Source organism: Lolium perenne, chromosome 7 (genome assembly GCF_019359855.2).
Source record: "Lolium perenne isolate Kyuss_39 chromosome 7, Kyuss_2.0, whole genome shotgun sequence".
NCBI lineage: Eukaryota > Viridiplantae > Streptophyta > Magnoliopsida > Poales > Poaceae > Lolium > Lolium perenne.
Genome location: NC_067250.2, coordinates 174,364,709 through 174,436,797, shown reverse-complemented (window position 1 = coordinate 174,436,797; position 72,089 = coordinate 174,364,709). Strand labels below are relative to the sequence as shown.

Below are 72,089 nucleotides of genomic sequence, written 5' to 3'. Positions count from 1 at the left end.
TCTAGCCACCGTAAGTCTAGAGCTAGGTCCACGTAGAATCTAGCCTCTCGACGAGGTCACAGCCAAAACCTTCGGCACCCCATTGTAACCCGATATTTTCATAATCAAGATCAGACAGGCGGGACGTAAGGGTTTTACCTCATCGAGGGCCCCGAACCTGGGTAAATCGCTCTCCCCGCTTGTTTGGTAACCGATGTCTCGTGTCATCCTACATGATTCCATCTACCCTAAGCCCCAAACGGAGGGCATTGCCGAGGAGTACCCTCGACAATTGGCGCCATCTGTGGGAAGCAGGTCGGCACAAGGCAGGTCATCGGCAGTACCGGTCACGTCTGCAGCGTTCGTGCTGGAGTCACCTACGCCATCAGATCCGAGAGATTCAGTTCGTTGCGGATCCTTCAAGTTCGTACCGCACACCGAGGTGTCACATCCGATCTCCGCAGAATCATGCCGCAACATGGATATTACTTTCGGTGGTGTTCACTTCATCATTGATTCCAGAGGGTTTCTTCGCCTAGTTCAAACGCATTAAGCCCAAGAACTTCGGCTCCAGAAGATATCACGCCAGCAGCAGCCTTGGCAGTCCTATCCAAGAGTGCGGGAGAAGGCAGCCGAAGCAGCGTCGGCGCCGTAGAGGAGCAAAGGAAAATACGAAGGGACTCACGCCGTGAAGAAGAGGAGCAAATTGCGACTCGCCCCCGACAGTATGAACGAGGATGCCACAACACGCAGTCGAGCAAGACTCGTCTTCGCACACCTTACCTATCAGCCACGGAGCAACTTGAAGCACCGTGTTATCTACATTGTTACATCGACCCAAAGGATAGCCTTGTAAAATCTAGTCATCTGCTGAGAAATTGTCGGCAGTTCCTTGAAATTTGGCAGTTCTGCGACGATCTTAGGGCCGAAGCCGCGGCAAGAGTTCACTCAATGGAGAGAAGAGCGGCATCCTGCGGTTATCTACCAGAACCATACATACCAGAACCGTACGTACCAGAAGGAGGAGACAAGTACGTATCAACCGAGGTGTTCCCAGAATCTCGCGGACAGGTCAGCATGATCCATAAAACCAGTTTTTCAAAGAGAGAAGTCAAGAAGTTTTCACGGGAAGTAAAGTACGCAGAAGTTGCTATGGTCGACGCACCCGAATATATCGACTGGTCAGATCAAAGTATATCCTTCAGCAAGGCGGATCACCCGAAATCCGTTCCAAGCCCCGGTCACGCTGCCCTGGTCCTTGAAGCGCATATTAGAGGATACAACATGAGCAAGGTATTCATGGATGGAGGAAGCGGCCTGAATCTGTTATTCGGCAGCACAATGAAAGCAATGGGTCTAACAGTTGACATGCTAAGGGAGTCTGACCCAGGATTCCACGACATCATCCCAACCCGACCCGCTTACCCCCTTGGTAAAATATCCCTGGATGTAGTTTTCGGCACCATCCTAGGCAGACCAGCGTTTGCTAAATTCATGGCAGTACCTCATTACGCGTATCTGAAGTTGAAGATGCCAGGCAATAACGGGACATCAATAACCATTCACGGAAGCTTCTCCCATTCAGACAGCAGTGACGGGGATTTCCAGAAGATCGCCTCGAAGTTCGTGGTTAAGGAAGAGCTTAACACACTCGACGCTGTTACAGACCATACGAAGCCACCAGCCGACAATCAGAGTACAAGATCTGATGAATTTGATGTTGCAAAGGAAGCAAAGAAACAACAAGTACATTCTTCGGACCCAAAGAAGACAGTCAACACTTCGGCAGATCTTGTTGTCGCATAGGAAAGCGCGCTCATCGAGTTCCTCCGTGAGCGCTGGGAAATATTTGCATGGGAACCATCTGACATGCCAGGTATTCCCAGGGAACTCGCTGAGCACGCCCTCAATGTTGACCCAAAGGCAAAACCAGTACAGCAATCGATGCGCCGGTTTCAGAGCCAAAGAGAAAAGCAATCGGCGAAGAAGTTAGTCGGCTCCGCAAGGCTGGATTCATTCGGGAGCTTAAGGAAGCAGAGTGGGTAGCAACCCTAGTCATGGTACCGAAGAAAGACACAACAACTCTTCGCATGTGTATCGATTACACAAGTCTCAATAAGCATTGCCCTAAGGATCACTTCCCGCTGCATCGTATTGGCCAGATAGTTGACTCTACAGCAGGATGTGATCGTCTCTCTTTTCTCGATGCATACTCCGGGTACAACCAGATCAAGCTCAAGAAAGAGGACCAAGAGTTAATGGCGTTCATCACTCCGCATGGCGTTTTATGTTATAACGTCATGACTTTCGGGTTGAAAAACGCAGTAGCAACTTATCAGCGATGTATGCAAGCCTGTCTTGGAGAGCAGATCGGAAGGAATATCGAAGTCTACATCGATGATATCATGGTAAAGACCAAGCACACTGCTACCCTCATCGACGATCTGCGAGAAACTTTCGACAACCTCGATAGGTACAAATCAAGCTGAACCCGAAGAAATGTTTATTCGGGGTGCCAGGAGGGCAAGTACTCGGGTACTTCATCTCAGCCAGAGGGATAGAGGCCAATGCGCTGAAAATCAAAGCTATTCTTGACATGGGGCCGCCAAAGAATTTGCATCAAGTGCAGCAGTTGGCAGGTCGGCTGGCAGCGCTCAGCAGATTCATCGCCAAGCTAGGAGAAAAAGCTTTGCCATTCTATAACTTGATGAAGAAGTCAGAAAAATTCGAGTGGACAAACGAGGAGCAAGAATCTTTTGATAATTTAAAGAAGATCTTGTCGACATCCCCAGTACTCGTAACCCCACGTGAAAAAGGAAACATTGCTCATGTACATAGCAGCAACGGTGCAAGTCTTCAGCAGTGTCCTAGTTGTTGAACGAGAAGAGGCAGAAGAGTTCATGGCGTGCAAAGACCCGTTTACTACCTCAGCGAAGTACTCCCGCCAGCAAAACAGAGGTACCCTCATCATCAGAAGTTAGCATATGCGGTATGGAGAACAAATCACAAGTTGCGCCATTATTTCACGGAGCACCCGATTATTGTGGTAAGCGAAGCACCATTGAAGAATATACTCACCAACCCAGAAGCTATGGGTCGAGTATCCCAATGGGCCATCGAGATAGCACCACACGACAACCTATGTCAATCGGACGACGATCAAGTCTCAAATCCTCCCAGATTTCGTGGCAGACTGGATTCAGTCGCAAACTCCGGCAGCACCCGACATGTCTTGCTCGTGGACAATGTATTTTGACGGATCGAAGTGGACTACAGGCGCAGGCGCAGGAGTAATATTGATATAGCCACAAGGAGACAAGATGAAGTATATCCTGTGCATGAACTTCCCCCTGCCGACAAATAAAGAAGCGGAATATGAAGCACTATTGCATGGAATGAGGATGGCAAAAGCATGTGGAGCAACACACCTGGAAATTTACGGAGATTCGAATCTGGTGGTGCAGCATTCGATGAATTTATGCGACGCAGTCAGCGATAATATGATTGGCTACCGTCAATTATACCAGAATATGGAAGCCAAATTTGAAGGGTGCGAACTCAAACACATCGGCAGAGCCAGCAATGAGGAAGCAGATGTCCTGGCAAACATTGGATCCATGTGCTCCCCTATTCCAGACGGAGTATTCTATGAAGTTATTGCTCAGCGATCAATCAAGGAGAAAGCATCGACACCTCCGAAATTATCGGCTGACGACTCAGAAGCAAGCCTACAACAAACTGTCGAAGGATCTCCATCACAATCGACAGATCAGGTTCTACTCCACGGACCACTGTGGACCAAGCCTTTTTTTAGCATACCTAATAGAGCAACTACCGGAGGATCTGGTGGAAGCCAGGCGAATTGTGAGACGGTCAAAAGCCTTCACTGTGGTGAACGGAGAACTCTACAAGCGTAGTATCTCTGGTATGTTTCAAAGGTGCGTTACCATCGACGATGGAAAGGCTCTGCTACGCGAGATACATGAAGGAACTTGTGGGCACCATGCAAGCAGCAGGGCCCTCATGGCAAAAGCTTTCAGAGCAGGATTTTACTGGCCAACGACAGCTTCGGATGCTCGATACCTGGTCCGGAAGTGCGACCCTTGTCAGCGTTTGCACCAAAACTGCACGCTCCCGCAACAGATCCAATGACGATACCTCTCGCGTGGCCCTTCGCACAATGGGGACTCGACCAAGTTGGACCGCTGCCAAGATCATCGCCTGGTTGCGGTAGACAAGTTTACCAAGTGGATTGAGACTGTACCTGTTCGAAATCAGAAAGCCGAAACCGCTGTCCAGTTTTTCAAGGGAATAACCTGTCGCTTTGGCATGCGTCACAACATCGTTACAGACAATGGAAGTAACTTCGACTCCAAAAAGTTCCCGAAATTTTGCGACCACGGTGGCATCAGACTAAAATTTGCCTCAGTGGCACATCCCCAAACCAACGGTCAGGTCGAAAGGATCAATGATTTAATAGGAGATGGCCTCAAAAAGCGCCTTACGGGTGCAGCTGGAGCTTGGGTCGAAGAATTTCCATCTGTACTTTGGAGTTTGCGTACTACACCCAACAGATCAACTCAGTATACTCCGTTCTTCTTGTTATATGGAGCCGAAGCAGTTGTGCCAGCTGATGTTCGGTTTGAAGCCCCTCGGGTGACTGCGTACATGGAAGCAACCTCCAACAACGCGCTGCAAGATGCCATGGATCTCCTAGACGAAGCTCGGGACATCGCCTTGGCAAGAACAACGGTGTATCAGCAAGCGCCGAGAAACTACCACAGTCGACGAGTACGCAGTCGAAGCTTCAGCGTTGGAGACATGGTACTGCGACTAAAACAAGAAAGATCTCTGAAGCTCGAATCTCCATGGGAAGGGCCGTTCATCATCACTAAAGTGATACCAGGGGGAGCTTATCGACTCAAGAATCCAGCATCTGGTGAAGACGTTGAAAATCCCTGGAATGTCGCACATTTGCAACGATTCTACGCATAGGATACATCTATCCTCTACTTGTTATATGGCAGCTCTTTAGGTTGTCTTATATTTTGAATAAAATTTCTGATTGGGTTTTCACCCCTATTGTTTCAGGCAGTACTACTCGAACAACAGTTCGAACCCTCTGTTATTGGCTCTTACTCCCATCGGGAGCTTTGGCCAAAAATACGCCCTTACAGTATCAATAACTAATACTCCCATCGGGAGCGCTAGTTCCTGATACGCAAACAATCCATCCAAGCCTCGAGAAAATACACGAGTGTTGCAGTCGATGGACATACTATTACAAACAAGTCTCAAACCGGTGCACCGTGTAACGAAGCCAAGCGCCTAAATCCCTCGTTTAATCGACGGGTGTCGCTCTTATAGAACTTACACATCGGCTCCGCAATAAACTTGCAATTACAACGGAGTCGTCGAGTGACAAGGGATTAACTTATCAATGCCTACAGATTGTAGACTAGGGTTTTAGTTGGAAGTAGAGGGCAAGTAGATCTCGAAGGTTTCAGCCGAATAGTACTTGACGATGTAAAAACTAGGGTTGCGTGAGACAATGAATCGATGTTTTCTTTGTCCCTCGACTCCCCCTTATATAGGAGGCTGATACGTCTCAAACGTATCTATAATTTCTTATGTTCCATGCTACTTTTATGATGATACTCACATGTTTTATACACACTTTATGTCATATTTATGCATTTTCCGGCACTAACCTATTGACAAGATGCCGAAGAGCCAGTTGCTGTTTTCTGTTGTTTTTGGTTTCAGAAATCCTACAAAGGAAATATTCTCGGAATTGGACGAAATCAATGCCCAGGGTCTTATTTTTCCACGAAGCTTCCAGAAGTCCGAAGAGGATACGAAGTGGGGCCACGAGGTGGCGCCACACTAAGGCGGCGCGGCCAAGGAGGGGCCCGCGCCGCCCTGTTGTGTGGGCCCCTCGTGACGCCTCCAACCCTGCCCTTCCGCCTACTTAAAGCCTTCGTCAAGAAAACCCCAGTAGCGAGAGCAACGATACGGAAAACCTTCCAGAGACGCCGCCGCCGCCAATCCCATCTCGGGGGATTCAAGAGATCGCCTTCGGCACCCTGCCGGAGAGGGGAATCATCTCCCGGAGGACTCTTCATCACCATGATCGCCTCCGGATTGATGTGTGAGTAGTTCACCCCTGGACTATGGGTCCATAGCAGTAGCTAGATGGTTGTCTTCTCCTCATGTGCTATCATTGTTCGATCTTGTGAGCTGCCTATCATGATCAAGATCATCTATTTGTAATGCTATATGTTGTGTTTGTTGGGATCCGATGAATATGGAATACTATGTTATGTTGATTATCAATCTATCATATATGTGTTGTTTATGATCTTGCATGCTCTCCGTTTCTAGTAGAGGCTCTAGCCAAGTTAATACTTGTAACTCCAAGAGGGATTATTTATGATCTATAGTGGGTTCATGCCTCCATTTAATCTGGGACAGTGACAGAAAGTTCTAAGGTTGTGGATGTGCTGTGTTGCCACTAGGGATAAAACATCAATGCTTTGTCTAAGGATATTTGTGTTGATTACATTACGCACCATACTTAATGAAATTGTCTGTTGTTTGCAACTTAATACTGGAAGGGGTGCGGATGCTAACCTGAAGGTGGACTTTTTAGGCATAGATGCATGCTGGATAGCGGTCTATGTACTTTGTCGTAATGCCCAATTAAATCTCACACTACTCATCATGATATGTATGTGCATTGTTATGCCCTCTTTATTTGTCAATTGCCCAAATGTAATTTGTTCACCCAACATGCTATATCTTATTGGAGAGACACCACTAGTGAACTGTGGACCCCGGTCCATTCTTTTACATCGAATACAATCTACTGCAAACATTGTTCTTTACTGTTCTTCGCATACAAACATCATTTTCCACACCATACATTTAATCCTTTGTTACAGCAAGCAGGTGAGATTGACAACCTCATTGTTAAGTTGGGGAAAAATATTTGGATTGTGTTGTGCAGGTTCCACGTTGGCGCCGGAATCCCTGGTGTTGCGCCGCACTACACTCCGTCACCAACAACCTTCACGTGCTCCTTGACTCCTACTGGTTCGATAAACCTTGGTTTCTTACTGAGGGAAACTTGCTGCTGTACGCATCACACCTTCCACTTGGGGTTCCCAACGGGCGTGTGCTTTACGCGTCAACAGAGGCGGAGCCGAGGGATTCGTAATACACAAGTTTACAGAGTCCGGGAAGGTTTCTTCCTCATCCCGTAAGATTACAAGTATGTATTTCCTAATACAACTCTAGCTTTCCTTAATACTAACTTGGGCTTCCGAACTTCATATTCATCGAGTCGTGGGCCTTCAGTAAACCCCGGGTACCATCTTCGGCAGGCCCATTGGAGATGCCTATGTCAGTAGCCCCCGAGATTTTGCTTGAATCGAAGAATCAGGGAAAATCTCCAACTTTAATTATTAAATAGCTCTGTCGACTTTATCACATATCTTTAGATACGCAATTATATATTGTACAGGGATAATGGTAGTTGGGGCTAGTTCATCTGACGGATCAGGTACTAGTTAACTGCTCTAGTGGCAATCCGCAAAAACCTACTTCAAGATCACGTCCCTAGACATGATCTCGGGATACTGGTGTTAACTTCGACATGTGCCACTTAAGGTCTTACCATCTGTCGAGTCCCCGTCATATTTTATCAGGTACCTAACGCGTCCGTTAGGATTTTTCTTCGTATCTGTTGATTTGGAAAAAAGTAGCAAACCGACGTCAGAGACGGTGCTACGCCGCTCAGAACGGATCCGGGGTCTTACCTTCGCAGAGTTTTGCGGCATTCAGAGATTTATTCGCAACTTTGGCTCTCTGAGAATATATTGTCGAGTGCTTTTTCGGCTGCTGGAATAGCACATTTTATTGAGTCAACGGATGACTTATCTTCCCTTACCGATGGGAGTATATATAGAGTTATTTGTATAACTCGAAATATTTCTCACACTTCACTTTTTTTATAATTTCATCGGGCACGCGAACAGCGTTCCCGATAGGAGTAGCCCCCGAGGCTACAGCCAAGGAATTGTGCTTGGTTGTAGGATCAACGCCTTAGGTCGCTATATTTTCCTTCTTTCTCAAGGTTTTCATATCTATCGGGTGCGCGACCAGCGCTCCCGATGGGAGCAGCCCCCGAGGCTATGAACAAATGCTTCTATTTGGTCATAGGCTCTCGCCATTTCTATTTTGTCATACTCAAACTTTTATTTTTTCCAAAGTAGCCCCCGAGCATTTGATCAACAACTTGTATTTGACCAAAGGCTCTCGAAATAATCAATAATTTTCTAATGCCGCCATTTTTATGAATCTTCACAGCCGAGATTTTCCCTTGCCAAGGTGACATCATTGCTGACGATAGCCACGATCACTGTATCGGGAAGACGCGAGTACCGCTCTCTCTCTGTTTTGCGGGCCTAGAATCCTTACCAAGTCGACACGTCGTGCGAGTGGGGGACACACGTCCTCCACTTTTCCTGGCGCACGCACTATAGCGCCCGTTCCTTTCCCTCATAGTGAAAATATGCTGTTACCCCTTATCCACGTGTAGATCATCCATCTCACAATTTTTCCATCCAACGGTGCGTCGATTTGCCGAACCTCTATTTAAGGTCATCTTCTTCCTCCGTTCGCCCTTTCGCTCGCGCCGCACCTCTGATTTCCTCTGCCAAAATCCTCCATTGCGCCCCACACTTCTTGAGCTCAACCACGCTCGCACTTTTCTCCTACGCCATTGTTGATGCCACCGCGCGCACGGCTCACTAGGCACAGCACCCCCAAGTCGGAGATGGCAGCTGAAGATCTGGAGTGGGAGAGATCCAAAATCTCCAACCAAGACCTGAACCTGCTGAAGAAGCTCGGGTTCACGAAGAAGGACAACGCGCTGCGCTTCCCCAAGGAGGAAAGCTATCCATCGCCTCCAATCTAATATCGGGTCAGTTTCGTTGACCACCTTATTCGCGGCCTCTCTCCCCCTATTCACGAGTTCCTCCGCGGTCTCCTCTTTGTTTACGGGCTGCAGCTACACCAGCTGACTCCCAACTCCATCCTCCACGTCTCAATTTTCATTACCCTCTGTGAATGCTTCCTCGGAGTCCATCCTAATTGGGATCTGTGGAAGCGCATCTTCTGCCTCCGCCGCAATGGCTCCCACAATGTCGCCTACAACATAGGCGGCATTGTCATTTGCGTTCGCCCTGACGTCGAGTATTTCGACGTCAAATTCCCCGACTCCGTCCAGGGGTGGCGCAAAAGGTGTCTCTATGTGCACGAAGAAAGCTCCGACTCGGTGGAGTACAACATTGCTCCTTTCGATGGAGGTGCCAAGATTCTTTGCCGCCGATCCTAGGACGCTGAAGCCACCGAAGAAGAAAGAACGGCGACAGAGGCACTGATGTCTCGTATCCATGAGCTTCAGAACACCCGTGGAAAGGAATTGTCGGGTATCCAGATCACAGCCTACTTCCTTAGGATTAGAGTGCAGCCTTTACAAGCTCGCAAAAATCCCCTTTGGATGTATGCTGGTGAAGAAGATGTCGACAGGCTCTCCAAAGACCTTCCTGTGAAGGACTTGGAGAAACTGATCCGAAGAATTTCATCGCTCAGCAAGAAGGATACTATTCCATCCTCTTGCCGCGTCGAGCCATATAGTCGCACCAACGCCCTCCCCGAGGTAATTTTTCCCTCGACTACTATCTTGTCCTCTCGATTTTTTAGTATTTGTCGACTACTTTTTTGCTAGCATCCCTTGCGTAACCGTCGACACTCCTTGTCTTTGCAGAACCACCCAGTTCTAGCTTCTCTTCCTCCTCTTCCTGAAGGTGGAGAAGTCGAAGAAACGGACTGTTGTCACCGACGACAACCAGGGTACTTCTCGCCCTGAGAGTGAAGTCGCGGGTTCTCAGAAATCCGCGGCTTCTTCTGAAAAAGAAGTCGAATCCGAGGCTACCGCATCGACACACTCCCTCCCCTCCGCTGTTTCTCCAAGGAACAAGAGAAAAAGGGACGAAGTTGTCGATTCTGGCGCCTCCAAAGCCGGCGCATCTCCTGCCGAAGAAGTTGGTCCTTCTGAAAAAAGGACAACTTTCAACCCTTATGAAGATGCTCTTGTCAGCTCGTAAGTTCTTGTTGCTCGTTGTTTTTTGCTCTCAATATTTTGTCTATGTTGTTTCTTATCTTGTCGCCTTTTTATTGTAGTGGTGACGAGGATGAAAATCCACCTATTGACGCGACTGCTCGAACGAGTACGTCGCGCACTTTAGTTGTCTCTGAAGCTCAGCCTGATGGGGATGAAACCTCGCCTCCTCAGCAAGACATCGAGCATCCACCTCCAGTTGCAAGCCCCCGTGCCCCTTCGCCAAAGAGGGCTAGGGTCGAGCCGGCCTAGGAGCCTAACTTGCTAATTGGTAGCTCCACGACTCCTTCAATGGATGATGTAAGTTGTTCACTTCTTCTTCTATGTTCCGAATATTTCAATGCTTTCGACTCTCCTTTGTTTTTTGCTTCTCTTTTGCTTTTTGCTGTCGAACTTTTCACTTCCTATATTGATCTTTCTCTCTCTATTTTTCTTTGCAGCCTTTGATGAAGGAGTTTATCCGTCTCGGTACCCAATTCGTCGGGTACCGTGACCATGCTAAAAAGCTCGAAGGTACTATTTTTACTGCTTCTTCTGGTAAATCACCTCCCCGTCATTCTTTTTTATTACATTTATTATTGTCGATTGTTTTACCAGCCAATCTTGCGGAAGCCAACAAACGCGCTGATGCTCTTGCTCTTAAATTGGAGCAAAGCGAAAAAGCTCGCAAGAAAGCTGAATTAAATGATGCCGCTGTCGAAGATCTTCGAAAAAGACTTCAAGACGCGGAAACTTCTTTAAATGAAAAGATTGCTCAGCAGACTGCCCGCGAAGATGAAATCCTTACTCGCTTGGAGTCGCAGAGTCAACGTTTTGTCAGTGAGTACTTTAACCCATTGTTATTTCTTCGGATGATCATATTTTTCCTGGCACACTTTCTGATGAGCTTCCTTTTGCTTGTTTTAGGGAGAACGCATCAGGATTTTGACTTGGAAATCTTGAAGGCGATCGCCTTCTTGACGCGCTCTCCCTCCTTGAAATTCATGGAGACGAGGCTCGCGAAGGCCTTGCTGACGCTAAAGCAGGTCTGTCGAAGCTCTTCCCCTACTTCTTCGCGAAGAAAAAGGGGCCCGAGATTTTCACTGCTCTCGCCAAGTGCTTCAATTCTAAATAAGATCTTGGGCTCAATCTGCGACAAGAAGGCCTGAAGATTGGTGTTGAGGGCACCATTGCCTTGGTTGCTGACAGCCAACAAGATGTCGACTCGGCTAAAGTTGGCGATATAAAGGAGATGGAGACGAAGAAGTGGCAGTCTTTGATTAAGGCTGCCAAGCCAAACCCAAAGCCAATCCTTGTCTTCCTTGGATGCAAGCCAACTCCCGCTCCCAGTTCGTCGAAGCCGGAGGTCAAGTAGACCACCTTGTCTCTCTTTTGTTTTTCTCTTTTGATGCTATCGCCAAAGTAGCTTTGGCGACAACTATCCCACTAGTTCAGTAGGGAACCCTCCTTTGTAATAGTCATGTAACTATCTGACCTTGTTAATGAAAAGCTATGTTGCCGAGATATTGACCTCGAAGTATTTCTTTCCAGTTAATTTTTGACAACTATACCGCGGTGCCTCCCTCGACTTCTTTGCCTGCTGCCTCTTACTCAAAAAGGTCCTCCGCTGACGAGTTTTTTGGAGGTTCGTTGAGTGCTGCACAAAATGAAGACTTGGACGAACTCCATCAACAACTGCAGTCGATGAAAAAACAAGCTCTCGTGATAATGGAACAGTCTCGAAGATCATCTGAAAATGAAAAACTGTCTGTTCAGCAAGCATAGGAAGCCATGGCGCTGAAGGAAACTGCGGTTGCTGAAGCTGCTGAAGCTACTTCTCGAGAAAATTTTATGCTTCAACTGATGAACGATGCTAGCTTGGATATGATAGGTACGCTCCGCAAACGTGGTCACACTATATTTTGTTCTTACTATCTTCTATTCCTCATTGATGCTTCCGCTAAAACAGGCTCTTTTTTGGACACTTCTGCCGAAAATCAACGTGTTGAAGCTCGAACCAACGGACATAGACGATGTCGAACGGCGTGAAGACGATGATGGCGAAGATGTTGGAGTTGATCCCGATAATGTGGCGGGAAGACCGACCGAGATCGGAGTCAATGCGGTTGATCCTGCAGCCGATGAAGTCACAGTACTTGACGTGCTAGGGGCGAACGGATCGGGCAGCCAAAGGATGCCCTCGGCATCAACGCAGTAGTGTACGTTCCCGAATGTCATATCAAACCCACCGCGTAGGCCCGAGAAAACCAAACGAGACGAGTCGGTATGCGGAGTAAACTCGAAGGACCCGAAAAAAATTGAGTTCCTCAAGCTTGGCGATGAAGGGGTCGATGATGGTGCCAGCGATGCTAATGGAGTCGTGGTCGAAACAGCAGTTGATGTGCCTTGTACCGACAGGTTTCCCACAGACGGCGCCAATTGACGAGGGTGCTCCCCGGCAATGACCACGATGAGGGGCTTAGGGTTGTCTCGTTGAGAGGCTAAGATTCTAGGGTTCTGGCTCATGACTTGCGGTGAATCTATGTGTTGAAGTTGTGTCTCGGCAGACCCTCTCCTGGCCTTTATATATTAGGCCAGGTCCCCGAGTGTTCTATCCGGACTTGACTAGATTACAAAGAGATCTATTCTAATCTTTCCTTGTATAACGTCTTCTTGCCTTGTTCATCAAGAATCCTTCTTCAGGTAAGTCTCCTTCACTGGAACCGACGTATAGGCCCACCTTGGTTGTTGGGCAATCTTCATGGGCCCCTGGTTGGGCCAAAGGAGGTAGTCTAATGTTGGTTACCCGAAGGGCAATGCCCACATCAGCCTCTTTACCAATGACGTGAAAAATCACGTGGACAACTCGGTAATGGTCCCAGCTTTTTAAAAAATTGTGATAAAATCACACTAGCAATGGACTTGACCGGTGCACATGACTAATACCTGCCATACTAATGCATGTAAAATGCATACATGAACTTTGTCCTTTTTCATATTGAATACCAATGATCCCCTTTATTTGGGTTATAACGCTGCAGAACAGGAAAATCCTATTTTGTGTATTTTCACTTTCAGAGAACTATACGGAGTCAAATTGACCTGGGATTTTTGGAGCGTTACTTTTACATCGGGAGAAGCAGCATGGGCCCTGGAATCTTACCTGGAGAGGCCTGAGCAGCAAAAGAGGCCAGGGGGTGGCGCGGCCAGGAAGTCAAGCCGCGCCACCCCCCCCTCTTTTAGCCGTCGATCGCCCGCTTGCCCTGATTCTTTCGCGAACCAATGTATTTTTCCCTAAAACCGACAATATATATGACCCCGAAGAGTTCTCGATAGGGGGCACCGCACAAATACAGAAACACGAAAATGGAGGCTGCAGAGAAGATTGGAGGGGAAACTCCACCGGGATCACCGCCGGAGGGATCTCCACCTTCTCCAACGTCTTCATCATCACCATGACTAAGAGGGAGTAGTCCACCTCTGGACTACGGGGTTTGTGACAGTAGCTTGATCTATTTATCTCATGTTCTTCACAGTTCTTAGTGACATATGAGTTGCCTAGCATGATTATGTTCATATTTGTAATACCTATGTGGTGGATCCTTATTCTATGATATTGTTTTATGGGATCTGATCTTATTATATGGTGAGATGTATTGATAGATGCATATTATGTACCCTTTCTTAAGTTTATGTTCTGATCCAACATCTATGCAAGAGCATGTGTGGGATGATGTGTGTGTTAGATGGGGTTGCATGGTTTTAGTGAATGGATAGTGACAATATGTTCAATATCTATTATGGACTTGCCTTTCTTTTGCTACTTCACTATTGATAAAGTGAATGCATGTGCTATGTTTATCATGTGATAGTAGTGATGATCTTGTTTGTTCAAGTAGCATATTTGATATTCAAACTTCATGTCAAAGTACTTATTGCTATGCTCTGTTATTTTTTAATACAAGTTTGATGAAGTTTCTTTCTTGTGGAGTATAAGAGAGGTGTGTTGCATCATCTCTATGATAGGACGTGATGCCCATATTAATTTTGATCTTACATATAATATTATCTGCACCTTCATATCTCTCATTGATGAATATCTTTTTGTCCATCACAACTTTAAGAGAGAATAGTCAAGTGAACCCATGAACCCCGGTCCACATTTTATCATAAGAAGAACTTTATATTGCTTTTATCTTATTTTCTATTTGTTGCATTATTTTAATCCAAAAATACAAAATATTTACGTTTTCTTATTTGCATCCAAAACACCAAAAACAATCAACCTCTTTACAGTTTTTACTTAGTTATTTTATATAGTTTAGTTTTTTACTTGTTTTATTTCTACTTGTGTTATTTACTTACACGAAACCTCGTGCTTTACAACCACACAGCGGAGTTGGGGACACAAGGCATTTACTTTACCTGCAGGATTGCTAGAAGAAGAGAGAGGAGAATACTTTTCCATCTAGTTCCCCGAGAGTTCAATATAAACCCTCGAGTCGCCCTTGTGGGGAAAATAATTCGCTGACGCAACACTCTGCAGTTGGAGTCCCAACGGCATCACATACAATGTCGTGGTATCGTCACGGCATATGCCATAGGGTGGCTAATCGAAGTGGTTCCTGAGGGATCTCACGGCGGTATCCGGATGCGGGTATGGGCACGAGCGACATGGCGACGTACCCAGGTTCGAGGCCCTCCGATGGAGGTAAAACCTCTACTCCTGCTATGAGTGTATATGATGATCACACAGTACAATGGTGCTCCTAGAGCTGTGTCCGGCTGCTCCTGAGAGGCTAAGGGAGACTATGATCTCTCTCACAGGGCAGCTCTATAGGTGGGATGAAGCAATAAATGATCGATCCCCTGCACGAGAGGGGGTAGTGCGGCTTATATAGGCGCCGACACTTTTACATATAAGACCCTATAGTTTACTGGCCGGCTTGGCCGGCTCCGGCTTCCGCTCCTTCCCGAGGCGGTGACGTCAGGAGACGTTGAGGCATCGTGGCCCGTCCCATCCGGCTGCCACGGTCAGCGGTATGGAGAGGAGGTGTCCCTGTCGCCGTCAGCCACTGTGGCCAGTACGGATCGTCGTAAGCCCTGACGGCCTGTCCGGCGCATGGCACTATTGCTCCACAGTGCCCCGCGCTTTACGGAGGATGGAGTCAGCGTGGACTTTGGGAACCCGGATTACCAACCCGGTTCCTTCCATTGCAAGACTCGCCAGCCTCGAGTCGGTCTGAGGTACAAACCCCAGTCGGATATGGCTTGTAGAAGCCGGCCCAGCTACAGCATTGGTGGCCGCAGCCAGGCCGACTAGGACCTAGAGCCAGCCGGCTTCCGGACCAGCCGGCCACGGCGCCAGCCGGCTGCTCCTCAGCCGGCCTTTGCCGCGAGCCGGCCAGTGGCCAGCCGGCTGCTCCGCGTCCATTGCCCTATCCGGGGTCTTCCCCCCGACATTAGCCCCCGAAGCTGGCAAGGTCCTGCGTTTAGAAGGACCTAGGCAGGTTTTCCTGGCTTCTCCAATATATTTGACGGCACTTGGAGGGGCCGACTGAGAATTCCCATTCAGCCGGCTGCGCCCTCATCCGGCTCGTTCCTGCCGGCTGCTTCTAGCCGGCCGCTTTTTACACTTATGCAGCTTTTGCTTTCTCGCAGGTTCTGGCGGCGTCTCCGCCTTGCTGATGACTTTCGGTCCGAGTTGAAGTTATTGTCCGGCTCCGGCTTGCGGCGCGCTGGAGTCTCCGCCGCTTCGGGTTCCGCACCCGACTTGATCGGTCTGACGCCTGGCCCTGCGGTCGGTTCGTCTGGTCACATCAATGTTCCTCCGGATCCGGTGCGGTAGTGGGCGACGTGGTGTGGCCGTTTTCGGTAACCGTCGTGGTCGTGGGAGGAGTTACGGCGCAGTAAATCCCGATCGTGGCCCACGATCGCCACGTGGCCGCGCAACTGGCGCGCCAGGCGGCTATAAATGCCCCCGGTAGCGGTACCGAGGCGCCCTTCTTCTTCCTCGCGCCCTTCATCCTTTCGCCCAAACTCTCTCTTTTCCTCGCTCGAGCGCTCCGCCGCGCGCCAACGCTTTTCCTCCAGCAGCCTCCTGGCGAACTCCGGCGAACATCTGCCCCGACATTCTTCCGCCGGGCCGCCGCCGCCAAGCCACCAATCCGGCGCCACGGGGCCGCGCGTTTCAACGGAGCGTCCTCAGCCGCCGCCGTCGCCGCCGCCGTCGCAAGGCTCTTCATCGCCGTTTCGCCTCTCCTGGTCGTCTTCTTCTTCTTCTGCTTCAACAATGGCGTCTCCCAGCGGATCGTGGAGGGGCTCATACATGCGGGAGGACGACATCGAACACCTGGTGCGCCTCCGGCGGATCCCGCGGTCGGTGGTCACGCGGGTGCCCGGCGAGGAGACGGAGCCCGCGCCGGAGCCCGGCGAGCGCGTCGTCTTCGGCGCGCACCTCGATCGCGGGCTAGGCCTGCCGGCTTCGACATTCTTCCGGCAGTTCCTCGACAACTTCGGCCTGCAGCCGCACCACCTGCCGGCCAACGCGTGCGTCCTCCTCAGCTGCTTTGTGGCGTTCATGGAGGCCTACGCCGGCTTGTGGCCAGACATCGACTTCTGGAGCCGGCTGTTCTACTTGAAGGCGCAAACCACCGACGGCCACCTGCGAGCCTGCGGCGCCGCCTCGATCTACACCCGGCCCGGTACGCCTTTCCCCAAAATCCCCACCGTTGACTCGGTGAAGAACTGGCAGATGTCGTTCTTCTATGTGCGCAACGAGGGGCAGCTCGTCGACCGGATCAACTTGCCGGAGTTCAACCCGGCCCCTCCAGTCGGCCGGATCAACTGGAGCTATAACGCCCGCTCGACGGATCCGGACGCTGAGGTGAACCTGCTCTGGGACTTCCTGGCGGCAGCCGTTGATAATGGGCTGACTGCTGAAGATCTCCTCTGCACCATCGCCGAGCGCCGGGTGCTGCCGCTCCAGATGCGCACCCACAAAATCGGGCACATGTCCGGCCGGTTCGATCCGAACCGGACGTCCAAGGCACTGCTCACCAAGGCCCAGGTGGCCAGCCGGGTGAATAACATCACCAAGGCGAACCTGCCGGACGACTGGAACTACGGACTGGCGCCCCGCGACAGGGACCATCCACCGGAGCGGGTAAGCTTTGCGTCTTTGCCAATTTCCGGCTTGCGGCTGCGAGGCCGACATCCTTTTTCTTCTGCCGACTTCCGGCTTGTTATTTGCTCATGCTTTTTCTGTCTTTCTAGCTCTTTGAGCGCCAGAACGCCGAGGACGGCGACCTGGCGACGAGGAGGTGGACGCCGGATCACGTCGATCCGGCTGACCAAGCCGGTGACCAGGCCGGCGACGACGACCTGCTGCAGGCGCCTGATCTAGGCGGCCAGGGGGAGCACAATCCGCCCCCTTCACCAGAGCAGCAGGAGGACGAGGAGCCGGCGACGTCCGCCACGGGGCCAATCCCCACCGTGCCCCTTCGCACGAGGCCGCCCAGCACCACGGCGACTTCGGCGCCCAAGGGCACAAAGCGAGTCGGCTCCACCGCCGCCTGGGAGGCGAAGGCGAAGAAGCAGCGCCGGCAGCAGCCGAAGAAGGTTCCGGAGCAGGCCGGGTGAGTTCACTTTTCTCTTTCTTGTTTGATTCCTTTTCTTTCCTTACTTTTATGCTTATCTTCTCTCTGTTTATCCGGCTAGGGCCCCTATCAAGTTTGCCCAGGGCGGCGGCTCCCGGCAAGCTCCACGCGTTGTGTCGCCGCTTCCGCGCCAGAGGAGGGAGCAGACGCCGCAGCCTTCCTCGCGCGCACCTACGCCGCCGCCGCCTGCGGGTACCCCGCCTCCCGCAGGGGCACCTTCCTTTGCCGTGCCGCTGGCCACAGCGCCTGATCGCGGCACGCGGGCCGAGCTGCCGCGGCAGCCGACGCTGGACGATATGTTCCCACGCCGGACACGTCTTCTGGACCCAGCCGCTGGGGCCGGGCGGGGCATGCCGCCTTCAACCGGAGCCGGAGCCGGCAGGGCTGCTCCTGGAGCCGGAGCTGGCAGGGCTGCGCCGCTGCGGGTGCTGCCGGCACCAGGCCCAGCGTGGTGGAGCTGGATGAGAGCCCGGAGGGGCACCCCAGGCGCCGGAGACGAGCTGCCGGCCGGGCCATCCGCTGCGCCCGGAGCGACGCCACCGCCGCAGCCGACGACAGAGGAGCCGGCCAGGCAGGAGCCGGCGAGGGACGAGCCGGCGCGCATGGAGGGCGCCGACTCGCGCGCGCTGGTGAGGACGGAGACCCCATCGGCGTCGCAGAAGGGCCTGCATGTGGCCAAGGGCGCACTTCTTCTTCAGGTGCCGTCCGCCTCCGACTCCAGCCTCGGCTCGGCTGCCACCATGGAGCAGGCGTGGCTCCGCGCCGACTCCTACGAGGTGACCAGCCGGGAGGGGAACCCCGGCCAAGCATCGGTGGAGATGTTCTTCTCCAGCCTGCAGGCCAACCTCAAGGCCAGGGCTGCCGAGGCCGCGGCTAACGTTGCCAAGGTGGAGGAAGCCGGCAAGGTAAGCTTCGTCTGTTTTTGATTTGGTTATCATCCTGGTAGCCCTCCGAGGCATGGGCTGGCTGCTCGGAGCCGGCCCGGGTTTCGCCTGTTCGACTGACTTTCTTTTTTCCTTAGGCTGTGATGGATCGGCGCACCACTCTGTATAATCGCGCCGTTACCCATTACCACAAGGCCAAGCTGGACCGGGCCGACTTGGCCCGCGAGCTGGAAATCGCCAAGGGTAAGCTCTTGCTTCTTTCGACTCGATGTCTTATTTTCTTTTTAGTCTTGGTTGGCTGACATTTCTTTCTGGCCGCCTCGCAGTTGAAGCCGCCAAGGTCCCGCAGCTGGAGTCGGATCTACGGGCTGCTCGCGCCCAGTGCGCCGAGAGCGAGGAGGCGGGCCGATCCGCCGCCGGCAAGCTCAAGCTGGCTGAGCAGGAGTTGACGCGGCTGCGCCTGCTGGAGCAGAACCACCTCACTGAGCTCAACTCCCTCAGGACGGCGGAGAAGGAGAAGGTGGAGGATCTGAGCCGGCGGCTGACGGAGGTGGAGAAGCAGCGGCTTGCGCTGCAGGAGGAGGTCACCGCCAAGTCCACGGAGCTGACGGCTACCGCCAAGCGCTGGACCGACGAGTTTAGCGCGCTTGATCGCGGCTTGGCGGGTGAGTGCATCTCTATGTTCCTTTCCCTTTGCCGGCTTTCGGCTGTCGGCTGCCGGCTTTCGTTGGCAGCCGGCAGCAGAAACTTCTGATTTCTTTGCTATCCCCATCTTCGGGCTGGTGGCGGTCGGTTCTTGCCGGCTGCCGCCAGGCTTTTCCCTTTGGCTTAGGACTTCGAAAATTTGCAATTTTCAGCTTATTTCGGCTTCGATGGTTTCTGACTTGCTTCTTCTTGCAGCGGCCTTCCCGGAGACGCAGGACGCGGCTTTAGCAGCCGTCGGCGTCGCGCACGACTCCAGGAGGCGGGAGACTGGCGAGGGCAGCTCAGAGTACTTCTCCATGGAGGACCACATGGCGTCCATGGCTGCCCGCATCGAGCCCATCACCAAACTTGGCTGGGAGCTTCGGAAGGCGGCTGAGGAGCTGGTGCCAATGCTGTGGCCTGAAGAGGCGGTGCCGCAAGATATCTCCGGCCTCATCTCCTCGATGGAGCGGGCGCCGGACCGCTTCCTCGACTGGAAGGAGTCGGCCACGCGCGCTGGTGCCGACATGGCGCTATCCTTCGTCCTCTCCTGGTACAACGAGGTGGATCTGGGGCAGCTCCAGTTCCGGCGAGCCGGCGTGGAGGACAAGCCCCCAGCCGATCTCAAGGCCGCCCGTCTTGCCCGAGCCAGCGCCATCGCCGACTTCGTCGACAAGGGCGCCTTCGTCGCGGACCCGAACCCTCCTCCATCCGATGAAGATTACATGGAAGATGAGGAGGCGAAAGACGCGCCCGAGGACGACCCGGCAGCCGGCTCCGCTGATGCCCCTCCGGCTTAGTTTACCTGCTTTTCAGTTGTTCTTTTGCCAAGACAATTTATTAAATCCCCGGGATGCCGGGTGCACATGTATGAATATTATCGCCCTTTAATTATGTCACACTTTAATGTGTTTGTTAATCATTTGTGTGCCGAGTTGCTTTCTTTCGACTCGTTCGCTTTTTCCCATCTGCGCCACTCTTTGGCTGTGCTCTTGCCGGTCGTACGTCCGACTTGCGGTCCGTCGCCGGATCAAGAGCGGGCCGCTGGGTGAGGCCGACAGTATTTCGGTCGAACGAGCTGAATTCGGCAATCCGGCACTTATATGAAAAGTTGCAAGTCAACTCGCTCTTACTCTTTCCCTTAGTCGTTTTTCGCGTGCCGGCTCCCTAGGCCTTACTCCCGCCAGCCGGACAGCCGGGTTGCGGTCTGTAGCTGGATCGGAAGCCGGCTGTCGGAAACAGGATCACGTTACTGAGCCGACCTCGTGAAAGGGTTCAAGCCAATTGGCGAAACAAGTGGAGTACGCGAAAAACTTGTCGGAAACGGCGCTCTTGGCGCGTGCTTTTTCATAACTCACAAAAGGGATACAAGGGATACATACATTCCTGCTCTCATGTGTAAAATGGGCGGAGTAACCTGACATTCCAGGGACGTTTAGTCTCCTCGTCAGCCTTGTCCGGCTTGTTTTTCTTAGCCTCTTGGGCATCTATGAGATAGTAGGAATCATTGCCTACTGCCTTGCTCACGATGAAGGGACCCTCCCATGGGGATGACAGTTTATGCTGTCCGGCTGTCCGCTGGATCAGCCGGAGCACTAGGTCTCCTTCTCGGAATGCTAAGGGCTGGACCTTCCGGCTATGATAGCGTCGGAGGCTCTGCTGGTAGATAGTAGATCTAGACGCAGCCAGCAGCCGGGCCTCTTCGACCAGGTCAACTCCATCTTCGCGAGCTTCTTTGGCTTCGGCTTCTGTGTAGAGCTTGATCCTTGGCGCGTCATGCTCGATATCAGTCGGCAAGACGGCTTCGGCCCCGTATACAAGGAAAAATGGTGTGAAGCCGACCGAGCGGTTTGTCGTCGTGCGCAGGCTCCACAGCACATTGGGCAGCTCTTCAATCCAGCAGCCGGCTGCTCGCTCGAGCGGCTCCACCAGCCGGGGCCGGATGCCGGCTAGGACTAAGCCGTTAGCCTTTTCCACTTGTCCGTTGGACTCTGGGTGTGCCACAGAAGATAGGGCCATCCGGATCCCCATTTCCCCGCAATAGCGAGAGAAGATGCCTTGGGAGAAATTGCTGCCGTTGTCGGTGATAATGCTGTGGGGGTAGCCGAATCTCACAATGATTTCCTTGAGGAATGTGACGGCTGTAGACCCATCCAGTTTCTTGATTGGCTTGGCTTCGATCCACTTGGTGAATTTGTCAATCATCACCAAGAGATGTGTCATGCCGCCTCGCGCCGTTCTGAATGGGCCTACCATATCCAAGCCCCATACGGCAAATGGCCATGTGATGGGGATGGTTTTCAAGGCGGAAGCCGGCTGGTGTCTCTTCTTTGCGAAGCGCTGACAGCCGTTGCACTTCTTCACCAACTCTTCTGCGTCTCTGAGCGCAGTCGGCCAGTAAAAACCGTGCCGGAAGGCTTTGGCCACTATGGCTCTGGATGAGGCGTGGTGTCCGCACTCTCCTTGATGGATTTCCCGTAGGAGTTCAATCCCTTCAGCCGGCTCGACGCACCGCTGGAACACCCCACTTACGCTGCGTTTGTACAGCTGGTGGTTGATAATGGTATAGGCCTTGGCCCTTCTCTCAATCTGCCTGGCCTGGACTCTATCATCAGGCAGCACACCGTCGGTGAGGTAGGAGAGGAATTCTTGTGCCCATGAAGGTACGCATCTTATCTCGAATACGCTGATCAACAGGGCCTCCTGTGTGGGAGCTTCCGGATTCGACTGCATGGTCGCCGGGTTCGGCTTGCTAGCCGGCGGGTTCGGCTTGCTAGCCCCCGAGTTTGGCGATGAAGCCCCCGGGTTGGACTGAGAAGTCCCCGGGTTCGGCATGGTAGCCGGCGGGTTCGGCTTGTTAGCCCCCGACTTGGGCGATGAAGCCCCCGGGTTTGGCTGAGCAGCCCCCGGGTCAGCCGGCACGAATATTGAATCCGAGTCCGGTGACGGTATGATGGACGGCTTCTTGAGAACTGCCAAGGTGATGCCCGGCGAAATGGCTTGCCGGGTTGAGCCAATCTTGGACAAGGCGTCAGCCGCCTCGTTGTTTGCCCGTGGCACATGGTGGAATTCGCAGCCGTCGAAGAAGCCGGATAGCTGTTGGACATGGAAGCGGTATGAGGCCATGTTGGCGTCCTTCGCGTCCCAGTCGCCAGATGCTTGCTGTATAACCAAATTGGAGTCGCCGAAGCAAAGTATGCGACGCACGCCAATCTCCTTGGCCAGCTTCAGCCCATGAATGAGCGCTTCATACTCCGCCACATTGTTGGATGCGGCGAAGTGGATCTGCAGGACGTAGTCCAGCCGGTCTCCCTTGGGAGAGGTGATGACGATGCCGGCTCCCAAGCCGTTGCGCGTCTTCGAGCCGTCGAAGTGCATCTTCCAGTGTGTGGAATCTGGCACAGGCGGCAGGTACTGCATCTCGGCCCAGTCGACGAAGAAGTCCGCGAGGATCTGCGACTTGATGGCTGTGCGTGGCTCGTAGAGGATGGTGTGGGCGGCTAGCTCGAGGGCCCACTTGGCAACCCGGCCGTTGGCATCCTTGCTGCCGATGATTTCTGCCAAGGGCGCTGTGGCAACCACCTTGATGGGGTGCTCTTGGAAGTAGTGCTTCAGCTTCTTGGCCGCCATGTAGACGCCGTAGGTGACCTTTTGGTAGTGGGGGTAGTTTTGCTTCGACTGGGAGAGCACTTCGCTAAGGTAGTAGACTGGGCGCTGAACCAGCTGCTCTCTGTCGGCTTCTTTGCGCTCCACCACCAGGACAACGCTAACCACTCGGTTGGTGGCTGCGATGTACAACAGCATCGGCTCCATTGAAGCCGGCGTTGCAAGGATTGGCGCGGTTGAGAGCACGCGCTTCAAGTCACGGAAGGCCTCATCCGCCTGCGGTGACCAGATGAATTTGTCCGCCTTCTTCATTAATTGATACAGGGGCAGTGCCTTCTCCCCCAGCCGACTGACGAAGCGGCTCAAGGAAGCCAGGCAGCCAGCAAACTTCTGGACGTCCTTGAGGCACTGCGGCAGTTCCATCTTCTCCAGGGCACTGATCTTGTCCGGGTTGGCTTCGATCCCTCGCTGAGAGACAAGGTAGCCAAGGAGCTGACTAGACGGCACGCCGAATGTGCACTTGGCCGGGTTGAGCTTCATCCGGAATCTTCTCAGATTGGTGAAGGTTTCTCTCAGGTCGTCAAGGAGGGTAGTCGTCTCCTTGGTCTTTACAACGACATCATCCACATATGCGTGAACGTTTCTGCCGATTTGATCCTGCAAGCATTTTTGCATGCACCTCTGGTAGGTGGCGCCTGCATTTTTCAAGCCGAACGGCATAGTCGTGTAGCAGTAAGCCCCGTACGGGGTAATGAACGAAGTCTTTATTTGATCAGCCGGATTCAAAGGAATCTGGTGGTAGCCTGAGTAGGCATCTAGGAAAGACAACAGTTCACAGCCGGCAGTCGAGTCTATAACTTGATCTATGCGCGGCAGGGGGAAGGGGTCCTTCGGGCACGCCTTGTTCAGGCTGGTGTAGTCGATACACATGCGCCAGGAGCCGTTCTTCTTCAAAACCAGGACCGGGTTCGCCAACCAGTCCGGGTGCAGCACTTCCATGATGAAGCCGGCAGCTAGGAGCCGGGCGATTTCTTCACCGATGGCCTTCCTTCGTTCTTCGGCGAAGCGCCTGAGAGGCTGCTTCACCGGCTTGGCTTCAGGCCGGACGTGGAGGTGGTGCTCAGCCAACTCCCTCGGCACACCCGGCATGTCTCTTGGAGTCCATGCGAAGATGTCCCGATTCTCACGGAGGAAGCTGGTGAGCTCGCTTTCCTATTTCTTGCTCAAGCCGGCACCGATGGTGACGTACTTGTCCGGCTGCGCCGGGTCCAGCAGGATCTTCTTGGTGTTGTCGGCCGGCTGGAAGTGAGTCGTCCCAGCCGGGTTGCCTGCAGCCGGCATGTCTGTCTGCGCGGCTTTGGCGAGGGCGACGGCGTCGTGGATGAGCTGCTTCTCAGTGGCGATGACCAGCGTCTGGGCCATCTTGGAGCTTTGCGTGGCGCAGTCCATGGAGCGGCGATAGTCGCCGGCTACTGTGATGACCCCCTTGGGGCCAGGCAGCTTCATCTTCAGGTACCCATAGTGGGGCACCGCCATGAACTTGGTCAGGGCCGGCCTGCCCAGGAGCGCGTGGTAGGGACTCACGAGGTCCACCACCTCGAACTCGATTCTCTCGGTGCGGAAGTGGTCCGGCTTCCCGAATATCACCTCCAGCGTGATCCGGCCGATCGGCTGGCAGCAGTGGCCTGGCACGATGCCATGGCAGACGGTGGGGGTGGGGCGCAACTCGGCCTCTTGGATGCCCAGCTTGCGGGCGGTGTCGCGGTAAAGGATGTTGATGCTGCTGCCGCCGTCGATGAGGACGCGCGAAAAACGCACGCTGCGCCGGGTTGTGCCGATGGTGGGGTCGAGGACCATGGCGTAGCTGCCCGGCTTCGGCAGGATAGCCGGTGTGTCGCGGCGATCAAAAGTGATGGCCTGCTCTGACCAGTTTAGGTACTGGGGGACCGGCGGTATGACCGCGTTGACCTCGAGGGAGCGGCTCTGCTGGCTCATCTTGTCCTCGGGCTCGGAGGTGAAGATGATGTAGGTAGCATCTTCGGCCAGATATCGGCCACCATGGTGCACTTGGTTAGCCTCGTGGTGCTCGAGGTTGGCGTTTTCTGCGTCGGCTTGGCCACCCGGCCCGCCGGCTGGTGGAGGCGGGGGGGGGGGAGGCGGGAGGGGTTCACCGCTTGTCAGCCGCTTCATGAAGTGGCAATCGCGGGTGAGGTGGTTGGAGGGGTTCTTGCCGCTGTGGTACTTGCACGGCGAGTCGAGCATCTGCTCGAAGGTGTACTTCGGCTTCCACTGCCGGTCTTGCTTCTGGCGGCGGCTGCCGCCTGCCGCGTTGTCTGTCACGGCGGCTACGTGGGCGGAGCCGTACCGGCGGTCCGGCTGGTCGCTGTGACGCTTGCCGCGGTAGTTGTCCCGCCGGCTGCCATGAGAGGCGCCGTCTGCCGGCTTGTGCTCAGCCGACTTGTGATGGTCCCGCCTGGAGGGAGCCGGTGTTGGGTCAGCCGGCGCCTTGCTGGCTTCTTCAGCCAGCGCGTATTTGTCCGCGATGGCCATCAAGGCGGCCATCGACTTGGGGTCACTTCGACGCAGCTTGTGCCACAGCATGGTGTTCGGCCGGCAGCCTCCCATGAAGAAGCTGATGGCTTGGATCTCGTGCACGCCCTCGCAGGAGTTGCGCATCTCGCACCAGCGCGTCAGGCACGCGCGATCCGTCTCGTCCGGGCCCTGCTTACACATCTCAAGCTGCTGAGGGCGACCCGGCCGGCGATAGGTGCCGGTGAAGTTGCTGACGAAGGCCTCCTCGAAGTCCAGCCAGCCGTTGATGCTGCCGGCTGGCAGGTTGTTGAGCCAGGTGCGGGCGGAGCCGACCAGCATGAGGGGGGAGTAGCGTACCGCCCACCGCTTGTTGCCTCGAGAGATGCCGACTGCGGTGGAGTAGTCCTGCAGCCAGTCCTCCGGCTTGGCGGTGCCGTCATACTTGGGCGTGTCTCGGGGGAGCTGGAAGCCGTCGAGCACGGGCTCGTTGGCGATGCGGGGCCCAAAGCACTTGGGGCAAGCCGGCGCCTCCTCTTCCGCGATGCGGGATTCGACTAGCCGATCGAGGCGGTCTCTGGCGTCGGCGGGCTCGATGCGGGGGCCCAGTCGGGAGCGTGCCGGCTGGCGTGTGCCGGCTGCTTCTGGAGCCGGCCGGTGCTGACGGTGGGGCTCGGAGTCATGCTCCTGGTTTCGGCTTGGGGGAGGCCGGCTGCGGCTGCTGCCGCTCGGTTGGTGGCTCGGCCGGCCCGAACTTGCGTGCGTGGCCCGGGAGTCACGGTGCCGGCTTGGTGCTGGGGAGGCGGACTCGGCCGTGTCCCTGGCGCCTTCCCTGTCGTTGCCTGCAGCGCCACGAGCGTGAGAAGCTCTGGGGGCATTGACATACCTGGGGTCGGCCGCCTGCTTGTTGGCTGCGTTGAGCAGCTCAGTCACCCGCTTGGTCTGGCGGCGTAACTCTTCGCCCTCCAGGCGGTTCAGCTCTTCTGCGGCGGCTTCTGCCGCGCGCATGTTCTTGTCGGGGGTGTTGTAGACGGGTAGCTCCGCGGACAAAGTCGGCGAAGGAGCACCGTCGCGGGCGATCTCAGCGCCGAGGTCGCGGCCCCTGCGGCGGATCTGACCGGCTCGGCTGGGACCGTCGCCGCCTGGAGTGAGGCCGTGGGTGCGGTTGTACTCGCGCTGGGTGATCTCCATCTGGCGCTTAGCAGCAGCCAGCTCTTCGGTTTGCTTGAGGAGGAGCTGGCGATGCGCCTCCAGGTCCGCCTCGATGGCGGTGGGGTCTCCGCCAGGCGTGAGCGGGGTGCTCAGCTTTGCCCGGACTTCGTCCAGCCGGGACGGTGGTGGTGGCGCTTTCGGGCCCAAGCCGGAGGCGTTGGGGTCGATGTTGCGCTCCAAGTCGGGGCCGCGCATGCGCGGGTTCTTGGTGGGGAGCTCGTCGCCAGCCATCATGACTTGCACGACGGTGGGGCTGGCGGGAGCGCTGCTGCCGGCTCGCGGAGGAGGGCTTGCGCAGCGCAGCACCTGCCGCGGGTAGCGCGGCGGTGCGACGGTGGCGACGTAGACGTCGTGGCCGCCGAAGGAGATGACGCTGCCGCCGGCTGGGAAGGGCCGGTCGGCGAAGCAGCCAGCGTTGTCGCTGACGCAGTCGAGGGAGCCGAATCTCTAGATCAAGCCTGAAGCGACTCGCTCGCCGGTGGTGATGGTGAGGCCCGTCCGGATGAAGACACCGGCCGAGGATACTGAAGGCCCCACGGTGGGCGCCAAATGTCGTGGTATCATCACGGCATATGCCATAGGGTGGCTAATCGAAGTGGTTCCTGAGGGATCTCACGGCGGTATCCGGATGCGGGTATGGGCACGAGCGACACGGCGACGTACCCAGGTTTGAGGCCCTCCGATGGAGGTAAAACCTCTACTCCTGCTATGAGTGTATATGATGATCACACAGTACAATGGTGCTCCTAGAGCTGTGTCCGGCTGCTCCTGAGAGGCTAAGGGAGACTATGATCTCTCTCACAGGGCAGCTCTATAGGTGGGATGAAGCAATAAATGATCGATCCCCTGCACGAGAGGGGGTAGTGCGGCTTATATAGGCGCCGGCACTTTTACATATAAGACCCTATAGTTTACTGGCCGGCTTGGCCGGCTCCGGCTTCCGCTCCTTCCCGAGGCGGTGACGTCAGGAGACGTTGAGGCATCGTGGCCCGTCCCATCCGGCTGCCACGGTCAGCGGTATGGAGAGGAGGTGTCCCTGTCGCCGTCAGCCACTGTGGCCAGTACGGATCGTCGTAAGCCCTGACGGCCTGTCCGGCGCGTGGCACTATTGCTCCACAGTGCCCCGCGCTTTACGGAGGATGGAGTCAGCGTGGACTTTGGGAACCCGGATTACCAACCCGGTTCCTTCCAGTGCAAGACTCGCCAGCCTCGAGTCGGTCTGAGGTACAAACCCCAGTCGGATATGACTTGTAGAAGCCGGCCCAGCTACAACATTGGTGGCCGCAGCCAGGCCGACTAGGACCTAGAGCCAGCCGGCTTCCGGACCAGCCGGCCACGGCGCCAGCCGGCTGCTCCTCAGCCGGCCTTTGCCGTGAGCCGGCCAGTGGCCAGCCGGCTGCTCCGCGTCCATTGCCCTATCCGGGGTCTTCCCCCCGACATACAAGTCACATGGCACATGCGACTAATAAGACCTTACCACTGGCAAGTTACCAGTGGCGGGCCAGGGCCCGCGACTGGTAGCCAAAAATGACACACAACTGGTAGGCTATTGTGTAGTAGTGTGATATGCCAAGTTGTTTCATATTCTAGGGGAAAATGGGTGAGTTTAAATGTTGTTTTTAAATCACTTATACCGCGAGAAGAAATCCCATGGAGCTAAATTCATATCTAAACAAGGTGAAGGTCTTGTTAAAGGCTATAGATGGTACCATAGTTTACTTGATAATTTCCCTTGTCATAATTTGCCTCTGTGGCTAGTGTTACATTTATTTTATGGAGGACTAACTGACCAATACAAGGAATAGGTAGATCTTTGATCTGGAGAAGGTTTCATGGATTTAACTATTGGTCAAACATGAGAATTTATTGATAAAATCCGCACTTGGGAATAAATAAGGATGGAGATGGAGGGTTTATTGTATTTTCTAGAGAAAACCTTGTTTCTTTGATTTTGAAGCAAAATGGCAATGAATGTATCAAGATCAAGTACTACTAAGCGTAGTAGGAATAACTTTCTAATTAATGTCAATGTTTAAGTTTGTTGGATGGAATTAATATCTATTAGGCTAGCCATAGTGCTAGTATCATACACATTGGTTCCACAAAAATGTTGATGTGACAGCTAATTAAGGAGGTGAGAGGAGATTAGAGTAACATAGGTGGATACTGTATCATAGCGCATGTCACGAGAAAAGTTAATGCCAAACAAATCTTGTGCACACATTTGCATTGAGATTCTAAAAAGTAATAAATATGGCATAACTATGATACTACTTCATAATACTAACCACTATAGAGAAAGTACCATACAAAAGTATCATATGCATGATACTACAACATGATACTTACCACTATGGCCAGCCTTAGAGTAACATTTTTGAAGCTATAGACACTCACATTGGGATTGACATTTATTTTATCATAGAAAGGTCTTGCTAATCAATTGGTGCATATGGCTATTTATTTCATTATTTAAGAAAATCTTATAGAGTATCACAAATTTTTACTATTCATCGTTCTCAAAGAGTTGATACATGGATGAGCCATTTCAAAATCCCCAGAAACACTCGGCGCCTTGGCATCAACACGTTATCTTTCTATCACACAGCCAACCATATTGGTTATACAAATTAACTCATGCTACCGTTGCCAAGCCCAATATCCACGCAATCACAACTAGACTAAGTTTTGATCAAGGAAGGGTGTTAACCATATTAAACATATGCCATTTATCAGGTTGATATATATATAGATCTCTTGGATGTGGTTGTACATAAAACCGACTTTCCTTGATGTTCAAAATTTTGTATTGTGTTAACCTCAGCCTAAATAAACACATGCGACTCGCGGTGTATCACGAGTAGAAACGCTTCCATAACAATATACCACGACAACATGAAGCAAGAAAACCAAATGGACGCTAGCTGAATGATTTTCGTAACTCAATTTCTCCCGATACTTGTAAGCTACTAGAAGCCTAGAACAGCTCCAACATGGAAAGGAATCCTCAAGGGGGCGATGCATCCAGTAATGGTAATATACATCGATGGAGATCAAGAACAACCTTACTACGTACACACGCTGACACGCAGATGATCTGGACAACAAGATCGCTCCCTGATGCTTGATAATAAATGCATGCTTCCTAGCATACACATACAACATTGAACCTTCTAATCGGGTAGATATGCAGCTGATTAATTAGATCGATCTGGATACCTACAAATATAACAATGAACAAGTAAATAATTAGCTAGTAAATTGATTCTTCGATGAAAGAAGAAGAAGATCGGAACCTACTCACTAACTTTAGTTGGTACAAGAAGAAACAAATGAACTGATTAATTAATTAGTAATTACCAGATAGTAGCATTCCCCCATCTGCATGCTCTTCATGAGGACTCCGTGTTCGTTCACCGGGAGGATCTCGCCGGAGGAGTGCACCAGAATCGCGTCACGGCCGAATGTCCCTGCCACGTCCAACGCGCCAGCGCTCGGCACCTCGTACGCCATGCCATTGATGAACACATGCATCGTCCCTGAAAAGTAATATCCATCCATCATTTTATAAGTAAGTAGACATATGATCATCAGTTATATAGAATAACACAAGCATAGCGAATTTCCCTTCATGCAAGTCACAGAGGAATGCATGGCTTGCCTGATAGCTAGCTAGTAGTACAGTATGAAATTTCAGTTATGAGACTATGATATGAGATTTCAGACATGCAACATAATAATCACAAAGTACTAACCAGTTGGTTGGTAGCTCAGTTGGGTATCGGTAGCCGTGTAGCTATACCGGTTGTGGCCACCGCGTGCCATGAGTCCCATTTGCCTGGGGATGGCGAAGAGATCGTCTCCGCCGTCGACGTCGTCCGCCAAGAAACGGGACGCCGCGGTGACCGTGGCGGCAGATGGCACGGACGCCTCCGCCACCGCTGAGACTTCGCTGCAAAGCTGCCCGTACTGCATGATGAAGGGGGAAGTGCCGATTCCGTGGTAGCCGTGGGCGGCGGCGGAATTGGAGGAGAGCTGGGCCATGTCTCCGGCACCGCCGGACTGCTGGAGCTGGCGGGCGCGTCGGCGGGAGCGAGAGCGGCGATTCTGGAACCAATAGAAGACGTTGGCGTCGCGGACGGTGCCGAAGCGCTCGAGGAGGCGGCGTATGCGCGCTGTCTCGTCCTTGGCCGGGTTCACCATGCCGCTGTTGAAGATGGACTCCAGGATCAGGATCTGCTCCGGCTTGGGCGCCCAACGCGACCGCGCCGGCTCGCCCACCTCGCTCCCGCCGCTGCGATGGCTGGGAGCTTGGCTGTGGTGGCGCTGGTCCATGGAGAACGTCGTTACTCGTTTGCTAGCTGAAAGATGGTCAAAGCTAAGCTAACCAGGGACAGTTTCCTGGAAACGAGCAAACAAGGATTGATGGAAGGGGGGAAGGGGCATAATGGAGAGCCCCGTGTACTTATAGTTATACGAAACAGAAACACTCTCTTCTCTGTCTTCTCTTTCATTGACTAATGTCATATTGGGTCATTAAGCAAGCAGAGAATACAGGAGCTAACTGGCTGTAGATTAGGTACCATTTGCTTGTATGCGTTTTCTGTTTTTCGATAAAGAAAGTTTCTATTAATTTGATAATTCACATCAAGACAATACAATCAAAAGAGTTACACCCGGTCTATGGACATTAGTCGCTCTTCGCTGTATGCCTGCATCTTTCCACAACTTCTGGATACTCTATTTCCGAATAACCGTCTAACAAGGAACTCAGACACTCTACATTGCTGTAATCGGTAAGAATATTTCTGAGGATCTATACTTGAGAAACTTCGCATGACTCCAACCTCTGGTGAATCCTATGCTTTCCTATGGTATACTTGGACACTCTTTTTCTCAAACAAACTCTTGAACTTAAACTATTGTATGACATTTCCAATACTATTTTTAGACACTAACCTCCCACCCCCGTGCGGCGGCGCACCGCGCCGCACCAGGGTGCCCCTGCCACCCCTCCCCTTCCTCCCAACCTAGGCGCTCCCTCTCCCGCCGCCGCCAGAGGCGTTGCCGGGCAAGGCCCCTATGGCATGGTGGTAGCGCGAAGATCCTCGGTCACCATGGAGGCGCAGCGGCGGCGTCCGCTCCGGTCACCTGCGACCATCTGCATGCGACGAAGGCGGCCCAGGGACCCCGGTGGTCTGACGGCGGCGGTGCAGCGTGGGGCAGGAGGGCCCGATCTGAGCCCAGATGGGCTTGGCCAGGCCATGTACTGCACCTCGACGACCTCGATGTTGGCAGCCGGCAGTGCTCCTGGGGTGGTCCTGCAGCATGAGGAATCCATGGTGGTGGTGGTCTCCTCTTTCGTTGGAGGGGATTGGCTAGTTTGTGGCTATTTTAGCGGGTCTCGCGATTCGTCATCTAATCACCGACGGCGAGGCGTGGCTTCCAGCGAAAGCCGTCCCTGACTTCGGTCATGGAGGACGATGGCGGCGTCTATTCGTCGCTACCTTGTTGAAGGTCTCTGCAGTATGCGTTTTCTTCTCACTTGAGCTACTCCAGGGGAAACCCCAGATCCTGGTGTCCCGGATCGGATGATCGCGGCGTGCAATGCCGTTCTACCTATTGGGGGCATCGTTTTTTGAGCAGACAATACATGGTGGTGGTGCTAAGGTGGAGCGGTGTCCTTCTGCTGTGTTGGCGCCGTCGAGTCTCGGCGACATGGTGCAACGGTGTCTCGGAGAAGGACGCAGTGTGATGGAGCACGCATGATGGTGGTGTCGTCTAGCGTCGATGGAAGGCATGACAAGGTCAATACGTTGATCTCTCTTGGAGATGGGTTCACGGAAGATGGCGGTGGCGATTCTACGGCGTATGCAATGGTGTGCGCTGAAGGTCTGCTAGACTAATTGTATTTCTCATCCGCCAATGGGAGACTTTGGCAGACACTCGGTTTTTAGACGACGTGCGTGGTGTGAGGTCAAGGTACTGGCTCTGTTTCTTGGACACCCCCTTCATCGTTCTTTTAGGTTTAGCGAGTTGTCGCTAGGAAGGTGGCTTAGAAATGATCTTTGTATTCATCTTGTAAGGATTTGTGAATAATCTAATAAAGAAAATATGTGTGTATTCTTTGGATGCAGAGGCTGGAGCAGTGCTCCCATTTCAAAAAAAAGAAAAAACAATCATACAGTTTCAGTCCACTAATAGATTACATAACGCAGAAGAATTATATGGTAGATCTATTTTAGTGATCTATGACTCCACCCTTTTGATCCTTGAACTACAATAATTTATGAAAATTTTAGTTTGCAATAAAATAGTTGTTTGCATCCAACTGATGCAGAAGCTGAAGCATGCTAACGGCTAACCAGAGGAGGAGCACGTGGGACCGTAAAATTGGGCTGTCATAAACTTGACCAACCCTTTGGGAGCTGGTGGTGTCATTAGGTTTTCTGTTTTCTTGGACAGGTGGGCTCTTCATGTGAGACAGTGAGAGTGAAGGACAAAGCAGTTTTCTCCTTAAATAAATTCGACTAAAATATGATTGCATGTGCAGGTTTGGAGGTACATAAATTTGTATACAGAGGATGCTTCCTACACAATTGTTTTCAATAAACATTAATGTTTTTATATGTTAGCTGCCTACAGGCTCCATAAAACAAAAACAAACAATATGGTAGGTTCTATAGTAATTAGCCTGTGATGACTCACAGGATGTATGTTCCTTAGCGCAATTTAATCCACACACAAGTCGGTGTGTCGTCTTGTATGGACGCTCTTTGTACCATGAACCTGCGTAGGTCGCCGGTAGTCATACGTGCCAATAAACAAACAGTACATAGTTTAATTAGTGAGTGAACATGGGCAATGATCGACGAAGGCACTTATATTGAATATAAATAGTGTGTGTGGCTTAAAAAATATATGCTTCAGAACACCATGTCGTTTAGTGGAAGAAATGCTGGCTATATATGTACTCCCCCCGTTCTTGAATATAAGGTCACTACCAAAAATACAATTTTCATTTATACAAGGCTACTATCTTTGTCAAAGAAGATTTGATTAGATTTCTTTCACGTTCGATGATGTTCATTAATGTGAAGGTTGCATGCGGCCATAGAGATATATAGACTATGTAATATGTTTAATTAGCCCCACACACGAAGAAATTTTCTGCATAATTAGTAATTTTTTTATTAGTTGATTTTTTTCTTGGTATCTAGAAAATCAGATAGCGGACTTGTATATAAGAGAGGAGGGAGTATCATAACAAAAATAACGTCCAGATGTAAGAGCACTTCGTTGTGGGGAAATTTACTATTTTTTATCATGAACACTAGGAAAACATGTTTTTACGGACAAGGATTTGACAACCATTCAAGAGCCTATTTGGACCTTAATATTTTCATGGCCCTTTATGAAGTATAGTATATATAGTTCCTCGGTCCAAATCGGATCCTCGTAATTCATTTAGATTCAAGTAAAGGCTTGTTTAGTTTAAATGAATTTTATAGTAATTTTGAAAGATTCAATTTGTTACAATTTTTCAATAGAACTTGTTTGGTTTATGGGGTTTGAATCCATGGAATTTCTCCTATGATCTACTTTGCATGCAATTTCATAGGAATTTTCCCTTAGGTTTGAATTTTTTTTTCATGTTTCTATGACAATTAGGGCGCAGATACATGATCCTTCACAACAAATTCTCTATTTTCTGGAACGCAACCAAACAACATGCAATTCAAATTACGTATTTTTAATTTATGTATAGGATTGAACATGCCATGACATTCTATTACTATGTTTTTATTATTCCTGCGTTTTGTAAATAAAAGCAAACGGTCAGAGTAGCTATTAGTAATCCATTCTTCTCTTAGAGCATCTCCAGCCGCGTCCCCCAAAGCGGGCCCAAAAGGGATTGGTGGCACGCCGGACAAAAAATCGTTCCCAGCCACGCGCTCCACAGGCCTTTTTTGTCTAGCGCGGTCCAATACGGTGTCCGGTGTCCCGAGCCCGTCCCCGCTACACAGGGGACGCTCCGGGAGTGCCGAACACAACGAAAAGCGAGGCGATGAGTGGCGGGACCGATGCGTCAGCGGGTCGGACGCTCAACCGCCGCCTACGTAACGACGGTGAAGTTGCCGAGAAGGGGAACCATCGCATTGGCAACCGTGTTGATCGACGCGCGAACCGCCGGAATGGAGCGAGAACTCCGCGGAAGAGCAACCGCCGCTCTCTTCGACATCTGCGCCGCCGTTTAGGCGCGCTCAATAAGACCCCTACGTATGCGCTTTCCGATCTGCAACCGGTCGCCATTCATCAAAACCTCTCACAATAAGCAACCTCTCCCAGCTTCCCTCAGACACCGGCAGCGAGGGTAAGCCTCCGGGATGGCGCCATTGGTGGGACAGAGTTGCGACACCTAGCAGCGGCGATGAATCCCCGCTGCCGCTGGATAGCGCGGAGGAATGGGAGGCCGTGGAGGAGGAGGAGGAGGAGGAGGAGTGTGGTGACCCGGCATACCACTGCATGGTGTAGTATGTAAGTCTGATATAACACCAATGAAACACCGTTCCACTAGTATTATATCGCTCAGAGTGGTACAACAGAAACATATGCGGGTCCAAGGCATGTCTATAGAATTACAACACTGACTCTTTACAAAAGATCCACACAGCCTCCTACTTTACAATGAGGTAACACTGCAAATAAACTCCAGAAGAACGACTCGTAGTCTAGTCTTATCCCGAACTCTATTTGTAGAGTAATTAACTAGCTATAGAGGCTATGAATAGATTCTAACTAAATAGGAGCTAGGTTTAGGAAACTAGTTCCTGTCTATGGCTAAACTAGGTTTTCTCCTTGTTGGATGTGGTATCTGACTCCTCTGACAGGGTCCTGTCTCGTGATGTAGTTGTTGACTCCTCGGCCTTCGAGTTGCACTGTAGATCCTCCTTCGATGCCTCCATATCTAAGCAGGGGATTTAAGAGTGTGATGAGTACGAGCGTACTCAACAAGTTCATTATAGGAAAGAGGTGTTTAATGCACTAGCTATGGCATTAGACCAGAAAGTCTAATTCCAATGCAGGCTTTCATAATCATTTCTTCAAAAGGTTGCTTTTATTCAGAAGAGCTATATCCGTCAGCCTTCACCGGTTTACTAGAACTTCATGGAGTTCCTTTCCGGCAGCGTTCGCAGTTCCAAATCCCGGAACAGGGAGTGACAGGTCACGATTCATTACACTCTGCAGAGGTGTGTTGTTTTACCCATAAGAGATCTTAACCTTGGTGCCAACCGGGCGCGCAACCCGTCCACACTTCCTTTGGTGTGAGGCCCGGTATAAGGTCTAGCCAATCATGTTCCTCCGCTACCTCGAACACCCACCCTTTGTTGCAATCTCCGACCCTGGGTCCTCGCCGGTCCTCTTATACCAATTAAGGATGGACCCCGACCACGACGTCAATTCAGGGCTCTACCATAAATTACTTCGCCGGCAGTTGCAACCCATCATAGACCACATTACCGTGGGGACTTCAACGGGTTCCCCACCCTGCATCTTGTCTCTCGAGATCAAGTGCCTACGGTAATGCGCATCCGTTGATGAACGAGAGGTGGAAACACTTTTGACTACTCCGTCCCACTCCGGATCTTATGGTTAACACGGGTATTACGGCACAAGAATCACTGGACGACATTTGTTGTTTAATCCTAGATGGATATAAACCCTTGCAATGGAACCTCCACCATATCAACACAATCCATGGTTCCATTGCCCACCACATAGTCATATTCATAGTTATGAAAATAGTGGTTTTGCTTTTTATGCAATAGTGATAAACATAGTACTTTGCAAGTAATTTGGTAAAAATACTCAAATGACATGAGCAAGCGATGAACTTGCCTTTCTTGACTGCAAGATTATGCAGACAAGGTCTTCGATACGCAATAACTCCAAATTCTGAAATAGCATCATCGTCCGGTAAGGACGATGTTTAAAAGATTGGCAAGGATGCAATAATGCATAAGTATGAGATGCAATCGTTCTAAGCGTGACCTAACCCCGATGATTTAGGATCAGTGAGTGGTAATGATTAGTTCAAGGTGTGTTGCACTTTTAGAGTGATTCACAAACAAGGTTCTTATTCAGGTTTGATTACTTGGTTTCATGTACAAGTTACATAATAAAGCATAGTAATTAAGTAAGCACACAAAGAATGATAATTGGCATAATGTTAATATGTAAAGAACAGTTATCAGTTTTAGTACTATATGGCATGGTTAATGATTGCTTGTTATATTCTTCAAAAGAATAACTTTTGAAGAACATGTTCTTTAATGGAGAACACGTATGATAATTATGGTTGTGGATTTCTATGGTTTAAGATGATTCCAAACTAGTTTCTGGAGTAAGAATGGGATGGATCCCAACACTGTTGGATTCATCAGCTACTAGGGCTTGTATGGTTGAATTAAGCCTAAACATCTTAATTACCAATAGTTGCTAACAAGGTGGTATATCTTATTGGTGATAGTTGGCTAGGGTTTATAGATCCTATGAAGCAGGTCTGATGGCTACTCCTTATTTACTTCAAAAGAATAACTTTTGAAGAACATACTTCTCAAGTAATAAAAAGTATATCAAGTAGGGTTGAGGTTGTCTGGTTTTATTATTGGATTTACTAAGTAAGGAATGGTGGTTTCCTGAATAGGATGTTTAATAATTATCTCACACTAATAGGTTTTAGTGTGTATGGAATAGGATGCACCATATTGGCATGGTTGCTATTGGAGTTCATCACACTGGTGTGATGTTGAGCATGGATAGGTAAGGTTGATGTATCTGAGGATTGGAACTAGGATTTACATTTGGTTAACCCTATTTGAGCATCTAGTTCTCATGAAGATGAACACATGGAATACCCATATATTAGTGATAGGTCTTCTACATTTTATGTGGCCAAGACAAGTGTTTAGTTGCTACTATGGTTCCATGATTTGAAAGAAGGTACCGTGATCACATGTTCTAACCTAGGGTTTAGGTTAGAAGCAAATTAAGATTCATATGAATTAATGGAGCTAGGGTTTGGTGCATAATTGAATTAGGGTTTTAGGGTTCCACATAAAATTATGAGGTTATCACTTGGTTTATAATGGAACTAGGGTTTCCTAATTACCCTATAATTATTGGATTAATAACTTCATTAATAAAGTTGAAGTTATTAATAACTTTGAAATAAAAATATTATTAGATTTGATATTTTATTATTTTTAAACAATTAATAATTAAGGTAATTGTTATTTAGGGTTTAAATCCTTCTAATAAGGATTTAACAAATTAACAAATAAAGACAAATTAGTTTTAATGTTTTCTTTATTTATTTACTGGTTTTTATTTAATTTGAAAAAATTTCCTAATTATTGAATTTTTAATTCAATTAAGAATAATAGAAAAGCCTTAATTAATAATGATTAAGCAATTAAATTTTTATTATTAAAAATAAAATTTTCATATTATATTTTTATTGGATAGATTTTATTTTTAGGATCATTTTGATATCTCATATGTATTTTTCCGAAGTATAATGCATTTCCTAAATATTTGCAAAGTTTCAGCAATTATTGAATTTGAAATAAAAACAGAAGAACTACTAAATGCACCCGGGTTAGTGTTACCCAGGTCACTGACGAGTGGGCCAATGGTCCACGTCAGTTGCCACGCGGCGTGGACTAGTCAAAATAGCCAACGTGGCCAGGGAGGCTCACTGCCGGCGATCGGATGGCGACGGCGCCGCCGTTCCAGGGTTTGCGCGGACGGGCTACACGCACCAGTCGAATCAACTCTCCGCGGTGAACGCAATGGTGCCAGCGTCGCTCCAAAATGGTCGCCGGAGCTTGCTCGCCGGCGAGGCCGAGCGGCAGAGCTCACGGACCAATGGTGAGGGTCATGCTAGGGGTTGTAATCGGGCGATCCAGGCATGCTAGGGGAATCAGTGGCTCACCAGGAGCATGACGTGCTTGACGGCGTGGCTTGCGGTGGTCTGGTTTGCCGGATTTAATGTCGCCGGCCATCGGAGAGACGAGCTCTACGGGGATGCTCCGGGGCACCTCGGCTCGATTCCTTCCGCAGGCTGGCCATGTCGAGGACGGCGATCACGCTGGTGTGCTCAGCTTGGCTCGGGGTTGCTCCAATCGCCGGCGGTAATGGTGACCGGTGCAGCTAGGGTTTCGGTTATGGGGAAGTTTTAGGAGAGGAGGAAGAATCCGACGCTCGTTTTCGTCCTGGAGCTTTTATACCACGTTGGAGGGTGCCTCGTCACATCGTCGTTCAAGGAGGGATCGCCAGCGAGAGGAGAAGCTCCTCACGGTGTCGTGCTGCCCTCCATGCGTGAGGAGAGGATGAGGATGACCTCCTCTCGTTGATTTTTCAACGAAGGGGTAAGTTGGGCTGGCTTATGGGCTGCGGTTTGGGCCGTGTTGCTGGGCTGCTCTGCAGGCTACTGCTGGGCTTCTGCGGCCTGTTCAGGTAATCACCTCTCTTCTCTTTTTTTCTTTTCTCTTATTTTATTTTCTGGTTTCTATTTTATTGTTTGAATTCAAATTTGAATTCAGGTTATACTTGCAGGTTCTAAAGTATTTGAATCTCCATAAGATTTGATAATAATGCTTATTGATTAATTGTTTTGCTCAACAGTATCTATTATTTAATCAAATTGGGATTGTTGTGAGAGTTATGCCAAATTTAAAATAAACATGAGTTGGGGTAATTATTTCAATTCCCTTTTTAATTTGGGAACCAGATCTATTTAGATGATTTGAAATTTCTAACATGTGCATGGTGAACACACTATTAGGGTTTGCTAGTACTTAGCAATATTGATGGTTCCCACATATTTTGATTAAGGCTAGGTTTTAAGATGAATGGTAATGAGGATGTATTGGACCATGATTTTATGTGATCTCCAATGTATTAGGGTTTTATAGTTTCTATCATAAACCCTCTTATTAAGGGTAATACTATCATTATATTTGAGAGTATCTAAGTATGTATTGTTTCAATCATGGTTTATCTTGGTTACAAAGTCAAATGGTTGTTAACCACACATGGGTTTAGTTCTAGGAATTAACATTAGGTGGCTCGTTTGTTTTATAATTAAGCATGAGAGTGCAATGCTAGGGTTCTAATTCTATGTGCTTACTGACACATGGTTTGAAACTCAAATATGGATTCATTGGGTTTTAATTGTGCTCACCCAAGTGGTATACAAACTAGGTTGAGATATAATTCTAGGTTGTGGATATGGGATGACACCATAGTGCATTGGCTAGGGTTTAATCTCCCCTAACCATGGTAATATGGTTACTTGCTTCATATCTTATGTGCTTCTCTAATTACTAAGGATTTGAGAGTTGGTTTTATCTTCTACCAATTAACTTCTATTATTATCCCCAATTTATCATTAAAGTAACTACATTGGTTATAGTTCTTTTTTATAGTTAACTTTGGTCATATGGATGTATGGTTTCTCACCATATAAGGTATAGAGTTTGACTCTAAGGTTTACTTAGGTTCTTTAGTTAATGAATGAATGAAATATAGATGTGGTAGGATTCTACTTATGATCACCAAATGATTCACAAGTTAAGATTAGAGTATAAGCCTATGGTTGCTTACTAGTTACCTTCCTATAATTTCATGTGGTGAATGATATCTACTTATCTTATTAAGGTTTAACTTACCCTCATATACCTAAAGAGAATGATCATGGTTTAAGCATGATCAACTTGTTCTTATCATCTTCTACCTCAAATTCTAAGGGTTTATGATCATTACTCAATTTATAATGATCAAGGTTTAGCTTCCTAAAGTATTTCTAATGGAATGGGTTCTCACTTCCATGATCAGGCATTGTCTTGATCAATTAAGGTATAGCACTGATACGTCCAAAACGTATCTACTTTCCCGAACACTTTTGCTATTGTTTTGCCTCTAATTTGTGTATTTTGGATGCAACTAACACGGACTAACGCTGTTTTCAGCAGAACTGTTCTGGTGTCTCGTTTTTGTGCAGAAATCCAACTTTCAGGAAAATCCTCGGAATTTATGCAGAAGGCCCTATTTTCACAGAATATTGGCGGAGCCAGAAGGACAAGCCAGGTGGAGGCCCGAGGGCCCCACACCATAGGGCGGCGCGGCCCAGGGGGGGCCCGCGCGGCCCTGTGGTGTGGCCCCCTCGGCCGGCCTCCGACGCCCTCCTTCGGACTATATATTGCCTTCGACCTAAAAACGCACGGAGGGAAGTCAAAGTCGCCAGAAAGCCTCCAGAACGCCGCCACATCGCGAAACTCCGTCTCGGAAGCCAGAATTCTCCGTTCTGGCACTCCGCCGGGACGGGGAATTGGAGGAGATCATCGCCATCATCACCACCGACGCCTCTCCATCAACCAGCCATGTTTCCCCCATCCATGTGTGAGTAATTCCTCCGCTGTAGGCTGAAGGGGATGGTAGGGATTGGATGAGATTGGTCATGTAATAGCATAAGATTGTTAGGGCATAGTGCCTAGTGTCCGTAATTGGTACTTTGATGATATTGTTGCAACTTGTTATGCTTAATGCTTGTCACTAGGGCCCGAGTGCCATGATCTCAGATCTGAACATGTTATTATTTCATCATGATATTCATTGCTTATGGTCTTACCTGCAAGTTGTATACACATGTCGCTGTCCGGAACCGATGGCCCCGAAGTGACAGAAATCGGGACAACCGGAGGGGATGGTAGTGATGTGAGGATCACATGTGTTCACGGAGTGTTAATGCTTTGCTCCGGTACTCTATTAAAAGGAGTACCTTAATATCCAGTAGATTCCCTTGAGGCCCGGCTGCCACCGGCTGGTAGGACAAAAGATGTTGTGCAAGTTTCTCATTGCGAGCACGTACGACTATAATTGGAACACATGCCTATTGATTGCTTTGTACTTGGACACCGTTTTATTATTATCTGCAAATGCCCTGCTATGATTGTTACATGAGTTTCTCTCATCCATGCAACGCCCGTTATCCGTCCCTGTGCCTACAGTATTTTAATCCTGCTGTTTACTATAATCACTACTGTTGTCTACATTACTCTGCGCTTTGTTATTTCACTACTGCTTGCTATAAAGCATTATCTTGATAAACTCTTGCGAGCAAGTCTGTTTCCAGGTGCAGCTGAATTGACAACTCCGCTGTTAAGGCCTCCAAGTATTCTTTGTCTCCCCTTGTGTCGAATCAATAAATTGGGTTATACTACCCGCGAAGACTGTTGCGGTCCCCTATACTTGTGGGTCATCAAGACTGTTTTCTGGCGCCGTGGCCGGGGAGCGTAGCTTTATTTGGAAGTTCACTTGGATTGATATTGTTCGCTGCAAATTCTCCATCATGGGTAAACCTCGCGATTCTAAAGTCGCCATATTACCATCCACTACAAGAAAAGGTACAACTCTGAGTACCTCTGCTACACATGATTCACCATCTGTGATAAGTCAACTTGTTTCACCGCCACAAGCTTCACTTGTTGGTACTTCCGCTGAATCTGAAAACTCTCATAATATTGATAATGTTTCTGCTGTGCTTGATGATAGTGGTTCATTGGGATCCTTTCTAGATGCTACAATTGCTAGGTCTAGACAAATTGAAAATGTTGAAACTCCTGATGAAAATGCCACTACACCTGTTAGTTCACCTGAACTTGATTATTCTAGTGATGATCCTGATGAAGATTATGTGGAGCTTAATGATGATCTTATTAATAGATGCAATGCTACTGCTGATGCAAGAAACATTAAAAAGTTTCTTACACAATATACTGTTAGACATAAGCTATCTCCTGATCCTGAATTTGCCACATCTCCTATATGCATTAAGGATAAAGATTATGATTTTTCTCTTGATCTATCTCATATAGCTATTGTAGAGAAAGCACCCTTTTGTGGTACTGAAAAAGAAAGTGCTGTAGAACACATGAATGAACTTTCTTCTATGAGTAGCTTGTTTTCTGATGATGACAAGATGCGTACTTACTTTGTCATTAAAATTTTTCCTTTCTCATTAAAGGATGATGCTAAAACTTGGTATAATAATTTGCCTCCTGGTTCTATTAAAAGTCCAGCTGATTTGCGTGATGTTTTCTTTCGAAAATATTTTCCTGCTAGTGCTCAACATATTGCTTTACAGAGAATTTATAGGTTTGACCAGGGAGATGAAGAGAAATTGCCTGCGGCATGGGCAAGATTTTGTTCTCTTATCAGAGCTCGACCTGGACATGATTTAGAAAAGAATGATCTACTTGATATATTTTATAGTGGACTAACCATTGAATCTAGAGCATATTTGGATAGTTGTGCTGGTTGTGTTTTCAGGAAAAGAACTCCAGACGAAGCTGAAGAATTATTGGCTAGAATAAGCCGGAATCATGATGATTGGAATACACCTGAACCAACTCCAACGCCAATATTGAAGAAGAGGGGTTTAATTGAATTGAATGATGAAGATATGAGGGAAGCTAAGAAGTCTCTCAAGGAGAAAGGTATTAAATCCGAAGATGTGAAGAATCTACCTCCCATAGAAGATATATGTGAGATAATTCCCCCTTCATCAATGATTGAGGTAAACTCCCTTCAACGCTTTACTAGGGAAGATATTCCGTATTCAAAACCTCCTGCTCAATGCTTAGATGAGTTTGATAATTATATTGTTAAGCAAGAAAATTTTAATATGAGAGTAGAGAATCATCTAATGGAAAATTCTCAAGCTATTAGCAATTTGCATGATATTGTGGAGAGAACCTCCAATGATGTTAAGATGCTTGTTAAACATTTTCAAATGATTCAAACTCAAATTGATCAACTCACTAAAGTGCAAAATGACTTGCTAAATAATAATTCTAAAGAGAAACATGCTTATGAAGTAACAACTAGAGGTGGTGTCTCTACCCAGGATCCTCTATATCCTGAAGGGCATCCCAAAAGAATTGAACAAGATTCTCAACGCATTGAACCTAGTGCTCCTTCTAAGAAGAAAAAGAAGAAGAAACATAAAAATGTTGTAGAATCCTCTGAACCTGTTAATGATCCTAATAGTATTTCTATTTCTGATGCTGAAACTGAAAGTGGTAATGAACAAGATAATGATAATGATAAGAATGATGCTTCTGATAAAGAAGAGGTAGAAGATGAACCTGAAAAGCATGATAAAAATAAAAAGTATACTAAAGAAGATTTTATTGCTAAGAAACATGGTAATGAAAGAGAACCTTGGGTGCAAAAGCAAATGCCTTTTCCTGCTAAGAAACTAAAATCAAAGGAAGAAGAACACTATAATAAATTTTGTGATTGGATGAAACCTTTATTCTTGCAAATCCCTTTGACTGATGCTATTAAATTGCCTCCTTATTCAAAGTATATGAAAGATATTGTTACTAACAAAAGGAAAATCCCCAATGAGGAGATTTCCACTATGCTTGCTAATTACTCTTTCAATGGCAAAGTGCCAAAGAAGTTGGGCGACCCAGGTATACCTACTATTCCTTGTTCTATTAAGAATAATTATGTTAAAACTGCTATATGTGACTTGGGAGCCGGTGTTAGTGTTATGCCTTTTTCTCTTTATAAGAGGCTTTACTTAGATAAGTTGATACCTACTGATATATCTTTGCAAATGGCTGATAAATCTACTGCTATTCCTGTTGGTATATGTGAGGATGTTCCTGTTCAAGTTACTAATAACTGCTTGATATTAACTGATTTTGTTGTGTTGGAAATGCCTGAAGATGATAATATGTCTATTATTCTTGGGAGACCTTTTCTTAACACCGCAGGGGCTGTTATTGATTGCAATAAAGGAAAGGTTACTTTCAATGTTGATGATAAGGAGCATACCGTCTATTTTCCCAAGAGGATTGATAAAGTATGTGGAGTCAATACTATTTCTAATGTGAGAACTATCAAAGTTGGAACTATTGATTGTCCTATATATGAGCCTAAAGAAGGTTGTCAAAATCTTATGATTGGATCCATATCAATACAATTCAAGGTAACATGATTGATTTGAGGTTTATTTCTTCTTATGCTATGTAAAAATTATTCGGTGGCAAGACTTGATCAACCTTGTTAACGAATACCTTTTATATGCATAGAGGAGGTAAACAACATCTCTTTCTTCCCCCACTTGTTTTATTTGCTGTAGCACTTTTGATTTGCAAAGCTCCTTAGTTGATTAGAGATTTCAAAATTTTTCCTGGCCAGTAATAATAAACTTAATACCCAGAAATGTACATTTTTCAAAGTTTTCAAAAATTCACAAAAATTATACCGTTGGTCCTATTTTTCGAAAATGCACCTGGGAGCACCAGAGGATGACCTGTGGGGCACCCCAGGGTGGCACACCATAGGCCGGCGCGGCCTGGAAGGGGGGCGCGCCACCCTGGCGTGTGGGGCCCCCTTTGCCCCACTTCAGCATCTATTCCTCCCAGACTCTTCTCTCTCCCGAAAAAATCAACACCAGCTTCCTCTCACTCGCGTTTTTGCTCAAGAGCTCAGGATTTTTCGATCTCTTTGCTCAGCCCAGATTTCTGTCTGAAATTTGGCACATTTGCTCTCCGGTATGTGACTCCTCCGATTATCCAAGTAGAATTTTGTTTGGTTGAGTATATCTTGAATATTTTGCTGCTGTAGGTAACATGTTTAGTGAGCTTGCATGCTTGTTCTAAGTTGTATAAACTAGTTTTGATGCATGATTAGTACTCTAGCAAGTTCCTATAGTAGTTCCCCTTGATTATATGTCACCAAATCAAGTTTTATATCACTTGTTGAAAAATTTCAGAAAATGGAGTGGAATAGATATCAACTAAACCAACAAGAATTGGAGGTGCAACAAGTCATGAGAGTGAACCGTGAAGAGGGAGTATACCCCTCTTACTACCCGTGCACAGATTTCATGAGAAGCGCAGGAATATTGGAAGATGTTCAGAATCTAATTTCTCGTGCAGGGTTGAATGATTTTGTTGATGGAGAACCATGCCAATATGCAAAATTGACTATGTCTGTTGTGCAGGACTTTAAGTTCAATTGGTCGCGATCTAATCCCATGGTTCAGTATAAGATTTATAATAAGACTGTCAACTTGCCATTCAATGATTTTTGTACAGCAATTAGAGTACCGCAATGGGGATCATGCGAGAAGATAAGGGGATCGCCGCGAGAGCTCTTAAGCCTCTTCAAGATGATTTGTTATGGAAGGAGTTTCTCAGAGGATGGTGGTAAAATCACTAGCATTCAACTCCCAGCTATCCGCTACTTTGCTTATTTCATTAGTAAATGCGTTCTTGCTAGAAAGAGTGGTGGTAAACTATCTATCCAGGATTTAGCTTTTCTAGCTGCTGCACTGCAAGGTAGTAAGACTTATAATTTGGGGGCATTGATAGCTTATAGACTTGCTACTAACCGTGAGAAAGGTGGAATTTTTGGAGGTCTCATCGCCTCTCGTTTACTAGCTTTGCATAATGTAGAACCTCATCATCTTGATATTCAACTTTCCATAGAAAAACTTGACATAGTCTCCATGATTAAACATGAATTTGTTTCTGATTCATCTAATTTGGGTAACCTGTTTTATAAGATAACATATTACAAGAAGTCTTGGAGAACGACTAAGAAAACTGAAAAGCTAGTGAGATTGCTGCTTTGTTCTATTTAACCTTGATTCCAGGGAGGATTGGTCAGTCACAGAAAGTGCACTGAATGCACACATAGAGGGAGGAGGCCATCATGCAAGAGACAACACGGAGGAGGCCGAGGAACACCTCGACTCATCGTCCGATGCAGCAAGTTCCCCGCATCAATATGTTGGGTATGTGGAGCCTCCACGCTTTTCTTCTGCACAGGAACCTTACTATGACTACGCCATGCATTACCCACCGGCGAGGAACAGCGACCCTCGCTGGGGTTGAACTCCACTTAGGCAAAAAGCCTAAGCTTGGGGGGAGGTATACCGGCATCACTCATTCTTTGCATATTATGGTTGCTGGATACTTGTATATACTTGTTTGGTTTGTTTGAGTGGTTTTCTAATGAGAGGAAGATGATATTTGGAGAAGTGCTGCCTGAAAACAGATTCTGGACTGTTACCGAAAAAATTCCCAAAAATAGCCAGAACAGTATTTTGCGAAGCCAATTTTTGTGCATGTTCCCCAGGTTATTATCTAACTTTCATTAGTTGAACACTTTTCGATTTGAGCAGTGGAAGAATTTCTTAAAAATCGAGTACTGTACTGCTGTCAAGTTTGACGAATTTCTGCTGCTTTGTGTTTATGTGAGTTTTCTAGTTTGCCATTTTCTTGTTTTTGCTTTGTTTCTTTCCCAAAACACAAAAAGACCAAAAATATTTCTGTTGTTTCTCTTCATAATTTGTTTGCTTTGGTTTCTTGCATTTGTTTCGCTTTATTTGCTATTGCTAGTTTGCTATAAGAAAACCCAAAAAGATTTTGCTTTGTTTGCTTGTTTCCTTTTGTTCTTGTTTCCAATTCGAAAACACCAAAAATATTTGCTGTTCTTCTTTGGTTTGTAAAGTTCATCATGAGTTCAATGGTCTTCGGTGGCTGGAGCATGGTTTTCATTTCATATTATCCAAGCTACACAAGTGAAAGGCAATAATGACGATCTACGACAATTGGATTATGGTGAGAGGCTGGTATGAACTCTATTTGTTTTCATTTTTGTACATATACTCATCCATGTGAGCATGCTTAGTTGGTTCATGTGAGGTATATGTCATTTGAGAAAGTCTAGTAGTTCATGATCTCTCATGTTTAGCTCCAATTTATTAATATGAGTAGCATGTCATGGATGTTTGCTTGCATTGTTTTATTCATAAGTAGGTATGGTATTGTGGTATCCTCCTCTGAATAATTCATTTATATCGACTTGGCACATGCTCACACATGCATATGACTGAACAAAAGTCAATTAAGCCTCGATGATTTATATTGCTTCAGAGTTCTTGTATCACTTTTATGCCTCCGTTAATTTATTTTGCCGCAAGCATGATTATGACAGTGACTGCTCTCTTGATTTGTCGCTCCCCAGTCTATTGCTAGCCTTCACTTGTACTGAGCGGGAACGCTGCTCGTGCTTCCAAACACCTGAAAACCAAGTTATTCCAAAGTGTCCACCATAAATACCTATGCATGGCATTTCAAACCATTCCAAGTAAATTCTCATGCGCTACCTTTAAAACCTTCAAAATGCTTCTCAATTTGTGTTAATGTTTCATAGCTCATGAGGAAGTATGTGGTGTTTAACTTTCAACCTTGTCATTTACTCTTGACGGACTTTCATTATGGACTAGTGGCACATCCGCTTATCCAATAATTTTGCAAAAAGAGCTGGCAATGGGATTCCCAGTCCCAAATTAATTAACTTAAATAGACACTCCTCCATGGCATGTGATCGTTGGACGGCACCCGAAGGATTCGGTTAGCCATGGCTTGTGTAAGCAAAGGTTGGGGGGAGTGTCATCATAATAAAACTAAAATAAAAAGGCACTCCTTCATGGTATGTGATTGTTGGCAGGCACCCGAGGATTCGGTTAGCCGTGGTTTGTGAAAGGAAGGTTGGAAGGAGTTCCACATAAACATAAAAATAATTCATGGGAGCCGCTCTTGGAAGTCCGGTTGGCGAGGTAGTTAGTGTACCCATTACCATTCGTTGACAACAACAAACACCTCTCAAAACAATTTTATTCCTGTTTTAAAAATGAAAAGCTCTAGCGCATGTTAATCCCTGCTTCCCTCTGCGAAGGGTCAATCTTTTACTTTTATGTTGTGTCTCCATTCTTTCTTTGAGCACTATCTTGAGAGCACGACTGTCATTCTTAGTATAATATGCTTGTCACAAAATATGATTGATTGTGGTATAACTTTGATGATTTTATCTTTGACAATCACTACTTCTAGTCTTTCTATGAACTTCAGAGGTGCCTGGGCATTTATGTTTTGCTGATCAAATACGGGCAAGCGAGATACCACTTTATCGTACTCTCTTATGAACATTGCAATCCTGCTTATATACATGATTCATGATGCTTATTATTAATTGTTGGTACCTCTCCATGATTGACATAGCTGTTAGATGATCTTATTTGCATGCATCTTATTATGAACTGCCTGAGTGTTAGCCATAGCATGAGAATATATACATCATATGAGCAAAATGTGTTCGTGAAAGTTCTTTTATCGCTCAGTTGTTAACTGAATTGCTTGAGGACAAGCAATAAGCTAAGCTTGGGGGGAGTGGATACGTCCAAAACGTATCTTCTTTCCCGAACACTTTTGCTATTGTTTTGCCTCTAATTTGTGTATTTTGGATGCAACTAACACGGACTAACTCTGTTTTCAGCAGAACGTGCAGTGTCTCGTTTTTGTGCAGAAATCCAACTTTCAGGAAAATCCCCGGAATTTATGCAGAAGGCCCTATTTTCACAGAATATTGGCGGAGCCAGAAGGACAAGCCAGGTGGAGGCCCGAGGGCCCCACACCATAGGGCGGCGCGGCCCAGGGGGGGCCGCGCGGCCCTGTGGTGTGGCCCCCTCGGCCGGCCTCTGGCGCCCTCCTTCGGACTATATATTGCCTTCGACCTAAAAACGCACGGAGGGAAGTCGAAGTCGCCAGAAAGCCTCCAGAACGCCGCCACATCGCGAAACTCCGTCTCGGGAGCCAGAAGTCTCCGTTCTGGCACTCCGCCGGGACGGGGAATTGGAGGAGATCATCGCCATCATCACCACCGACGCCTCTCCATCAACCAGCCATGTTTCTCCCATCCATGTGTGAGTAATTCCCCCGCCGTAGGCCGAAGGGGATGGTAGGGATTGGATGAGATTGGTCATGTAATAGCATAAGATTGTTAGGGCATAGTGCCTAGTGTCCGTAATTGGTACTTTGATGATATTGTTGCAACTTGTTATGCTTAATGCTTGTCACTAGGGCCCGAGTGCCATGATCTCAGATCTGAACATGTTATTATTTCATCATGATATTCATTGTTTATGGTCTTACCTGCAAGTTGTATACACATGTCGCTGTCCGGAACCGATGGCCCCGAAGTGACAGAAATCGGGACAACCGGAGGGGATGGTAGTGATGTGAGGATCACATGTGTTCACGGAGTGTTAATGCTTTGCTCCGGTACTCTATTAAAAGGAGTACCTTAATATCCAGTAGATTCCCTTGAGGCCCGGCTGCCACCGGCTGGTAGGACAAAAGATGTTGTGCAAGTTTCTCATTGCGAGCACGTACGACTATAATTGGAACACATGCCTATTGATTGCTTTGTACTTGGACACCATTTTATTATTATCTGCAAATGCCCTGCTATGATTGTTACATGAGTTTCTCTCATCCATGCAACGCCCGTTATCCGTCCCCGTGCCTACAGTATTTTAATCCTGCTGTTTACTATAATCACTACTGCTGTCTCTGTTACTCTGCTGCTGTTATTTCACTCTGCTCTTGCTATAAAACTGTTACTACTGATAAACTCTTGCGAGCAAGTCTGTTTCCAGGTGCAGCTGAATTGACAACTCCGCTGTTAAGGCCTCCAAGTATTCTTTGTCTCCCCTTGTGTCGAATCAATAAATTGGGTTATACTACCCGCGAAGACTGCTGCGATCCCCTATACTTGTGGGTCATCAAGCACTTATATTTTACTTTCTATGATGGACATGGTCATGGTTGTCTCAATAGTTTTATATCCCAGGAAAATGCCTGAGATATTTACTTAAAGTTCTCTCAAGAAATGATGGTTTAACCATTTGGATATTTTAATAGATCCCTCCCTTAAATCCAAGTGTTTCCTCAACTAACTTGAGTATAACACCAGATCTTGAGTTCTCTTATATAGGAATGATTATTCTAGGGTTTATGGTGTACTCACAATATCTCAATGGGTAGCAAGTCTAAAACTCCACTTGGCTATCTTGGTTTGCATTAATCTCTTCCTTACTTTATCAATTCATGGATATGGTATTTTTTCCATGTGATATTAGGTTATCTCACCATTCCAAGGGAAATGGTTTTCAACCTAATATTTTAATTCCAAGGTTGTCATTTATTCTTAAATAGGTAAAGCTTGGATTAGTATGAGTGGTCTCTCTTATTTGGGAATGACTTGAATAATACTCTAGGGTTCCTCTTGAAGATGATGTTGTGATCATATGGATATTTATATCCAAGGTTTGCCTCAAGGTTTGTCATTACTTCCCTAAATAAAATAGGACTCTCACCTCTTTAGGTTTGAATTAAAGCTATTTGGAATAGAGGAGAATATATACTTCTTGAGTGGATCTCCTTGTTATAATTCCAATGTTGAAGTGGAATGATTACCATGGGTTCATGGTAGGATCATATATTAGTTTAAGACATGGAACATATAAGTTAGGAATGGTTGCTTCATTTTATTGTTACTTGATTTGCAATTGAATTGGTGTTCATATATTATGACAAGGATTACCATATTATAATCCTTTATAGGATCAAGCAAATTATCATTGAGTGAAGTGTTGTTGTGTTGATTATTAGTTCCATTTGATCTAACCCCTAGATCAAATCATCTCTACCCAAAACAAGGTTTTAACAAAGTCACGTTGAGGTTTATAGCGCTTGACTTGATGAGCTACTTCAATTCCACCACGGTCAAGTGAAACTTCAGTTACTGTGACTGTTTTACTTTAATGCGCGAAAATTCCCCAGATTTTCTATGCATGAATTCAATGCACACATCTGTTTCCTCTATTTTTGTAACCCCAATACCTGGGATATTACAGTCTCTACCCCTTAAACTAAACTTCGTCCTCGAAGTTTGAACTCTCTCACATTTCTGAAGTGTGGATCTGACTTGTGCAGACTACGACTTTTCTCGAACTCCATGGTGATCTTGGTGGATACATTTGAATATATCCCTTGTCCAGATTCTTCCTGGAATCCATTTATATCTGTCTCTGAACACAGTGGCTTCTTATTTCAATTCCATGATTCCTTCCAATACTATAATCATGTTTCCTTACTCATTGAAGATTCAATGATGGGACTTCTTCTGGTGCTGCTAGTCTTAACTGAAGACTAATTTGATAATAAACTCCTAATTGATAAATAGGTCTTTGTTTTCCCTTACTACCAAAAGTGCAATAATGGTACTTGGTAAGGTACTTACCATGGAAATGGTCTTGACGGTTCATTTCACTAAGAATGGATTAGTCTCATTTAGTCCATCCAATCATGGTTTATAGTTGATACCTATAACTATTTTGGGGTTCTTTAGGTTCCATGAAAGGAATCATTCTATTAGTCTTTGATCTTGGTATTATTAAACTCCTTCAGTCTTTGACCTTCTTGAGCTATATTGGTATATGGTATTTCCTTTGTCCAACTTCATTAAACTTAGCTTACTTGAGCTTCCGTACTTCTGAGTAAATATTACTCACTTTCTCAAGTTATAGTCCACTTCTTACTTCCTTGAGGTATGAACCTCGGCTTCTAGTCTGACATTCTTCTGAAAGTAGTGTTCAACAATCTTATGAAAATAAGATCAAACTTCCTCTCAGTTCAGACCTTCTGCTTCTCTCTAGCTCGAAATATTGAGTTAGTGTACATCCAACTTAGTCTTTACTCTACCCCTTTGAGTTTTCTTATGGTCTTCAACTCCTTTTCTTCCAACCATTGGACTTATGGTTAGAATATTGGTCTGGATCTAACTTATGGTTTATACTTTTCTAAAAGTATCACGAAGAATGTTTGAGGTGTATCCACTCAATTGTGGGCATCCAATGTGAATCCTTCGACTAAATGATTATAGGTCATTGTTATTTGGCTGACAAAATTTTATTTGTTCACAACTTCTTGGTACAAATAATCCAATGGTGGACTACTTGATACCAATTGTGGCTATTTGTTATCTAAAAAATGGTTTCTATTATAGGTTCTAATCGACTGGTCGGGACATCTTCTACTTTATCTCACAGTTTTGATCCTATACCACAACTGTGGTCTTCTGATATCAACTATGGTCTTCTTATATCTGATATGGTTTCATAGGTCATCTTCCTTTCTTCAGGGTTTATTTTGCAAGAAAACCACTAGCTGACACTATGAATATAGTATCCTAAGTGAATTCCCATGCATTCCCTCTTCTATAACGACTATGGATCTGCTTCAGCTTCACCACAATCACCATATTTCTCATCTTCATGCTTCTTATGTACTAAAGTACTCCTCTGTTGAGGCTAAGCATGAGTTTTGGTTGGTACTTCCTTCCAAAGATTGTGGTTGCTTCCTTTTTCTGATGCAACTTCATCTTATCTTCGGAATCTTCCAGAATTCGTCACTTCCTCACACGTTTACCATTACCCTCTAGATCTATAGCATCAAGTAAGAACTTGATATTGCAACATGCATTTGCATATCAAAGTCAAACTTCATGTATGGATCTAGTCAAACAACGAAAATCCAATAAAATCCAAGAAGATTCAGCTTTGTGTATCTAATACACACCATCATAAGCCTGAATAATAATAGTTGAGTAAGACATATCTAAACATCAGGCTCTGATGTGTAGTATATAACACCACATAAGATAGATTTATATCGTGATACTTAGCACGAATATGTGGATTTCTACTATTTATCTCAACATTTACCGTAATTGCACATTTGCAATGTGATAAACTTGAAACAAAGTGGCCTAGGATAGTTAAAGTTAACCTAGTTTTGTTTGGAAGTACTAACAAAGTAGTATACCATATATAAGTGCTATTGAGGACTATTTTGTATGATACCACTAGTTCTAATATGGTTACTCTTAATACATATTTATTAGGATATAGTTCCTATACTTCTAAGAGTTTCTACCATAAGCATATGGTCATGATGTGCTTGGCACACTTCCCATATTTTTGGAACACAGTTCTTGCACTATTGTCTGGCTTCTTATTGTTCTCCTCCTAAATGTTTATGATGTTCTATTCCCTCACATAATGATTCTCAGGAGAATCTTATGTGATTACTATCCCTACCATGTATGTAGACATATTTTATTCCTATCTCTCTTCCTTACCTCCCATGATTGACTCATCATGGTCTATACTACCTCATATGACTCATAGTTATCACTTATTATCAAATGTTTCACAAGTTGGGATAGATTTTACTTACCCATTACTTATCTGATTATACCTGCTAGTAGGATATCTTCTTATATACCTATCTTTATCACTTGGTATTACTCTTATTACAAGTCGTAATAGTTCTTACCTAACCATAACATGTGTTGGTATACACCTTCCAATAGGATATCTTCCTTATGGTTGTATCCTCTCTTTGGACTACCATGTATTGTATACCAACTGTGATTTACTAATCTATTGTTTTAAGGACTTATTGATGTGCTACATGTTTAGGATTAGCTAACTAACTTCACTTAGGAAAGATAGGTAAGAAATGTTGACTTAAGTGTGTCAGGATTATTCTCAAGTGAAAATCCATCTCAAGTCATAACAAGTATTTGGTTTACATAGGACAACTTCCTATAGACAGTACCAATCCTATAGGTCTCCTTTAAAGGGTTTTAATCCTAGGGTCAAAGCATTTGCTCTGATACCAACTGTGGTGACCCGACATACCACTGCATGGTGTAGTATGCAAGTCTGATATAACACCAATGAAACACCGTTCCACTAGTATTATATCGCTCAGAGTGGTACAACAGAAACATATGCGGGTCCAAGGCATGTCTATAGAATTACAACACTGACTCTTTACAAAAGATCCACACAGCCTCCTACTTTACAATGAGGTAACACTGCAAATAAACTCCAGAAGAACGACTCGTAGTCTAGTCTTATCCCGAACTCTACTTGTAGAGTAATTAACTAGCTATAGAGGCTATGAATAGATTCTAGCTAAATAGGAGCTAGGTTTAGGAAACTAGTTCCTGTCTATGGCTAAACTAGGTTTTCTCCTTGTTGGATGTGGTATCTGACTCCTCTGACAGGGTCCTGTCTCGTGAAGTAGTTGTTGACTCCTCGGCCTTCGAGTTGCACTGTAGATCCTCCTACGATGCCTCCATATCTAAGTAGGGGATTTAAGAGTGGGATGAGTACGAGCGTACTCAACAAGTTCATTATAGGAAAGAAGTGTTTAATGCACTAGCTACGGCATTAGACCAGAAAGTTTAATTCCAATGCAGGTTTTCATAATCATTTCTTCAAAAGGTTGCTTTTATTCAGAAGAACTATGTCCGTCAGCCTTCACCGGTTTACTAGAACTTCATGGAGTTCCTTTCCGGAAGCGTTCACAGTTCCAAATCCCGGAACAGGGAGTAACAGGTCACGATTCATTACACTCTGCAGAGGTGTGTTGCTTTACCCATAAGAGATCTTAACCTTGGTGCCAACCGGGCGCGCAACCCGTCCACACTTCCTTTGGTGTGAGGCCCGGTATAAGGTCTAGCCAATCATGTTCCTCTGCTACCTCGAACACCCAACCTTTGTTGCAATCTCTGACCCTGGGTCCTCGCCGGTCCTCTTATACCAATTAAGGATGGACCCCAACCACGACGTCAATTCAGGGCTCTACCATAAATTCCTTCATCGACAGTTGCAACCCATCATAGATCACATTACCGTGGGGACTTCAACGGGTTCCCCACCCTGCATCTTGTCTCTCAAGATCAAGTGCCTACGGTAATGCACATCCGTTGATGAACGAGAGGTGGAAACACTTTTGACTACTCCGTCCCACTCCGGATCTTATGGTTAACACGGGTATTACGGCACAAGAATCACTGGATGACATTTGTTGTTTAATCCTAGATGGATATAAACCCTTGCAATGGAACCTCCACCATATCAACACAATCCATGGTTCCATTGCCCACCATATAGTCATATTCATAGTTATGAAAATAGTGGTTTGCTTTTTATGCAATAGTGATAAACATAGTACTTTGCAAGTAATTTGGTAAAAATACTCAAATGACATGAGCAAGCGATGAACTTGCCTTTCTTGACTGCAAGATTATGCAGACAAGGTCTTCGATACGCAATAACTCCAAATTCTGAAATAGCATCATCGTCCGGTAAGGACGATGTTTAAAAGATTGGCAAGGATGCAGTAATGCATAAGTATGAGATGCAATCGTTCTAAGCGTGACCTAACCCCGATGATTTAGGATCATTGAGTGGTAATGATTAGTTCAAGGTGTGTTGCACTTTTAGAGTGATTCACAAACAAGGTTCTTATTCAGGTTTGATTACTTGGTTTCATGTACAAGTTACATAATAAAGCATAGTAATTAAGTAAGCACACAAAGAATGATAATTGGCATAATGTTAATATGTAAAGAACAGTTATCAGTTTTAGTACTATATGGCATGGTTAATGATTGCTTGTTATATTCTTCAAAAGAATAACTTTTGAAGAACATGTTCTTTAATGAAGAACAAGTATGATAATTATGGTTGTGGAGTTCTATGGTTTAAGATGATTCCAAACTAGTTTCTGGAGTAAGAATGGGATGGATCCCAACACTGTTGGATTCATCAGCTACTAGGGCTTGTATGGTTGAATTAAGCCTAAACATCTTAATTAATAATAGTTGCTATCAAGGTGGTATATCTTATTGGTGATAGTTGGCTAGGGTTTATAGATCCTATGAAGCAGGTTTGATGGCTACTCCTTATTTACTTCAAAAGAATAACTTTTGAAGAACATACTTCTCAAGTAATAAGAAGTATATCAAGTAGGGTTGAGGTTGTCTGGTTTTATTATTGGATTTACTAAGTAAGGAATGGTGGTTTCCTGAATAGGATGTTTAATAATTATCTCACACTAATAGGTTTTAGTGTGTATGGAATAGGATGCACCATATTGGCATGGTTGCTATTGGAGTTCATCACACTGGTGTGATGTTGAGCATGGATATGTAAGGTTGATGTATCTGAGGATTGGAACTAGGATTTACATTTGGTTAACCCTATTTGAGCATCTAGTTCTTATGAAGATGAACACATGGAATACCCATATATTAGTGATAGGTCTTCTACATTTTATGTGGCCAAGACAAGTGTTTAGTTGCTACTATGGTTCCATGATTTGAAAGAAGGTACCATGATCACATGTTCTAACCTAGGGTTTGGGTTAGAAGCAAATTAAGATTCATATGAATTAATGGAGCTAGGGTTTGGTGCATAATTGAATTAGGGTTTTAGGGTTCCACATAAAATTATGAGGTTATCACTTGGTTTATAATGGAACTAGGGTTTCCTAATTACCCTATAATTATTGGATTAATAACTTCATTAATAAAGTTGAAGTTATTAATAACTTTGAAGTAAAAATATTATTAGATTTGATATTTTATTATTTTTAAACAATTAATAATTAAGGTAATTGTTATTTAGGGTTTAAATCCTTCTAATAAGGATTTAACAAATTAACAAATAAAGACAAATTATTTTTAATGTTTTCTTTATTTATTTACTGGTTTTTATTTAATTTGAAAAGTTTTCCTAATTATTGAATTTTTAATTCAATTAAGAATAACTAGTTGGGCTGGGGCCCCTGCCTCCCGGGGGCCAGGGCGGTCGCCCCGTTGCCCCGGCCTATGGGCCGGCCCTGATGACCACTGCGTTGCACATTTGCATGGCATCATAGAAGTGAATCCATGATCGATGGTATATAGCTGCTAATCAATTACACTTTAGTGGACCCATTAAAAAGATATATATGTTGATTTCATTAGATCCATGAAAAAAAATTATATAAGCTACAAAAAAATTATCTCCACCTGCGTGCAAACATCTTTGATTAGCCCCTGTGTTGCATCAATGAGTCCAGACAGAAAACGTCATGTACTTGGCTCGCCGGCAGGTTCCGGGCGGTCGGCAAGAATAGACTGCATACCGCTGATATCCTTCGTGTATTTGCTATACTATGGGCAGAGCCCCTCGGTGTATTGACTTCATCATCTCAATCTCATTACTTGAATCCATTGACCTGTCGCTGTGATGGGTATTTTATACATAGATTCTCAAAAATCAATACAGAGCTGAGAATTGGTTACCCAGGCGATGCTATGGCGGATTGATCTGCAATCTTCGCGCTTGATGGAGTAAAACTGAGAGGCCCTAGTCGCAACGAACCAACATTGATATGGAGAGATCACGGGCATGACATGAGAGTTGTTGCATATAAGGAGGATGAGAGATGGACGACTGGTTCATTTTCTTTGACCTTATATAGGGATCAGATTGAATCGTTTCTTGCCGGAGTTGTTGCATATAAGAAGGATAATGACTCACGTACAACTGATTTATTTTATTTGCTTACCTTGTAGCTATTAAAGATTAAATCGCTTCTGGCGGTAGATGGCACAGGTGTCAGCTATATTGGGTTGTCACGTTACATATTAACGTGTCTACGTAACGTCCGATGTGACATTATAAATAAAAACTTCCTCGACTAATCCTAACCATTAATTATAGATCTAATTGTCTTAATTATTCTAATGATGTGGATTAATATGGTGTCTCGTATGGTGCCTCCAATTAGTAAATATAAGATAGAAAAGCCTTAATTAATAATGATTAAGCAATTAAATTTTTATTATTAAAAATAAAATTTTCATATTATATTTTTATTGGATAGATTTTATTTTAGGATCATTTTGATATCTCATATGTATTTTTCCGAATTATAATGCATTTCCTAAATATTTGCAAAGTCTCAGCAATTATTGAATTTGAATTAAAAACAGAAGAACTACTAAATGCACCCGGGTTAGTGTTACCCAGGTCATTGACGAGTGGGCGAATGGTCCACGTCAGCTGCCACGCGGCGTGGACTAGTCAAAATAGCCAGCGTGGCCAGGGAGGCTCACTGCCGGCGATCGGACGGCGACGGCGCCACCGTTCCAGGGATTGCGCGGACGGGCTACACGGACCAGTCGAATCAACTCTCCGTTGTGAACGCAATGGTGCCAGCGCCGCTCCAAAATGGTCGCCGGAGCTCGCTCGCCGGCGAGGCCGAGCGGCAGAGCTCACGGACCAACGGTGAGTGTCATGCTAGGGGTTGTAATCGGGCGATCCAGGCATGCTAGGGGAATCAGTGGATCACCAGGAGCACGACGCTTTTGACGGCGTGGCTTGCGGTGGTCTGGTTCGCCGGATTTAATGTCGCCGGCCGTCGGAGAGACGAGCTCGACGGGGACGCTCCGGGGCACCTCGGCTCGATTCCTTCCGCAGGCTGGCCATGTCAAGGACGGCGATCACGCTGGTGTGCTCAGCTTGGCTCGGGGTTGCTCCAATCGCCGGCGGTAATGGTGACCGGCGCAGCTAGGGTTTCGGTTATGGGGAATTTTTAGGAGAGGAGGAAGAATCCGACGCTCGTTTTCGTCCTGGAGCTTTTATACCGCGTTGGAGGGTGCCTCGTCACGTCGTCGTTCAAGGAGGGATCGCCAGCGAGAGGAGAAGCTCCTCACGGTGTCGTGCTGCCCTCCATGCGTGAGGAGAGGATGAGGTTGACCTCCTCTCGTTGATTTTTCAACGAAGGGGTAAGTTGGGCTGGCTTATGGGATGCGGTTTGGGCTGTGTTGCTGGACTGCTCTGCAGGCTACTGCTGGGCTTCTACGGCCTGTTCAGGTTATCACCTCTCTTCTCTTTTTTTTCTTTTCTCTTATTTTATTTTCTGGTTTCTATTTTATTGTTTGAATTCAAATTTGAATTCAGGTTATACTTGTAGGTTCTAAAGTATTTGAATCTCCATAAGATTTGATAATAATGCTTATTGCATAATTGTTTTGCTCAACAGTATCTATTATTTAATTAAATTGGGATTGTTGTGAGAGTTATGCCAAATTTAAAATAAACATGAGTTGGGGTAATTATTTCAATTCCCTTTTTAATTTGGGAACCAGATCTATTTAGATGATTTGAAATTTCTAACATGTGCATGGTGAACACACTATTAGGGTTTGCTAGTACTTAGCAACATTGATGGTTCCCACATATTTTGATTAAGGCTAGGTTTTAAGATGAATGGTAATGAGGATGGATTGGACCATGATTTTATGTGATCTCCAATGTATTAGGGTTTTATAGTTTCTATCATAACCCCTTTTATTAAGGGTAATACTATCATTATATTTGAGAGTATCTAAGTATGTATTGTTTCAATCATGGTTTATCTTGGTTACAAAGTCAAATGGTTGTTAACCACACATTGGTTTAGTTATAGGACTTAACATTAGGTGGCTCTTTTGTTTTATAATTAAGCATGAGAGTGCAATGCTAGGGTTCTAATTCTATGTGCTTACTGACACATGGTTTGAAACTCAAATATGGCTTCATTGGGTTTTAATTGTGCTCACCCAAGTGGTATACAAACTAGGTTGTGGATATGGGATGACACCATAGTGCATTGGCTAGGGTTTAATCTCCCCTAACCATGGTAATATGGTTACTTGCTTCATATCTTATGTGCTTCTCTAATTACTAAGGATTTGAGAGTTGGTTTTATCTTCTACCAATTAACTTCTATTATTGTCCCCAATTTATCATTAAAGTGACTACATTGGTCATTGTTCTTTTTTATAGTTAACTTTGGTCATATGGATGTATGGTTTCTCACCATATAAGGTATAGAGTTTGACTCTAAGGTTTACTTAGGTTCTTTAGTTAATGAATGAATGAAATATAGATGTGGTAGGATTCTACTTATGATCACCAAATGATTCACAAGTTAAGATTAGAGTATAAGCCTGATAACGCGTGAAGCACACGTCCGTTGGGAACCCCAAGAGGAAGGTGTGATGCGTACAGCAGCAAGTTTTCCCTCAGTAAGAAACCAAGGTTATCGAACCAGTAGGAGGCAAGGAACACGTGAAGGTTGTTGGTGACGGAGTATAGTGCGGCGCAACACCAGGGATTCTGGCGCCAATGTGGAACCTGCACAACACAATCCAAATACTTTGCCCTAACTTAACAGTGAGGTTGTTAATCTCACCGGCTTGCTGTAAACAAAGGATTAAACGTATGGTGTGGAAAATGATGTTTGTTTGCGAAGAACAGTAGAGAACAATGATTGCAGTAGATTGTATTTCAGATGTAAAAGAATGGACCGGGGTCCACAGTTCACTAGTGGTGTCTCTCCAATAAGAAATAGCATGTTGGGTGAACAAATTACAGTTGGGCAATTGACAAATAGAGAGGGCATAACAATGCACATACATATCACGATGACTACTATGAAATTTAATTGGGCATTACGACAAAGTACATAGACCGCTATCCAGCATGCATCTATGCCTAAAAAGTCCACCTTCGGGTTAGCATCCGCGCCCCTTCCAGTATTAAGTTGCAAACAACAGACAATTGCATTAAGTATGGTGCGTAATGTAATCAACACAAATATCCTTAGACAAAGCATCGATGTTTTATCCCTAGTGGCAACAGCACATCCACAACCTTAGAACTTTCTGTCACTGTCCTAGATTCAATGGAGGCATGAACCCACTATCGAGCATAAATACTCCCTCTTGGAGTCACAAGTATCAACTTGGCCAGAGCCTCTACTAGCAACGGAGAGCATGCAAGATCATAAACAACACATATATGATAGATTGATAATCAACTTGACATAGTATTCCATATTCATCGGATCCCAACAAACACAACATGTAGCATTACAAATAGATGATCTTGATCATGATAGGTAGCTCACAAGATCTAACATGATAGCACAATGAGGAGAAGACAACCATCTAGCTACTGCTATGGACCCATAGTCCAAGGATGAACTACTCACACATCAGTCCGGAGGCGATCATGGTGATGAAGAGTCCTCCAGGAGATGATTCCCCTCTCCGGCAGGGTGCCGGAGGCGATCTCCTGAATCCCCCGAGATGGGATTGGCGGCGGAGTCTCTGGAAGGTTTTCCGTATCGTGGCTCTCGGTAATAGGGTTTTCGCGACGGAGAGTTTAAGTAGGCGGAAGGGCAGAGTTGGAGGGCTGACGAGGGCCCCACACCATAGGGCGGCGCGGGCCCACCCTTGGCCGCGCGGCCCTGTGGTCTGGGCGCCTCGTCGCCCCACTTCGTATCCTCTTCGGTCTTCTGGAAGCTCCGTGGAAAAATAAGACCCTGGGCGTTGATTTCGTCCAATTCCGAGAATAATTCCTTTGTAGGATTTCTGAAACCAAAAACAGCATAAAACATCAACTGACTCTTCGGCATCTCGTTAATAGGTTAGTGCCGGAAAATGCATAATAATGACATAAAGTGTGTATAAAACATGTGAGTATCATCATAAAAGTAGCATGGAACATAAGAAATAATAGATACGTTTGAGACGTATCAAGCATCCCCAAGCTTAGTTCCTACTCGCCCTCGAGTAGGTAAACGATAACAAGGATAATTTCTGAAGTGACATGCTATCATAATCTTGATCAATACTATTGTAAAGCATATGAGATGAATGAAGTGATTCGAAGCAATGGTAAAGACAATTATTTAAACAACTGAATCATATAGCAAAGAATTTTCATGAATAGTACTTTCAAGACAAGCATCGATAAGACTTGCATAGGAGTTAACTCATAAAGCAATAGATTCTTAGTAGAAAGTTTTTAATTAAGCAACACAAAGGAAGATATAAGTTTCAGTGGTTGCTTTCAACTTCAACATGTATATCTCATGGATAATTGTCAACACAAAGTAATATGATGAATGCAAATAAGCAAGTATGTAGGAATCAATGCACACAGTTGACACAAGTGTTTGCTTCTAAGATAGAAAGAAGTAGGTAAACTGACTCAACATAAAGTAGAAGAAAGGCCCTTCGCAGAGGGAAGCAGGGATAAAATCATGTGCTAGAGCTTTCAAGTTTTGAAATCATATAGAGAGCATAAAAGTAAAGTTTTGAGAGGTGTTTGTTGTTGTCAATGAATGGTAGTGGGCACTCTAACCCCCTCATCAAACAGACTTTCAAAGAGCGGCTCCTATGAAGGACGTTATCTCTACCAGCAAGGTAGATCATCCCTTTTCTCTTTTGTTTACACATGTAATTTATTTTTTTTATTTTTGGATGACACTCCTCCCAACCTTTTTCTTTCACAAGCCATGGCTAACCGAATCCTCGGGTGACTTCCAACATTCACATACCATGAAGGAGTGTCTATTTGCAAAATTAAGTTGCTTACTAATGAATCAGGGCAAAACATGTGACAAGAATTATTAATGAAAGTTAATTAATTGGGGGCTGGGAACCCCGCTGCCAGCTCTTTTTGTAAAATTATTGGATAAGCGGATGAAGCCACTAGTCCATTGGTGAAAGTCTGCCCAACAAGATTGAAAGATAAAACACCACATACTTCCTCATGAGCTATAAAACATTGACACAAATCAGAGATAATAACTTTTGAATTGTTTAAAAGTAGCACATGAAGTATTTACTTGGAACGGCAGAAAAATACCATGTAGTAGGTAGGTCTGGTGGACACAAATGGCATAGTTTTTGGCTCAAGGATTTGGATGCACGAGAAGTATTCCCTCTCAATACAAGGCTTTGGCTAGCAAGGTTGTTTGAAGCAAACACAAGTATGAACCGGTACAGCAAAACTTACATACACTACAAGAAAAGTTCTGATAGACAACGTCTCAAAATCGTCCGCTAAGGGGTATTTTTCGTCGCCTATGGGCCTAACCCGACGATATGGGTTCTGTTGTGGAAACTGCGTCAGGCAAAGTCCAACGACGTTTTTTTCGGTCCGTCGCGCTTGGGCGCCCTTCCGCCACGGAAAATCGGACCGTTGCGCAAGTGTTTCAGGAGCCCGTTGATGGCGACGTCATGCAAGCGACACGTGGCGACGCAGATTAGCGCGATTAACGGCGTTAACCGCTGAAACCCCGTGGTAGATGGTAGGCCCACACGAGGCCTGCCACGTCTTAGCGGGCCGGGCCGGTGACATAGTTTGACCGGTCAACTATATAGCTGGGCTGGTCCATTAGTTACGTGGGCCGGGCCTAACCTCTAAGGTTGACTGGTCAAAACTTAAATGGGCCGGCCCATTTAACATGTGGGGTCCACCTTACAGCAACTGGGCCGGCCCAAGAAGCAAGTGGGCCGGGCCAAAACACAGGTGGGTCCCACTTTCCTGTTAAAGGGCCGGCCCATTTAGTGTGTGGGGTCCACCATATAGCAAGTGGGCCGGGCCAAAAACACAGGTGGGTCCCACTTTCCAGTGAAAGGGTCGGCCCATTTAGTATGTGGGGTCCACCATATACCAAGTGGGCCGGGCCAAAAAAAACAGGTGGGTCCCACTTTCCTGTTAAAGGGCCGGCCCATTTGGTGTGTGGGGTCCACCATATAGCAAGTGGGCCGGCCCAACAAGATAGTGGGCCGGGCCAAAAGCACAGGTGGGTCCCACCTTCCTGTTAAAAGGCCGGCCCATTTAGTATGTGGGGTCCACCATATAGCAAGTGGGCCGGCCCAACAAGATAGTGGGCCGGGCCAAAAACACAGGTGGGTCCCACTTTCCAGTTAAAAGGCCGGCCCATTTAGTATGTGGGGTCCACCATATAGCAAGTGGGCCGGCCCAACAAGATAGTGGGCCGGGCCAAAAACACAGGTGGGTCCCACCTTCCTGTTAAAGGGCCGGCCCATTTACCATGTGGGACCACCATATAGCAAATGGGCTGGCCCAACAAGATAGTGGGCCGGCCCAATAAGCATGTGGATCCCACTATCGAGTAACCGGGCCGGCCTACTAAAGAAGTGGGCTGGCAAAAAATGAAAGTGGGTCCCACACTACTGTAAGTGGGCCGGCCCAATCTGTTGTAGTGCCCTACTTGTTTGACTAGTCAACTTGCATTAAATTTCATGAGCCTAAAATCTGATATCAATGATACACACAATTACATACACAAATAAAACAAGTAGGAAAATTACAAGGCAATTAATGTGCCCAAATAAAAAAATTACATAGAATCATTGAGGACTTCTATTAGCATCATCAATAACACGTTGACATTTGGCAATCGCCTTGATTGAATCTTGTGTACTCTTTGTCAACATATCGACTACGAGATCTTAAAGCGGCAATACCATGTCTTTTCTAAAGTACAGACCTTGAGATATTCTTGTTTGATGAAAGCAATGGTCTAGGTTGACGGCTATGAGAAGATGCATCAGAAGAAATATCAGAACTTTTTGTGGGCCTCACTTCTAATGAAGATTGCTTCATCACAACTGCATTCTGATAATAATGCAAAAAGAGTTAAACGATGAACTATGCAAACATTTATTACGCAATGTAGATATAAGATAATAACAAGTTGCATAAATAAGACAATGTATGGAACTTGTACTAAGCACAAACTTACATCATAATGTTGCATAGGGTCGCTACAGATCCTTTTTTGGCGACTATCTTCTAATGATGACTGCTTCATTAAAACTGCATTCTGGTAACATTGCAAACATAGTTACAACAATTAACTATTCAAACATGTATTACACAATGTAGAGATCAGATAACAGCATGTAGCAGAAATAAGCACAAGATAAGATAAGATGCATGTACTAAGCACATCTTGGCTCATTGCAGGTCCTTCTCTTGCGTGCACTAGTCGTGGTCAACATGCCTGTCATTTTAGGTTCAGCCATCAAGTGAAATGCTAATCCTCCTGCTCCATTGTCCTTAATCTGTGTTTAGATATCACATTTAAGACCAAGTCAGCTGGTTTCAAATAACAAAAAACTTGAGCTGCCAAATGAATAAGCCAATATTTACCAGATATCAGATTAAAATCAACTAGATGTTGCTTTGCATGAGATACGAATTTCAGACATTCAGATTTAGAGTAGGGTAATGCCAAGGTTTTCCACATAAAGTAAACTGGCATTAAGAATGACCAAATGTCAGGTTCAAATCACCTTCGCAGTTTCTCCAAGACAAGCATATCAAATAGGCAGAAACATAGTAAAGCATGAATGACATTGCTATGGCAGGGTTCCAAGTGTTAATCTCTTGCATAAGGAACAATGCATATAGGTTATAGATAATAACGGAAGTAAAGCGCCAAAATTACCAACCAAGAACTCAGATTCCAACCTTCCCTAGCGTCCCCGCTGTTAATGTTGGATGTTCTAATAAGTGGTTCGCATGATCAATCCCTAGGAAAAATAACATTGACAAGTCAGTCTACGATAATACAAAGACCAGACATGCACGCAACAATAACTATATAAGCTAAAGACGAGGTATAAGAGCAAGCAGATTGGAAATGCACATAGCATGATTATAAAAGCAGTGTGAGAATAGCAGACACGAGAAAACTTGACTAGCAGCTAGCGGTGAGCTAATGACGTGGTATAAGAACAAGCAGATTGGAAATGCCCATAGCATGACTATAAAAAGCGATGCGACAATAGCATGCGATACAAAAACAGTTGGCGGCAAATGAATGGGTATAAGGCTATAAATATGTGGATGCACACAGTGTCGATAGAATGAACAGGATCGTAGCGACCGGATAATGCTTTTATCTTGTACAATATTTAAACAAACTTCATGCGAAGCAACACATCAAGAAAGTTAACGGCATATGAGATCTGCAAATAACTACACAAAACATGGCTAAAGAAACACCGCGATCTAACGGGCCAGCGTACTAACCAAGCTGCGGCGGGGTGGACGGGGCGGCAACTTGCATTCCGGCGGCGGCGAACGCGGGAGACGATGAATCGACCCTGTTTCGAGAGAAGCGGGCGGTAGTGAAGCAGATCTGGTTGGCTGGCAAGGGATTCGGTGAAGTTGATACAGCCGCTGCGCCGAGGTAGTCGGTGGCGAGGTCGGCGGTGAAGCAGATCCGTCGGTGGCGAGGTCGGCGGTAAAGCAGATCCATCGGTGGCGAGGTCGGCGGTGAAGCAGATCCGTCGGTGACGAGGGCGGCGGGGAGCGGATCAGGTGGGTGGACAGCCAACACGATCAAGGCTACGTTGTGGAGGAGTATGCCGGCGGCGAAGCAGATCTAATCTTGTAGAGAGTCGAGCTTTGGCGTGTGAGAGTATTTTTGAGCTAATGGGGCGAATGGTTGGTGGGTGGGTGTGGGCACGTGGGGAGGGTTCGGGATCTAGGCAAGATATTTCATTGTTACCGAATGAGCCCTCCATGGTCGGTGGGTTGTAGCTTAGGACCAGGGTTAAAAGGGTAAAACTGGTCACGGGATTTTCGAATGGATGCGGCGGGATGATTTGGCGCGCGGCCGAAATTTTCAGTTTCAAGCTACGAGCGAACGACAAAAATAATGTTCTTCCCAGGGAGCTCTCATTTCTTCCTCTTCTCTTTCTCTCTCGAGTCTCTCCCACTCCCCGGCTCCTCTCCCCCTTCTCTCCGGCGGCCTCGCCGGCCGGAGACGAGGCCGACTTCTCTCTGTATATTGTACACCCTCCGAACTAAATTAATTGATTCAACTTTCCTTAGACGTGTATGTATCTAGAGTAAAAACATGTGTGGATACATCCATATTTAGATAAGCAAAGTTGAGTCAGCTAATTTGGATCCGAGGGAGTTAGTGTTGTTGTAAGCTTAGATCCAGTGTTTCCCATGAGCGAGAATGGCGCAATGGAGTCGGGGATCTCGTCATCGGCTTCAGATCGGCCTATGGTGAATCTGGCGGATCTTGCCGGCCAAACCCCGATCTGGTGCCATCAATGTGATGGCGCTAACGGTGAGGCTTGCTTTGGTCGGTGCTTGAGATGCTGGCCAATGGGAAGTCAAGCTGCTAAAGTTCACAAGCTCGGGGCATACGACGGCGTCATCCGTCTTGCCCGTGCACATCTTGGCCTTTCGGCGGCCCTTCTCGAGCCAATATGCCGTTCTTTGAGGCCCTTCTTCTCCTTCGTCCTGGCGACTACCGGCGACACCATCCCAAGTGGTGCGTCCCCGTGACGGAGTTGCTTTGGAAAGGATGCGGAGCGAGAGATCGATGTGCGGTCGAGAAGGACTCGATTGATTTTCTTCTATATGTTTTGGGGTCCTTTTTGTAAAGTTGCAGGTTCTATTAGTTATTGTCTAGTACTTTTGGTCCTCTATGTAATTTTTTGGACTAGTTTCCATTGGCACTGATAAACTTGAATTTTGACAAGTTCACAGGGAAAAAAATTCCTTTGCACATATGGCCTATCATGTATAAACATTCTTGAGATTTAAACTATATGTAATGTGCCATGCATTAACCCTAAACCATATATATGTAACTAACCCTAGCTGATCAAACCCTACTAAATTAAAACAAATAACCCTAAACTATACGCATGCACTTTATGCGCAAAGGCGCGGGTGCCTCTAATAATGTGTGTGCGCACTCGATCGATGATCCCTAAACCTTATACAACCCTGAAACCATAATCCATAATCCCTAAACCCTAAACACCCTAAACACAAAACCCAATACCCTCAACCCTAACCCAAACCCTAAACTCTAATTAAACCCTATATATAGGCCAACGACACTTAATTGTGCATCAAGCAGGCCAGGGGTGCCTCGCGGTCCTCTAATTAAATTAAATGTGCCATGCATTAACCCTAAACCATATATATGTAACTAACCATAGCTATCAACCCTACTTAATGAAAACACATAACGCTAAAGTATACTAGCTATAACCCGATCTAATAAAAACATGCTCTATATATAGCAGCTAGCTAGCAAACCTTAGATTAACACCAATTAATATATACAAGTCCAATATCGATCATGTTTTATAACATATCCACGAGATTCATTAATTAATTATATAATTATCGTGATAAATTAATTAACTCTAATTTTGACAAGTTCTCTCGAATGAAAACACATTTGATTAAGTTGCCTCATAATATATATATAATTAGTGTGCATGCATGGCCTACCATGCATTCGTGCATATATTTTAATGTATATTTGAACATATTCTTGGGGATTTCAATCTCTCTCTCTCGATCATCTGTATATCGTTGGTGGCCAAAAAACACACATATATATGCATGCAATTTATGCGTAAAGGTGCGGGTGCCTCTAATAATGTGTGTGCGCACTCGATCGATGATCCCTAAACCTTAAACAACCCTAAAACCTTAAATCTCTAATCCCTAATCCCTAAACCTAAACACCCTAAACACTAAACCCTAAACCCTAGACCCTAAACCCTAACCCTAACCCTAACCCTCACCCTAAACCCTAGCTAACCCTAAACCCTAATTCCTCGCTCTGTATAGGCCAACGACACTTAATTGTGCATCGAGATGGCCGGGGGTGCCTCGCGGTCCTCTAATTAAATTAAATGTGCCATGCATTAACCCTAAACCATATATATGTAACTAACCCTAGCTAATCAACCCTAATTAATTAAAACACATAACCCTAAACTATACTAGCTAGCTATAACCCGATCTAATAAAAACATGCTCTATATATAACAGCTAGCTAGCAAACCGTAGATTAACACCAATTAAAATATACATGGCCTATATCGATCATGTTGTATAACATATCCCTGAGATTCATTAATTAATTATATAATTATCGTGATAAATTAATTAACTTGAATTTTGACAAGTTCTCTCGAATGAAAACACATTTGATTAAGTTGCCTCATAATATATATATAATTAGTGTGCATGCATGGCCTACAATGCATTCGTGCATATATTTTAATGTATATTTGAACATATTCTTGGGGATTTCAATCTCTCTCTCGATCATCTATATATCGTTGGTGGCCCAAAAAACACACATATATACGCATGCACTTTATGCGTAAAGGCGCGGGTGCCTCGATCTAATAATGTGTGTGCGCACTCGATCGATGATCCCTAAACCTTAAACAACCCTAAAACCCTAAATCCCTAATCCCTAATCCCTAATCCCTAAACCCTAAACACCCTAAACACTAAACCCTAGACCCTAGACCCTAAACCCTAACCCTAACCCTAACCATCTGCCCTAGCTAACCCTAAACCCTAATTAAACCCTATGTATAGGCCAACGACACTTAATTGTGCATCGAGCAGCCCAGGGGTGCCTCGCGGTCCTCTAATTAAATTAATTAAATGCGCCATGCATTAACCCTAAACCATATATATGTAACTAACCCTAGCTAATCAACCCTACTTAATTAAAACACATAACCCTAAACTATACTAGATATAACCCGATCTAATAAAAACATGCTCTATATATAGCAGCTAGCTAGCAAACCGTAGATTAACACCAATTAAAATATACATGGCCTATATCGATCATGTTGTATAACATATCCTGAGATTCATTAATTAATTATATAATTATCGTGATAAATTAATTAACTTGAATTTTGACAAGTTCTCTCGAATGAAAACACATTTGATTAAGTTGCCTCATAATATATATATATAATTAGTGTGCATGCATGGCCTACAATGCATTCGTGCATATATTTTAATGTATATTTGAACATATATATTCTTGGGGATTTCAATCTCGATATCTCTCTCTCGATCATCTATATATCGTTGGTGGCCCAAAAAACACACATATATACGCATGCACTTTATGCGTAAAGGCGCGGGGTGCCTCTAATAATGTGTGTGCGCACTCGATCGATGATCCCTAAACCTTAAACAACCCTAAAACCTTAAATCTCTAATCCCTAATAATCCCTAATCCCTAAACCCTAAACACCCTAAACACTAAACCCTAAACCTAAACCCTAACCCTAACCCTAACCATAACCCTAACCCTAACCCTAACCCTAACCCTAAACCCTAGCTAACCCTAAACCCTAAACCCTAGACCCTAAACCCTAGACCCTAAACCCTAACCCTAACCCTAACCCTAACCCTAACCCTAAACCCTAGCTAACCCTAAAACCCTAATTAAACCCTATGTATAGGCCAACGACACTTAATTGTACGTGCATCGAAGCGAGCCAGGGGGTGCCTCGCGGTCCTCTAATTAAATTAAATGTGCCATGCATTAAACCTAAACCATATATATGTAACTAACCCTAGCTAGCTAATCAACCCTACTTAATTAAAACACATAACCCTAAACTATACTAGCTAGCTATAACCCGATCTAATAAAAACATGCTCTATATGTAGCAGCTAGCTAGCAAACCGTAGATTAACACCAATTAAAATATACATGGCCTATATCGATCATGTTGTATAACATATCCCTGAGATTCATTAATTAATTATATAATTATCGTGATAAATTAATTAACTTGAATTTTGACAAGTTCTCTCGAATGAAAACACATTTGATTAAGTTGCCTCATAATATATATATAATTAGTGTGCATGCATGGCCTACAATGCATTCGTGCATATATTTTAATGTATATTTGAACATATATATTCTTGGGGATTTCAGTCTCGATCTCTCTCTCTCGATCATCTATATATCGTTGGTGGCCCAAAAAACACACATATATACGCATGCACTTTATGCGTAAAGGCGTGGGTGCCTCTAATAATGTGTGTGCGCACTCGATCAATGATCCCTAAACCTTAAACAACCCCTAAAACCTTAAATCCCTAATCCCTAATAATCCCTAATCCCTAAACCCTAAACACCCTAAACACTAAACCCTAAACCCTAGACCCTAAACCCTAACCCTAACCCTAACCCTAACCCTAACCCTAAACCCTAGCTAACCCTAAACCCTAAACCCTAGACCCTAAACCACCCTAGACCCTAAACCCTAACCCTAACCCTAACCCTAAACCCTAGCTAACCCTAAACCCTAATTAAACCCTATGTATAGGCCAACGACACTTAATTGTGCATCGAGCAGGCCAGGGGGTGCCTCGCGGTCCTCTAATTAAATTAAATGTGCCATGCTTTAACCCTAAACCATATATATGTAACTAACCCTAGCTAATCAACCCTACTTAATTAAAACACATAACCCTAAACTGTACTAGCTAGCTATAACCTGATCTAATAAAAACATGCTCTATATATAGCAGCTAGCTAGCAAACCGTAGATTAACACCAATTAAAATATACATGGCCTATATCAATTTTAATATATATTTGAACATATTCTAGGGGATTTCAATCTCTCTCTCTCGATCATCTATATATCGTTGTTGGTGGCAAAAAACACACACGTACATATATACGCATGCACTTTATGCGCAAAGGCGCGGGGTGCCTCTAATAATGTGTGTGCGCACTCGATCGATGATCCCTAAACCTTAAACAACCCTAAAACTCCCCTAAACCCTAAACACCTAAACACTAAACCCTAGACCCTAAACACCCT

General features: G+C 46.2%; 1 protein-coding gene across 1 annotated transcript; it reads right to left on the bottom strand.

Moving 5' to 3' along the window:
- Positions 1 to 29,760: 29,760 nt before the first annotated feature.
- LOC127298081 (WUSCHEL-related homeobox 10) lies at positions 29,761 to 31,115 on the bottom strand. Its single transcript, XM_051328052.2, has 3 exons — positions 30,473 to 31,115; positions 30,078 to 30,256; positions 29,761 to 29,936 (listed from the first exon to the last, which is right to left on the bottom strand). The coding sequence occupies exons 1-3, from the start codon at positions 31,050 to 31,052 to the stop codon at positions 29,919 to 29,921; spliced, it is 777 nt and encodes a 258-aa protein (XP_051184012.1). The 5' UTR covers positions 31,053 to 31,115; the 3' UTR covers positions 29,761 to 29,918.
- Between the last annotated feature and the right edge of the window lie 40,974 nt (positions 31,116 to 72,089).

What these genes read in the sequence shown, in the direction of transcription:
- LOC127298081 (XM_051328052.2), bottom strand. Translation starts at nt 31,052, where the DNA reads ATGGACCAGCGCCACCACAGCCAAGCTCCCAGCCATCGCAGCGGCGGG. An exon ending in ACTGAGCTACCAACCAACTG is followed by an intron (nt 30,257 to 30,472) that starts GTTAGTACTTTG and finishes ATTACTTTTCAG; the next exon opens with GGACGATGCATGTGTTCATC.